We start from the raw sequence: 72089 nt of genomic DNA, 5'->3' as shown, positions 1-72089 counted from the left end.
CTGATAATGGTACTGAATTTACAAATAAGCGTTTTGTTGATATGCTAGAATCAGCTGGCATTGAGCATAAACGTTCAGCCCCTTATAGGCCTCAACATAATGCATTTGTTGAGAGACGTGGGCAAACGTTACAAGCCATGATTAGAACCATGTTAAGAGATTCAGGCTTAACAGATAGACTGTGGGGGGAAGCAGCAAAATGTGCAAACCATGTTCTGAATATAGTTGTTAATACTTCTACTGGTAAAATACCATATACTATATGGCATGGTAGAAGACCAAACCTTGATTACCTGCACACGTTTGGCACCCCAGCTTGGGTCCACATTCCTGCACAACTCAGGAGTAAAGGCCAACATAGGGCTAGGCAATTATACTTCGTAGGTTACGAAGCTAACCATAGATCCTATCGTTTCTGGGAACGAGGCACAACTAATATATATAACAGTGCTAGTGCAAAATTCCTTGAGCACGTTGGTTGGGATAGGTTAGAGCAAGAAACTGTTAATACTGATCCTCTAGTGTTTGAGGACTCCTCTGATAACGTAACTAGTAATGATAATACATCTCCTGTAAATATGAAAGATGAAGAGGAGATAGGGGAGATAAAAAATGAATCAGAGGAAGGAAAGGAGACAGAAATTCAAAGCCCTGTAATTCCTTGGCGTTCAACACGCATCAGACATCCACCTGATCGCTATGAAGCTAGTATATGTCAAGTTAGTGTAGAGCCATCTAACTATGATGAGATCAGGATGTATCCTGAAAAGGAACAAGCATCATGGAAAGCTGCAATGAACAGGGAGTTGAAGTCTTTGCAGAATCTTAAGGTTTATCAGAAAGCAAAACTGCCACCTGGTGAGCAAGCTATAGGTTGTAAATGGATATATAAGTTAAAGAAAGGTGTAGACGGGACTGTAACCCATAAGGCACGTTTGGTTGCACAAGGTTTTGCCCAAACTACTGAGGATTATGACGAAGTGTTTGCACCCAGTCTAAGGGCAACTACTTTAAGAGCAGCTTTAGTATGGGCGGCTAAAAACCAATATATGGTTACCCATGTAGATGTTGAAACTGCATATCTACATGCTCCATTGCAACATACTATTTATTTAAGAATACCACCAGGATTGACCAGTGATAGAGACCATGATTGTTGGGAGTTAAAGAAAAGCCTCTATGGATTGAAACAATCAGGCTATGAGTGTAATACATGTTTAGTTAATGAGTTAAGTGCATTAGGTTTTGTAGCCAGTAATGCTGATCCTTGTTTGTTTAGAAGGGAACACAACGGAGCATTATCTTTTCTTTTATTATTCACAGATGATATTGCAATAATAACAAAAAATGAGTTAGAAGCACAAACTATCATTTCAAGATTGCAAAATAAATTCACAATTAGAAATCTTGGGAAAATAAGCCACTATTTGGGGTTAGATATTGTGAAAACGAATAGGGGTTTTAAGGTGTCGCAAGCCAGTAAAATATCTCAGTTATTAAAGAGATACAACATGGAAATGTGTAAACCAGCAAAAACTCCGATGGCTATGGATTTTAAGGACACTAATGTTGAGAGTCCTGTATTTGATAAGACTATGTACCAATCTTTGATAGGAAGTCTTATGTATCTGAGTAATTGGTCTAGACCTGATATTTCTTACTGTGTAAACCAATTGGCTAGGTACAACAATGAACCAACTGTTAGACACTGGCAATCAGCTAAACGAGTATTAAGATATCTGAAGCAGACTATTCACTACTCGTTATATCTAGAGCCAAATCGTGAGTTAATCCTTACTGCATATGCAGATGCGAGTTTTGCCTCTGATTCAAACAGTCGTAAATCTACCTCAGGGTTGGCTATAATGTTGGGTGATTCTTTGATTGGATGGAAGTCCATTAGGCAAAAACACATAAGCTTGTCTACAATGGAGGCTGAATTTTCATGTCTATCAGTGTTATGTACAGAACTGCTAGTGTACAAACAATTATTGTTAGATATGGGTTTAAATGTAAATGATCCATTTATTGTGTATGAGGACAATCAAGCTGCGATAAAGATGGCTAATAATGCTGCAGTAAGAACAAGATCTAAACATACTGATCTTCGTTATTTAAATGTCAGACAATGTGTCAAAGATAAATTAATACAGTTAGAGTATTGTCCATCTGATGTAAATATTGCAGACCATTTTACGAAGGTACAAAGTGCTGTGAAACACAATGCTAATTGTGAAAGAATGTGCATAAGATTGTAAGAGTTATATATTATTCTACCCAAAGGGGAGAATGTTAGGCTTATGGTGTTAGCCTACAATGTTGGGTTGAAAATATATTAACCATAATGCTATGTCTTTAAGTTGTTAATTGGCCAATGGGTGTGTAAGTGTTCTCATGGCCATAAGAGGAAGCTAGGAACGTAGCTTCTCTCTCTCTCTGAATTCACTGCTCTCTACTATTACTGTTTTTGCTCTGCTGTTGGTTTACTACTGTTGTAACCTGAACTGTGTATTGACCTCTGGACCGGTAAGAAGACTTGTGTAGTTTGGATTACTTCTTGGACTGTTGCTATTGTTTATGACCTGGACTGTTTATTTTTTGACTGTGCATTTTTGTTCTTACACCACCTCAAAGTAAAATACTTTTTGCTTTTAGAACTCAGTGTATTTCTGTGTGTGATTTTTACTGCTCTCAGTGCCCTTCCTTGTCTGTGCAACTCTTTGGTAGCACAAGGAGACCTCTGCACAACAAATTCCTTAACATGCAGCCTGTGTGGGATTGAGGCAGCAGGATCGGCCGGGGTGGGGTGGGGGGATGTTGTCCAAAGGAAACAACACACTAAGGCAAAAGGCCAGATTTTTGGGATAGGGGGGTGGGGCGGGAAGGACCACTGCTCCCAGGAGCCTCTTATCTTTGCTGTTAGCTTGAAATGTGAATTCATGATTCATCTCCCTGGGATCCTTAAAATAGAAGCTCAGTGTCTTTTTTAGAAGGGAACATTTTTTAAAAAAAAAAGCCCTCCTTTTTTTCCCTCCCTCCCTCGTCCTAAGATCTGCTTCCATTCAGAATTTTTTCGGGTCCTAAGAAGAGTTTGAAAGACAAAGAGTTACGTTAGGGATCATCTGCCTCAATAAATAATATGAAATAATAATAATAATAAAGTTGGAAGGGGCCTTGGAGGTCATCTAGTCCAACCCCCTGGCCAAGTAGGAGACCCTGTACCAGGGGTAGGCAACCTTGGCTCTTTTATGACTCCTGGACTTCAACTCCCAGAATTCCCGAGCCAGCTGGCTCGGGAATTCTGGGAATTGAAGTCCAGGAGTCATAAAAGAGCCAAGGTTGCCTACCCGTGCCCTATACTATTTCAGACAAATGGCTGTCCAGTCTCTTCTTAAAAAAACTTCCATTGTTGGAGCATTCACATTCCGCTGATTAATCATTCTGACTGTGAAGAAATTCCTCCTTAATTCCCGGTTGCTTCTCTCCTGGATGAGTTTCCATCCGTTGCTTCTTGTCCTGCCTTTCAGGTGCTTTGGAGAATACCTTGGCTCCCTCTTCTTTGGGGCAGCCCCTGAGATGTTGGAAGGCTGCCATCATGTCCCCCCTCGCCCTTCTCTTCATTAAAATAGACCTACCCAATTCCATACCAAATGTCTCACTTAACAGCAGAAATGTTGGGTGGTCGTAAGTCGAGGACTCACTGCAGAGGGAGCGAATGTTCTCTTCGCTTCTTTCTTCGTTCCAGTTCCACCCCGGGTGCCATCTGCACTGGGGCCAAGTTTACAGCTCTCTAATGAAACTGCCTTGTAAAGGAAATCAGATGTTCCACGTAGCTGGAGAAGAGCCAGAAAGCGCTGGAAAATTGGCCGAAAAATGTATTTTCCTTTGGAATTCTTCCTTTCCTTGTGGAGTTGCTGATTAGCACGTTGGCAGTGGCGTTTTTATTTCCTATTTTTAAGCATCTGTCCAGTTTCTCGGCATCATCTCGTCTGCTCTCGCCTGTTAGCCAGCTGTGTGTGTGTGTGTGTGTTCCTCTATGAGTAGTCCTCGCCTTATGACCACGAAGGGGACCAGAATTTATGTAGCTAAGTGAGAAATTCGTTAAGTGAGTTTTGCCCTGTTTTACAACCTTCCTTGCCACGTGTGTTTGGTCAGACGGTTGCAAAAGGGGATCGTGTGACTTCGGGACACTGTGACCGTCGTAAGTGCGAATCAGTTATCGAGCATCCGCATGCAAGTCACATGACCCTGGTGATGCTGCCACGGCCGTGTGAGAAAAAGCTGTCATCGGTCCCTTTTTTCGGATGCCGTTGTTTAACTTTGAACATTCACTAAATGAACTGCTGTAAGTCGAGAACAGGCGTGGGGAACCTTGGCTCTTTTATGACTTGTGGACCTCAAGTCCCAGAATTCCTGAACCAGCATGGAATTTTGATCACATGACCTCAGGGAGATTGCAACGGTCGCAAGGATGAAAAATAGCCATCAGTCACTTTTTTCAATGCCGTTCTAATTCTGAACGGTCGCTAAATGAACTGTTGTAAGTCGAGTAATGGCTGGACGATGCAGCTGTGTCCTCCGCGGTGCCGTTCTTGCCATGTCGGACGATGGGAAGCTTTCTACAAGCCGTTTCCCAGGAAGGACAACACCCAGGAGGTTTCGTTTTTCCGGAGCAACAAGCCACTAAATTGTTGCACAGATTCAACTAAAGAAGATTTTAAGTTGGGCTAAAGATAATAGAATAGAATAGAATAGAATAGAATAGAATAGAATAGAATAGAATAGAATAGAATAGAATAGAATAGAATAGAATTAGAAATGAATAGAAATAGAAATAGAAATGAATAGAATAGAAATAGAATAGAATAGAATAGAATAGAACAGATTATAGAATAGAATAGAATAGAATAGAATAGAATAGAATAGAATAGAATAGAATAGAATAGAATAGAATAGAATAGAAATAGAATAGAATAGAATTGGAATGGAATGGAGCAGAATATAGAATGCAGACTTGACTAGATTAGACTAGACTAGAGTAGACTAGAATAGAAATAGAAAGAAATAGAAATAGCATATAGAATGCAGAATAGAATAGAAAAGAAATATAGAATTTTTGAATAGAATAGAATAGAAAATATAGAATTGTAGAATAGAAGAGAAGAGAAGAGAAATATAGAATTGTAGAATAGAATAGAATAGAATAGAATAGAATAGAAATATAGAATTGTAGAATAGAATAGAATAGAATAGAAATATAGAATTGTAGAATAGAATAGAAATATAGAATTGTAGAATAGAATAGAATAGAATAGAATTAGAATTAAAAATAGAAATAGAAATGAATAGAAATAGAAATAGAAATGAATAGAAATAGAAATAGAAATAGAAATAGAAATAGAATAGAAATAGAATAGAATAGAATAGAATAGAATAGAATAATAGAATAGAATAGAACAGAATAGAATAGAAATAGAATAGAATAGAAATAGAATAGAAATAGAATAGAATAGAATTGGAATGGAATGGAGCAGAATATAGAATGCAGACTTGACTAGATTAGACTAGACTAGAGTAGACTAGAATAGAAATAGAAAGAAATAGAAATAGCATATAGAATGCAGAATAGAATAGAAAAGAAATATAGAATTGTAGAATAGAATAGAAATATAGAATTGTAGAATAGAATAGAATAGAGTAGAGTAGAGTACAATAGAATAGAAATATAGAATTATAGAATAGAATAGAATAGAATAGAATAGAATAGAATAGAATAGAATAGAATAGAATAGAATAGAAGAGAAGAGAAGAGAAGAGAAGAGAAGAGAGCAGAATAGGAATAGAATAAACTTCTGGAGGCAGGTGGTTCCACTGGTTAATTGTTCTAACTGTCAGGAAATTTCTCCTTAGTTCCAGGTTGCTTCTCTCCATGATCAGTTTCCATCCGTTGCTTCATGTCCTGCCCTCAGGTGCTTTGGAGAATAGGTGGAAACCCCCCCCCCTTCTTTGTGGCAGCCCCTGAGATCCAAATGCAGGCATGGACATTTGCTCCAGCAGAGAATGCAGGGGACGATGGATGTAATTCAGGATGGCTTATCTGGATACCAGAAAGCGGATAGTCCATACAACGGGATTTTGCTACCCCCTGGAGGCCGAGACACTTGCACGGACACTCTCGTTCCATAGGACTCTCCATGCGTCCTGCTCTTCATGCATTTCTACTGTGGCCTTACTGATGCATTGGTTTCCTGATGTGATGGTCTACAACCCAAACCTTCCCTGCCATAATCTAGATGGTTTGGTCCAGTTCTCACCAATCAAATATTAAAAGTTTCCTCTTCCTTCCCCGCTACTTCAAAGAGAGAGAGAGAGAGAGAGGGGCCCAGGCATGCTTGGTGTAAGCAGACAGCTCACCATGTACAGCAGAAACACCATTCTGCTCTTCCACATGCCTTCCTGGAATTTCCCTCTACAGTTATTTGAGTATAAATAAATCTCCAGGAGAGAGGGCTAGGACATAAGTGGAATAAATAATACATTTATTCAGGTTTATTTGGCAGCCCAATTCAGTCTCGGGGCAATGCTGGTAGCTTACAGAAATAAAACTCCAAGACAAACAGAACAATTAGCCAGTGGAACAACCTGCCTCCAGAAGCTGTGAATGCTCCAACACTGGAAGTTTTTAAGAAGAGACTGGACAGCCATTTGCCTGAAATGGTATAGGGTTTCCTGCCTGAGCAGGGCGTTGGAGTAGATGACTTCTATTCTATTCTATTCTATTCTATTCTATTCTATTCTATTCTATTCTATTCTATTCTATTCTATTCTATTCTATTCTATTCTATTCTACAATTCTATATTTCTATTCTATTCTATTCTATTCTATTCTACAATTCTATATTTCTATTCTATTCTATTCTATTCTATTCTATTCTATTCTATTCTATTCTACAATTCTATATTTCTATTCTATTCTATTCTATTCTATTCTATTCTACAATTCTATATTTCTATTCTATTCTATTCTATTCTATTCTATTCTATTCTATTCTATTCTATTCTATTCTATTCTACAATTCTATATTTCTATTCTATTCTATTCTATTCTATTCTATTCTATTCTATTCTACAATTCTATATTTCTATTCTATTCTATTCTATTCTATTCTATTCTATTCTATTCTATTCTATTCTACAATTCTATATTTCTATTCTATTCTATTCTATTCTATTCTATTCTATTCTACAATTCTATATTTCTATTCTATTCTATTCTATTCTATTCTATTCTATTCTATTCTATTCTATTCTATTCTACAATTCTATATTTCTATTCTATTCTATTCTATTCTATTCTATTCTATTCTATTCTATTCTATTCTATTCTATTCTACAATTCTATATTTCTATTCTATTCTATTCTATTCTATTCTATTCTATTCTATTCTATTCTATTCTATTCTATTCTATTCTATTCTATTCTACAATTCTATATTTCTATTCTATTCTATTCTATTCTATTCTATTCTATTCTATTCTATTCTATTCTATTCTATTCTATTCTACAATTCTATATTTCTATTCTATTCTATTCTATTCTATTCTATTCTATTCTATTCTATTCTATTCTACAATTCTATATTTCTATTCTATTCTATTCTATTCTATTCTATTCTATATTTCTATTCTATTCTATTCTATTCTATTCTATTCTATTCTATTCTATTCTATTCTATTCTACAATTCTATATTTCTATTCTATTCTATTCTATTCTATTCTATTCTATTCTATTCTATTCTATTCTATTCTATTCTATTCTACAATTCTATATTTCTATTCTATTCTATTCTATTCTATTCTATTCTATTCTATTCTATTCTATTCTATTCTATTCTACAATTCTATATTTCTATTCTATTCTATTCTATTCTATTCTATTCTATTCTACAATTCTATATTTCTATTCTATTCTATTCTATTCTATTCTATTCTATTCTATTCTATTCTACAATTCTATATTTCTATTCTATTCTATTCTATTCTATTCTATTCTATTCTATTCTATTCTATTCTATTCTATTCTATTCTACAATTCTATATTTCTATTCTATTCTATTCTATTCTATTCTATTCTATTCTATTCTATTCTATTCTACAATTCTATATTTCTATTCTATTCTATTCTATTCTATTCTATTCTATTCTATTCTATTCTATTCTATTCTATTCTATTCTATTCTATTCTATTCTACAATTCTATATTTCTATTCTATTCTATTCTATTCTATTCTATTCTATTCTATTCTATATTTCTATTCTATTCTATTCTATTCTATTCTATTCTATTCTACAATTCTATATTTCTATTCTATTCTATTCTATTCTATTCTATTCTATTCTATTCTATTCTATTCTACAATTCTATATTTCTATTCTATTCTATTCTATTCTATTCTTTTCTATTCTATTCTATTCTACAATTCTATATTTCTATTCTATTCTATTCTATTCTATCCTATCCTATTCTATTCTACAATTCTATATTTCTATTCTATTCTATTCTATTCTATTCTATTCTATTCTATTCTAGTCTAGTCTAGTCTAGTCTAGTCTATTCTATTAATATTCTATTCTATTCTACAATGTATTCTGTTATTCTATTCTATTCTACTCTACAATCTATTCTATTCCATTATGTTTTATTCTTCTGTCCTGTCCTGTCCTATTCTATTCTATTCTGTTCTGTTCTGTTCTGTTCTGTTCTATTCTATTCTATTCTGTTCTGTTTATTTTTCTATTTCTAAGGGTGTGGACTCAGAGAGAGAGAGAGAGAGAGAGAGAGAGAGAGAGAGAGAGAGAGAGAGAGAGAGAGAGAGAGAGAGAGAGAGATGGAAACACAGGTCAGCGAAGGAAACCTTCCAAAAATGAACTTTTCCCCCTTCCAAACAAGCCACATTGTTCGACAAGGCTGGGGACCAGCTGCCTTCTGGGGGAATTCAAGGTGCTGGCTGTTCTCCATCAAGGTCTTCACGCTTCAAGGCTCGGGACACCCGTCTCCTATGGTTCACGCCTGTCCTTCGAGCCTTAGCAAGGCTGGCATGCTCCAGATGCCACCAACAAAAGCTATTATGGGACCCTTTCTCCGTGCCTTCCTCCTCCGTCTTTGGGAATATCAACACACACACACACACACACACAAACACCCCTCCAAGCAAGCAGAAGAACATGAGTTCTGGTTTAGATGTAAATGAGGACTCAATCATCCAGGCCAAAAGTATCTAAAAAGGTTAAATCAAGGCAACTGGACCAAAGTTTATTAAAGGGAGACCTTTCCTGGCTTCTGGTTTGCCGCCGTGGCTGCCACGGACGTTTAGAAGGCGAGCTCCGTCTTCCACGTCCGATTTCGCATCGCTGGGGGACCCTGGAAAGGGTCAAAAGTCGCCCTGTAGGGGCGACCAGCAAGGAGGGGATCCCCGCTTGATCGCGGGAGGGTGGTAGCCCTTCCGCTTGATCTGATGCAGCCCTCCAAACCAGTGGATGAAAGACCGGCCATAGAAATTTGGCTTGTCACCAGGCTGCTGACAGCCGAAGTCAATCTTACCAGTAGGCACCTACAAAGCATCGCGGATGAGACTGGGTGAGATCTGAACATCTCTTGAATCCTATTTTTTCCACCTGTATAAGCTTCCCCCCTCTGGAGAGAGGGAAGGGAAATTCTATCTCACCCTCTAGTAAGAACGTAAAGGGAGACCTTTCCTTACTCATCCAAGCATTTGCATTTTGACTGAAGTTACTTGGATGAGTAACTTAATTCAATAAACTTTGGTCCAGTTGCCTTGATTTAAGCTTTTAAAATGAACTCTAGTCCCACCTTAGGCATGAAAGACGACTGGGTGAATGGGCCAATCCCCAGGAAATGCTTGAGTTCTAGTCTTGCCTTAGTCATGAATGCTGACTGGGTAACAAATCCCCAGGAAATGGTGAGTTCTAGTCCCGCCTTAGGCACGAAAGCTGGGTAGGTGACTTTTGACCAATCACCAGGTGACTGGGAGTTCTAGTCCCACCTTAGGCACGAAAGCCAACTGGGTGACTTTGGGCCATTCTTCCTTTCAGCACAACCCACCTTAAAGGGTTGTTGTTTTGGGAAAAGGGGGAGGAGGAAAGAGTGTTGGATATGTTCGTTGCCTTGAGTTATTTGTAAAAATAAAGGCAGGATACAAATAATGAAATAATAAATGAGACATCTGCTCACCCTGAAGATCCCAAGTCTAAAACACTGTTTTTCCACCGAGTCCTGGACAGAGGCCACTTGCCAACCTAGTTTGTTGTTGTTGTTAGTTGCGAAGTCGTGTCCGACCCATCGCGACCCTATGGACAATGTTCCTCCAGGCCTTCCTGTCCTCTACCATCTTCTGGAGTCCATTTAAGCTCACACCTACTGCTTCAGTGACTCCATCCAGCCACCTCATTCTCTGTCGTCCCCTTCTTCTATTGCCCTCAATCTTTCCCAGCATTAGGCTCTTCTCCAGTGAGTCCTTACTTCTCATTAGATGGCCAAAGTATTTGAGTTTGAGCTTCAGGATCTGGCCTTCTAAAGAGCAGTCAGGGTTGATCTCCTCTAGGACTGACCGGTTTGATTGCCTTGCAGTCCAAGGGACTCGAAGGAGTCTTCTCCAGCACCATAGTTCAAAGGCTTCAATTCTTTGGCGCTCAGCCTTTCTTATGGTCCAGCTTTCACTGCCATACATTGCAACTGGGAAGACCATAGCCTTGACTATACGCACTTTTGTTGGCAGGGTGAGGTCCCTGCTTTTTAGTGTGCTGTCTAGATTTGCCATGGCTTTCCTCCCCAGGAGCAAGCGTCTTTTAATTTCTTGGCTACAGTCCCCATCTGCAGTGATCTTGGAGCCCAGGAAAATAAAATCTGTCACTACCTCCATTTCTTCCCCATCTATTTGCCAGGAATTGAGAGGGCCGGATGCCATGATCTTGGCTTTCTTAATGTTAAGTTTCAACCCAACTTTTGCACTCTCCTTCTTTACCCGCAACAAGAGGCTCTTTAGTTCCTCTTCACTTTCTGCTAGTTTAGGCATGGCTTAACCCTTGGGAGTTTTCCTTATGTGGTATTCTGTTGCTTCATCATTTCCTTTTTCTTTGACTTCCTGCAGGGTTACTGAAGCCTTTTTTTAAATCTTGAGTTACATTTACTTATTTTAGTTATTCAATGCATATATCACCTGACTCCCAATTATTCATAAGCAAAGCATTGTATGGATTGTGTGGCTTTGGGGTTTTTTGGTTATGTTCCTCTCAGGTTGTTTTTCATCCTCACCATCTTTTATACTTCATTTCTGATCCCTGTTGTAGAATATCCCTTTTTTGTTTTTCTTCTTGTCTTTCCATCAATGCTCAATGTTCTTGAGACTGGGGGAGGGGGGGGGCCCTGACCTTCGTTCATTCCGCCGGGACCTGAAGACCTGGCTCTTTGAGCTTTCCGGCCAGGACTGAGAATTTTAATTGTAATTTTATTTAATTGGGTTTTAATTGGAGTTTAATAGGGGTTTTATTTTATTCAAGGACTAAATTTAATTATTTTAATAATTGTTCTTAACTTTTGTAATTTGTATTGTTATTTTAAATTCCTTGTGAACCGCCCTGAGTCCTACAGGAGAAGGGCGGTTATATAAGTCCAATAAACATAAACATATCAATTTAAGTAAATACATCGCAATGTGAGGAATGGACATAGGTGCCCCACATCGAATCATGGCTTGTAAAGGAAAAAAAAAAGGAATCCTAGATAAAACCACAACCAAGGAATCTGAGTTGGTTAAATACCGAGTTTATTGCATACAATAACAGCGAAAAACAAGAGTAATAATAATCAACAAAGGATATTTGTAGCTCAGGGCTGAAATGTGGGGTCTTTCGTGCCCTCTGAACTGGGTGGTTTTCTTGCAGATGTTTTATGACCTAAACTAGGTAACGTCATCATTGCACTGATGACGTTACCTAGTTTGGTAATGAAATGTCTGCAAGAAAAACATCAAACTCAGAAGGCACCAAGGACCCCTCAGTAACCATAATCGCAGCAACAATTAAAATACTGCAGTAACAGCAATAATCACAGCAGTAACAGCAATAACAACTACAGCAGTAAAAGGAATAATACAGCAATAACACAAATAATAACTCCAGTAATAATGACAGCAGTCTCAGAGTCCCTTGGTTGAGTTGGGCAGCTATAGAAACTGAATAGATAAATACAATGAATAATAGTAATAGTAATAATAGCAATACCAACAGCAGAAATACAAATAATCACAGCAATTAATAATTGCAGCAATAATGGCGACAACTGCAGCAATGGCAATAATCACAGCAGTAACAGCAATAGTAATGGCAGAAATGACAGAAATAACAATCACTGCAATAATAGCAAGAACAATCACAGCAGTAATAGCAATAATCCCAGCAGTAATAAAAATAATAATTGCAATAATAGCAAGAGTAATCACAGCAGTAATAGCAACAATTGCAGCAGTAATAAAAATAATAACTGCAATAACAGCAGCAATAATCACAGCAGTAATAGCAACAATTGCAGCAGTAATAAAAATAATAATTGCAATAACAGCAACAATAATCACAGCAGTAATAGCAACAATTGCAGCAGTAATAAAAATAATAACTGCAATAATAGCAGCAATAATCACAGCAATAATAGCCACAATTGCAGCAGTAATAAAAATAATAACTGCAATAACAGCAGCAATAATCACAGCAATAATAGCCACAATTGCAGCTGGAATAAAACTAATAACTGCAATAACAGCAGGAATAATCACAGCAGTATTAGCCACAATTGCAGCTGTAATAAAAATAATAACTGCAATAACAGCAGGAATAATCACAGCAGTATTAGCCACAACTGCAGCAGTAATAAAAATAACTGCAATAACCGCAGGAATAATCCCAGCAGTAATAGCCACAATTGCAGCAGTTAATAAAAATAATAACTGCAATAACAGCAACAAATAATCACAGCAGTAAATAACGATTGCAGCAGTAACAGAAATAACAACTGCAATAACAGCAACGATAACGGTCGGCAGCGATTATAGAAATAACAATTGCCGCAACAGCACCGACACAGCAATAATAATCACAGCGCTGAGAGCACACAAAGCAAAGCACATCACACCAGCATCAGCAGCCTTTGCCAGCTCCTGACACGTGTCTCACCGTCGTCACGTGGGAATGCATCTTCCGGGGGCGGGGAAAGAAAGGCCCTTGTATTTTCAGCGAGCCCCGGGGCGCAAAAGGGGCGACCCAACCGGGGGAGGGGTCCCGATGGTGCTGCTGGAGAGGGGGGGGGCAGTGTCCCCATTCTAGTCGCCTAGGCCGGGCGGCGGCGGCTCCCTAGCAACGGTGCAGGCCGCCGTCGTCTCCAGGGGGCGTGGCGGCGGCGGCCGCGCATGCGCCGCGGCCCACTTCCGCCCGGGTAAGGGAACGTGTCCCTGGGCGCTGCGGGGCCGCCTCTGCCGGGTCGGAAGTGCGGGCTGCGTCGGGCACTGGCGGCGATGGAGCAGGCCGAGGCGCACAACGTTAGCGGGGCGGCCGAAGCCCCCGCGGCCGGCACGCGGCCCCCGGCCACCCCCGAAGGCATGGCGCTGGCCTACGGCAGCCTGGTGGTCATGGCCCTGCTGCCCATCTTCTTCGGGGCGCTGCGCTCCGTCACTTGCGCCAAAGGGAAGGTGAGCAGGAGGAGGAGGAGGAGGAGGAGGAGAGCCTCCCCAGGCGGGGTCAGTCTACCTTAGTTGGGCATCCGAGAAAGGGGGGGGGTCTTCATTCCCTATAGTTAAACGTGGCCCTTTTAAGAGGGAGGTGGACTTCAACTCCCAGAATTCCCCAGCCAGCTTCGCTGGCTGGGGAATTCTGGGAGTTGAAGTCCACCCCCCTCTTAAAAGGGCCACGTTTTTGACAAAACATCCCTATACAGCTTATCCTCCACTTACAGCCATTCGTTTAGTGACCGGTTCAAAGTTACAACGGGCGCTGGGGAAAAAAAAGTGACCGTCTTTCACACTTAACGACCGTCGCAGGGTCCGCACGGTCACATTGATCAGAACAACCTGCCTCCAGAGATGGTGAATGCTCCAACACTGGAGGTTTTTAAGAAGAGACTGGACAGCCATTTGCCTGAAATGGTATAAGGTTTCCTGCCTGAGCAGGGGGTTGGACTAGATGACCTCCAAGGTCCCTTCCAACATTATTATTATTATTATTATTATTATTATTATTATTATTATTATTATTATTATTATTATTATTATTATTATTATTATTATGTAAAATGAGGACCCAGATTGTTGGGGGCAATTAAGCTGACTTTGTAATAATGCCACTTAGGGGGTGTGTGAAAGCCCTAATAAGCAGGCATATACATAGAGTGAAGGCTACTGCTAAGCTTGTAAGCCGCCCTGAGTCTTCGGAGAAGGGCGGGATATAAATGGAATTAAAATTAAAAAAAAATAATTACTTGTAAGCCGCCCTGAGTCTTGTGAGAAGGGCGGGATATAAATGGAATTAATATATATATATATATATATATATATATATATATATATATATATATATATATATATATATATATATATATATATATATATATATATATATATATATATATATATATATATATATATATATATATATATATATATATATATATATATATATATATATATATATATATGAAGGGACGCGGTGGCTCAGTGGGTTAGGACGCTGAACTTGTCGATTGGAAGGTCGGCAGTTTGGCGGGTCGAATCCCGAGTGCTGCGTAGCAGAGTGAGCGCCTGTTACTCGTCCCAGCTTCTGCCAACCTAGCAGTTCAAAAGCACGTAAAAATGCAAGTAGAAAAATAGGGACCACTACGGTGGGAAGGTAACAGCGTTCTGTGCGCCTTTGGCGTCTAGTCATGCCGGCCACATGACCACGGAGACGTCCTCGGACAAGCGCTGGCTCTTCGGCTATGAAACGGAGATGAGCACCGGCCCCTAGAGTCGGAAACGACTAGCACGCATGTGCGGGGGGAACCTTTACCTTTACCTATATATATATATAAGCGTTTGTCGCCATCGACAAGCTGGGCCCACTGACCCAGCTCCTTGATGCTGGTCCCGGGCTTGTGCGATTCCCCTTTTGTCGCCACCTTGACGGGCAAAGTGGGGAATGGGGAAAACCGGATTCGCTTTAACGCCCGGGTGAATCGCTTAGCGGCGGTGATTCGATGAAGGTGTTGCACAGTGAGGCAAGCCGACTCCTTTTTGATGGTGGTTTGCTGTGTCCCGGGGTTGTGCGATTTCCCCTTTGGCCACCTTCTGACGGGCAAAGTTGGGAATGGGGAAGCCGGATTTGCTTAACGACCGTGTGGCTCAGTTAATGACGGAAGTGATTGGCTGAACATGTAAAATGGGGCAAAATTTAGTTTAAAACACCCCGCTTAGCAACAGAAATTGGCTTCCATTGTGGTTGTAAGTCGGGGACTACCTGTAGTCAGTCTTTCACTCGTAATTTTGGGGGGGGGGCTTTTTCTCCCTCTTGGCTTCCCCCTTGGCTGGTTCTGCCCATCTATCCCAGCAGTCTTGCCTGCTGCCTAGGATCCAACAAGGCTGGGGAGGGGGATACAGGGAAAAGGGGGCACCATGTATAGAAACGGGGTGTGCCTTGTCTGGCCCCCACTGGCCTTTTTCTGGCCTGGGGTGGGGGTGGAAAATCAGCTCATCCCTAGGATTAACGCAAAGGATTGGGCCAACAGGTGAGTAAAGGTATGTTTCCCCACCCTCGCTTTGCATCGGGGGGGGGGAACCCACCAATGTTTGCCTTTTTTTCTTGTTTGGTCTCTGCTTCTTCACCTCTTCTTTATTTATATTTTGTATTTCTAAACCTCCTGTCTCCCTCAAACAGGAGCTTTACTAATGTAACAACCGATAAATCAAAACAATGAATAAAAAATTAATTGGTTAAAAATGTTTTAAATGATGGAATTTAGAATATAGTCTCTTCCCTCTTCCAAAGATTCCTATACATATGGTTCGTTCTTTCTTTCTTTCTTTCTTTCTTTCTTTCTTTCTTTCTTTCTTTCTTTCTTTCTTTCTTTCTTTCTTTCTTTCTTTCTTTTCCTTCCCTCCTTTCTTTCTCTTTCTTTCTTTCTTTCTTTCTTTCTTTCTTTCTTTCTTTCTTTCTTTCTTTCTTTCTTTCTTTCTTTCTTTCTTTCTTTCTTTCTTCCTCCCTCTCCCCTTGAAGAAGCCAAGATTTTTGATGGAGGAGTAGATCGAGTCCCCCCCCAATGTTTTTCCCTTCCCCTTCTTCAATGTGTAGCGTGAGCAGTCTTCACGGCTGTGAGCTAAACTAGGCAAAGGACTGACGTGTTAGTAGCCAAGAGGGCTGAATGAGGAAGAGGTCCCACCTCTAACAGACTTCAACTGCTTCCTCTGCTGGGAATTATGGCTAAACGGGTGTCAGGGAGGATGAAACTGACCTTTGCAGAAGGACTGGATTTGCATAGGATGTATTCATTCTGGATTCACTTGCTGACGTTCGCAGCAGCTGTCCAGTTTCAGGCTATAATTCTATTATTTCTGCAGCATATTTGACGTGTGGGTTGTGACAGTTGCCGGCGCCTGAGTCAGTCAGTGGTTTTAATCCATTGTGGCTAAAGCTCTTAAGAGGGGATCACACAGATCCTTTGCAAGTACTTTTCGATGAGCAAATACTTTGCAATCCTGCATCCAGTTCTGATTACCACAGTATAAAAAAAAGGTCTCGAAACTCTAGAAAGAGTCCAGAGAAGAGCAACAAAGATGAAGAGTAGGCTGGAGGTTAAAACATACGAAGAACGGTTTCCTGGAACTGGGTATGTCTCCTTTAATGAAAAGAAGGACGAGGGGGTGACATAACAGCCGTATACCAATACTTGAGGGGCTGCCCCAAAGAAGAGGGGGTTCAAACTATTCTCCAAAGCACCAGAAGACAAGGACAAGAAGCAACGGAGGGAAACTAATCAAGGAGAGAAGCAACCTAGAAATGAGGAATTTCCTGACAAAACAATTAATCAGTGGAATAGCTTGTCTCCTGTAGTTGCACTGGGGAAAAAGTGCTGAGAAGAGCGACAAAGATGATCAGGGGTCTGGAGGCTAAAACATAGAAGGAACGGTTGCAGGAATTGGGTATGTCTAGTTTAATGAAGAGAAGGACCAGGGGGGACAGGATAGCAGCCTGCCAGTATCTCAGGGGCTGCCCCAAAGAAGAGGGAGTCAAGCTCTTCTCCAAAGCACCAGAAGGCAGGACAAGAAGCAAGGGATGGAAACTAGTCAAGGAGAGAAGCAACCTCGAACTAAGGAGAAATTTCCTGACAGCGAGAGCAATCCACTAGAACCGGTGGCTTGGCTGAACAAGTCTGCTTCAGGAATCCACAGCTGACACCGATAGTCCTTGACTTACAACGGTTTGTTTAGTGACCATTCCAAGTTATAACAACTGGGGAAAAAAAGGACTAATGATCCTTTTTGACGCTTGATAACCCTTGCAGCATCCCCTTGGTCACATGATCAAAATTAAGCCACCGGGCGTCTGATTCATACTTATGACGGTTGTCAGTGTCCCCGGAGGGGGGGTGTCACCTGATCCTCTTTTGCAACCTTCCCGACAAGCAAAGCCAGTGGGGGAAGCCGGATTCGCTTAACGACCGTGTTACTAATTTAACAACTGTAGCGGTTCTTTTAACAACCGGGGCAACGAAGGTGGCAAAACAGGGCAAAAATCACTTAAGAACTGCCTCCCTTAGCCAACGGAAATAATAATGATGATGATGATGATGACGACGATGATGATGATGTTGGAAGGGACCTTAGAGGTCATCTAGTCCAACCCCTTGCTGCTTCCATCTTGCGACGAGATCTGTAATACCATCAAACACCCACATCTGCCTATCCCGGGTCCTTGGGAAGGACTCGACAGGTAGACAAAAAGGCCAAATCCAGTCTGAACATCTGGCTGACTCTGCGATGATCAATAACAGTAAAAGTTGGAAGGTGCCTTAGAGGTCATCTAGTCCAACCCCTCGCTCAGGCAAGTGCTGGGCTCCGTTGGCACAAGTCAAGGAATGCCTGGGCTCATTTTCCGAATCACCTTTTCCCGCTTTCATCGTACAATAACTTCTGCATTCCAGAGAGGAGGAACCTTTGTTCCTCCTTCATATGTGGCTGAATTCCATTTCTCAGCCACAGAGGCTCCTGGCTGAAGCATGTTGTAATTCGTCAACATCTGGAGTCTATAACTTTCTCTCGCCCCACCCCAGCTCCCTTTTCGCCTTTGATTTTCGGAGCAGAATTCTAACATTTTCTTTCCCCAAGTTGCGTTCCAGTCTGATTTAAACCGAAGAACCCTATTTTTATTATTATTATTTTAAACCGGAGAAGCTTTTCCGAACAGACATTCCTCTGGATATTTTGGACTGCAGTTTGCAATCAGACCCCGGCCAGAACATCCAAACGGGCGTGGAGAATGGAAACTGTGATTCAAAACATCTGCAGGGCACCAGACTGAAGAAGGCTGCAACTGTAGAGTTGTTGTTTTGAAAAGGAAAAAAAAAATCCGTTTTAGGGGGAGAAAAAAGTCAAAAGGACTCGAAAGTTGTCACAGGAACCGGACATGGGCTCTTATGTCCCCAAAGGGACATTTAGAAGGAGCGTCCTTCAGACTAAATCAAAAAAGCAGAAAACAGCTTGTTTGCGTGTAGCATATGGCGCATATTTCCTGGAAAGGAGCTAATTTGCCTCTGGTCGTTGTGCAGGGATGCCTGCTTTTGCAGTGCTTCTGAGGACTTTAAAAACCCACAACCACAACCATCAGTGGGGCTTCCCTCGTGCCGTAACGTCTGCTGTGGAATGAGGAGGGGTTGAGTTCCTCTGGATCAAGTAGGCCAGTGGTCGTCAAACTTGGCAACTTGAAGACTTTGCGGACTTCAACTCCCAGAATTGCCCAGCCAGCCAGCCAGCCATGAATTGTGGGAGCTGAAGTCCACAAGTCTTCAAGTTGCCAACTTTGGAGAACCTGCAATAGATCATCCAGGTGACTTTAGATGTTCTTCATAGTTACAGAAAGCCTGGAGATTTTTTATTTTTATTTTTATTTTTTGCTTTCTACCATAAAAACTACACTTGCTTCATACCAGAGGTCTTCCAACTTGGCAACTTTTAAGACTTGTGGACTTCAATTCTCAGAATTTTTCAGTTGGCCATTTGGATGAAACTGGGGGCTTGGATCAAGACTCTCAGGGGTCTTCCAACTTGGCCCTTTGATGACTTGTGGACTTCAATTCTGAATTCTGGGAGTTGAAGTCCACAAGGCTTAAAGCTGCCAAGTTGGAAGACCCCTGAAGTAGGCTGTCTTTGAGCTTCCTTGCAAAGATTCTGGATTCTGCTTGCTACATCATGGGTGGATTGAATCGTGACCAATTTCTCTTCCAGAATGCTTCGGATATGCCGGAAACCATCACCAGCCGAGACGCGGCCCGTTTTCCTATTGTTGCCAGCTGTACTCTCCTAGGACTCTATCTTTTTTTCAAAGTAAGTAAAGCGACAGATGTGTCTTTGGTGGCACAGCTTTCTTCCATTGGGTCCTGGGTGCTCTCTGAGCTGGGTGGTTTCTCTTGCAGATGTTTGACGACCCAATTAGGTAACATCATCAGTGTTAGAAGGGAGGGGGGTTTACGGAGAGGAGGAGGAGGAGAACTGTAGGGTCCTTGGTGCTCTCTGAGCTGGGTGGTTCTCTTGCAGACGTTTCATGGCCCAAGTAGGCAACATCATCAGTCTGGCTAGAAGGAAGCGGGGTTTGTGGAAAGGAGGAGCAGAAGAAAAGAGAAGAGGAGGGGGAAGAAGATTGTGGGGTCCTTGATGCTCTCTGAGCTTCGTTGTTTTCTTGCAGACGTTTCATGACCCAACTAGGGGACGCCATCAGTGATAGAAGGGAGGGGGGATTGTGAGGAGGAGGAGGAGGAGGAGAACTGTGGCATCCTTGGTGCTCTCTGAGCTGGGTGGTTTTCTTGCACATGTTTCATGCCCCAACTAGGGAACATTATCAGTGCTGCAAAGAAGGCGGACCTTTCATTACCAAATTACGTAGCATCGCCAGTGCTGCAAGGGAACGGGGTTTGTGGAGAGGAGCGTAGGGTCCCTGTTGCTCTCCGAGCTTGGTTGCTTTCTTGCAAACGTTTCATGGCCCAACTAGGTAACCTCATCAGTGCTGGAAGGGAGTGGGGTTTGCAGAGTAGAGGAGGAGGAGGACTGTGGGGTCCCTGGTACTCTCCGAACTGGGTGGTTTTCTTGCAAACATTTCACGACCCAACTAGGGAACATCATCAGTGTTAGAAGGGAGGGGATTTGTAGGGGGGGGAGGAGGGGGAGGAAGAGGAGGAGGAGGACTGTGGGGTCCTTGGTGCTCTCTGAGCTGGGTGGTTCTCTTGCAGACGTTTCATGACCCAACTAGGTAACGTCATCAGTGCTTGGAGGGAATGGGTCTTGCCCTCTTGTTTATATTTCAATTTTCTTCTGATTCGTAGCTAATCCAATATGTTTTACCTTGTGGCCAGGGAGGGACTGTGGTTCCTCTTGGGGATGGAAGAAGCTTTTCCAACCCTCTGTGGGAAAGGGATTCGAAGTTGCTAGAGGCCAAACCTTACGTCGTCACGTCTTGACTCCTCAGTCTGGTTTGCTCTGCCATGTTCCGGAGGTGCTGGTTTCATTCAGATGGATGCGGCTGTTTTTGTTTGCTAAAGGTCAAGAAAGCAGCAGATAATTATAGACCGGTTACTCCTGGCTTTAAATAGAATTTTCTGCGGGGTTTTTAGTGTGAGAGACCTGCTGTTTGGCAACAAAAGCGAAGGTGGTGGATGATTTCCAGTGAAACCAGAGCCGCGGGTTGCACGGAAAGCAAATGCAAACTTAAAGCAACTTAGTCATAAAATGAATTAGCGGATCGCCCAGCAGGGCAGGGAGAAGAAGCTATATTTTGACCTGATCCCTCTGCGTTTCGATGCTGGCGTTAGTTCGGCTCTTCAAGATATAATCAAATATTCAAGAGTGGTTCCTTAGGCAGATCTGAAAAAAATGCCAGTGCCAAACAGGAAAAGTTCCAATCTTTGATAATCAGTGGTGTAAATACAGGGAAGAGGCCTCAGGGCGTTCCCTAGAAAGGCCTTTATTTGCCATTAGCATTTTCAGTCCTCCCAATTTAAGAGGCAGCGTTTTTCCACCTTGGCAGTTTGAAGGTGGGTGGACTTCAACTCCCAGAATCCCCCAGTCAGGAACTAGAAATTTCACTGTCCTGGTCATTGGCCCAAAGTCACCCAGCTGGCTTTCATGCCTAAGGCGGGACTAGAACTCACCGTCTCCTGGTCATTGGCCCAAAGTCATCCAGCTGTTTTTCATGCTTAAGGCAGGACTAGAACTCACTGTCTCCTGGTCATTGGCCCAAAGTCACCCAGCTGGCTTTCATGCCTAAGGCGGGACTAGAACTCACCGTCTCCTGGTCATTGGCCCAAAGTCACCCAGCTGGCTTTCATGCCTAAGGCGGGACTAGAACTGACCGTCTCCTGGTCATTGGCCCAAAGTCACCTAGCCAGCTTTCTTGCCTAGCATAGCTGACTCAGGAATTCTGGGAGTTGAAGTCCACGAGTCATAAAAGAGCCGAGGTGGCCTACCCCTGCTCTAGCCAATACCATACTTTGGGGGAGTGGGGGGTGTTCACGCTTCCTCTCCCCCCTGAGATGTTGAACTGAGCTGGATTTCGGACTGTTTCTCCTTTGCCAGCTCATTTGCCAGTCTGGGGCAACTGGGCCCTCATGCCAGGAAGCTTTCCAGTTGGCAAATCACGTTTCCTGCAAGGTGGCGGTTTACTTTCAAGCATTTGGCAACTCCAGATGCTTAAAAAGCTGTTTTGGAAGTCAGAAGACTGGAGGCTACTTCTGAGAATAACCACAAGAAATGAGGAACAGTTGCTGGCTGTACTGCACCGGGAGCCCTTAACGTTACGAGCAACCGTTTGAAATGACAACAGCGCTGAAAAAAAAGGGACCTAGGACCGTTTTCCACACTTACAATAGAATAGAATAGCAGAGCTGGAAGGGACTTTGGAGGTCTTCTAGTCCAACCCCCTCCTCTGGCAGGAAACCCTATACCCGTTCAGACAAACGATTGTCCAATCTCTTCTTAAAAACTTCCAGTGTTGGAGCATTCACCGCTTCTGGAGGCAGGTAGTTCCACTGGTTAATTGTCCTGGCTGTCAGGAAATTCCTACTTAGTTCTAGGTTGCTTCTCTCCTTGTTGAGTTTCCATCTGTTGCTTCTTGTCCTGCCTTCAGGTGCCTTGGAGAATAGCTTGACTTCCTCTTCTTTGGGGCAGCCCCTGAGATACTGGAAGGCTGCTATCCTGTCCCCCCTCGTCCTTCTCTTCATGAAAGTAGACATTCCCAATTCCAGTAGCCGTTCCTTATATGTTTTAGCCTCCAGTCCATTGATCATCTTTGTTTGCTCTTCTCTGCCCTCTTTCCAGAGTCTCAACATCTTTTTTTTCATCGTGGTGACCAAAGCTGGATGCAGTATTCCAGGTGTGGCCTTACCAAGGCCTTGTAAAGTGGTATTAACGCTTCACGTGATCCTGATTCTGTCCCTCTGTTAATGCAGCCTAGTACTGTGTTGGCTTTTTTGGCAGCTGCAGCACACGGCTGGCTCCTGTTTAAGTGAACGTCCACTAGGACAATATTTGAGGGGGGTCTCACAGAGAGGATGGGGTCAACCTATTTTCCAAAGCACCCGAAGGCCAGACAAGGAATAACAGATGGAAACTCATCCAGGAGAGATTCAGCCTAGAAATAAGGAAAAATTTCCTATCGGTGAGAACAATCAACCAACTGAACAGAAGTTGCCTTCGGATATTGTGGGAGCTTCATCACTGGAAGCTTTCAAGAAGAGACTGGACTGCCATCCCTCAGAAATGGTGTAGGGTATCCTGCTTGGCCAGGGGGTTGGACTAGATGACCTCCAATTTCCCTTCCAACTCGGTTATTCTATTAAATCCCATGTGGCTGCACTCTTTGCTGATCATGACTCTTTCGTTGATCCCTGGATATGACCAGAGTGGAGTTTAACCTTATAGGACTTGATTCCCTGATCTGGTGGGACCATTCCTTGATTACCTTCTTGTTTTTTTAGGATATCCCCCCCCACACACACACACACTTGTGAGCAATATGCTTTTTGTTGACTACAGCTTGGCTTTCAACACCATTTTGCCGAGCATTCTCATCGAGAAGCTGACTGACTTGAAATTGTCCCCCCTCCATCTGCGATTGGATTCAAGACTTTCTTAGGGACCGGTTACAAACAGTGAGGGTCGGGTCTGCTTTGTCCACCCCCCTGAAGCTTTGCACCGGCACGCCACAGGGCTGTGTGCTTAGCCCCTACCTGTACTCTTTATACACATATGACTGTGTATCATCTGACCCATCCACTGCGATAATCAAGTTCGCAGATGATACGACCGTGGTGGGTCTTATTACAGGTGGGGATGAGACAGCATATAGGGCGGAGGTACAAAAACTATCCATATGGTGTAGTAACAACAACTTGCACCTAAACATTGGCAAGACGAAAGAGATGGTGTTAGACTTCCGGAGAAAAAAGGAGGAACCTGCCCCATTTTACATCGGGGAGGACTGCGTGGAGAGAGTTTCCTCCTTTAAATTTCTGGGAGTCTACCTCTGTGAAGATCTGACCTGGAAAGTTAACACAACCCAGGTGGCTAGAAAGGCCCAACAGAGGCTTCACTTTCTTAAGGTCTTGCGGAAGAACAGGGTAGAACAACAGCTAATGACCCTCTTTTACCGGTCTACTATAGAGAGCGTCCTCTCGTATGGTATTGTGGTTTGGTATGCTGGTCTGACAGCCGCGGATAGGAAAGCATTACAGAGGGTGGTGAGCACAGCACAAGACATTGTGGGCTGTTCCCTGACACCACTGGATGACCTCGCCAGGCCCCGCTGCCTTGGAAGAGTGAGGAAAATCCTCAGGGACGACTCACACCCTGGACGGTATCTCTTTACTCTCCTACCGTCGGGTAGGAGATACAGGAGTGTAGCCAGCCGTACCAACAGGCAGAAGAACAGCTTTTATCCGTGGGCTGTTAGGCTTTTGAACGGGAAATAATTTTTATAAACTTTGTGCAGAATTGGCTTGCGAGGCCGGTGCGTTGTGCAGTTAGCTCACGTGGTGTGGTAGGATGGAGGGTTTGTTGTCACTGTGTGTTGGGGGCTGAGAGCACCGGGGGGGGGGAGGCTCAGCTAATCTCAATGTACACATGTTGTACTTTGACAATAAATGTTTGTTTATTTTTGTTTATTTATTTTTAATATTAGGCAGCTAATGCAGCTATCTTGAGAATATTTCTAGGATACAGTTTGAGTCGTTTGCTGGGACCAAAAGCTTATTTTCCCAAGGGGAGGAGGAAGAGGAGGACTGTTAGGTCCTTGGTGCTCTCTGAGCTTGGTGGCTTTCTTGCCGATGTTTCATTACCAAACTAGGTAACATCGTCAGTGCTAGAAAGGAGCGGGGTTTGCAAAGAGGAGAAGGAGGAGGAGGAGGAGAACTGCGGGGTCCTTGGCGCTCTCTGAGTTTGGTTGTTTTCTTGCAGACGTTTCATAACCCAACTAGGGAACATCATCAGTGCTAGAAGGGAGGAGGAGGAGGAGGGGGAGAGGAAGAGGAGTGTGAGGTCCTGGGAGCTACCTGACCTGGGCTGTTTTCTTGCAAACATTTTATGACCCAACTAGGGAACATCATCAGTGCTAGAAGGAAGTGGGGTTTGCAGATGGGAGGAGGAGGAGTTGGAGGACTGTGGGGTCCTTGGTGCCCTCCAAACTTGGTGGTTTTCTTGCAGACGTTTCATAACCCAACTAGGTGACATCATCAGGTCTAGAAGGGAAGGGGGGGTTGATGTCACTAACATGGGTCATGAAACATCTGGAAGAAAACAACCACACTCAGCACCAAAGACCCCAGAATCATTCTCCTCCTCCTCCTCCTCCTCCTAGCACTGATGATGCTACCTAGTTGGGTCCTGAAACGTCTGCAAGAAAACAGCCAAGCTCAGAGGGCACCGAGGACCCCATAGTCGTTGTCCTCCTCCTCCTCCTCCTCCTCCTCCTCCTCCTCCTCCTCCTCCTCTTCTTCTTCTTCTCCTCCTCCTCCTCCTCCTCCTCCTCCTCCTCTCTTCAAACCTCCTTCCCTTCTAACACTGATGTTTCCTAGTAGGGTCATGAAACGTCTGCAAGAAAACCACCCAGCTCAGAGAGCACCAAGGACCCCACAGTTGTCACCCTCCTCCTCCTCCTCCTCCTCCTCCTCCTCCTCCTCTGCAATCCCCACACCTTTCTAACACTGATGTTGTTCTGTAGTTGGGTGCAAGAAAACAACCAAACTCAGAGAGCACCAAGGACCCCACAGTCCTCCTCCTCCTCCTCCTCCTCCTCCTCCTTGCAAACCCCACACCTTTCTAATACTGATGATGTTCCATAGTTGGGTCATGAAACGTCCGCAAGAGAACCGCGGCCACCACTTCTGCTTCCTGTAGTTCCCCTCCCGTACTGTTTGATTTCAAAGGTAAATCTGGTGGTCTTTCTGACGTATTTCTGATTGCCCACCTAGCAAACATTATCCTGGGGAAGAAGACTCAGCTATTGTCTCAAGGATCCCCTGAAAACCCAAAGGCATTTTTCATTTTTTCAGAGGGAAACGGAGATAAATACACAAGCAGCCTTGTTGGCTTAATCTATTTTTATTACTTGTTTGTAGATTCCCCCCCCCCCCACACACACACACATACACTAGTATCTTACACAGATTTAATGTACCGGGGTGGGGTGGGGTGGAGAAAAACTGCAGAACAGGAAATAAAAATAATATTTTTTTTCTTTCTCGGAAATGCTCATGTAAAACCATTTGCAATACCCGGTGAACCTGATCTGAGGCGCGGCTTTCGATGCCCGTTAAAACACAATGCGTGCCTTAAATTGGAAATACCCTTGGCAATAGGAATTGTTTGTCTTTGGCGTTTGTTCTGTGCCTGGAGCTGCTGGCATTTGGGGTGGTAAAGTGAGGCACCGAGCCGCAAAGGAGCCTGGGAGATCCGTCAGACTGGGACTTCCCCCGTCGGCGCAGATCCCCGTCGGCTGGATATTTTATTTTATTTTATTGATTGATTTATTCGATTTATACCAGTGGCCCTCAACTGAGGCCAACATGTCTGTCGCTTAGCAGAAACGTTCGTTAAGTGAGTTTTGCCTCACTTTACGACCTTTCTTGCCACCGTTCATAAGTGAATCGCGGCGGTTGTTAAGTTAGCCACACGGTTGTTAAGCGAAACCGGCTTCCTCGTTGAGTTTGCTTGACAGACGGTCGCAGAAGGGGATCACGTCACCAGCCCCCCAAAGGACACGGCCACCGTCATAAAGATGAGACAGTTGCCAAGCGTTTGAGTTGGGATCACGTGACCCTGGGGAATGCCGCAGCAGTGGTGGAGCCTTGGTGGAGCAGTGGGCTGATGCCTCCTTAAGTAACACCAGCTGCCTGCAATTAGTGCAGGTTCGAGTCCCACCAGGCTCAAGGTTGACTCAGCCTTCCATCCTTCCCAGGTAGGTAAAATGAGGACCCAGATTGTTGGGAGCAATTAAGCTGACTTTGTAATAATGCCGCTTGGGGTGTGTGTGAAAGCCCTAATAAGCAGGCATATACATAGAATGAAGGCTACTGCTAAGCTTGTAAGCCGCCCTGAGTCTTCGGAGAAGGGCGGGATATAAATGGAATAAAAATAAAAATAAATAAATTAAGCGTGAAAAATGATCGTACGTCCCTTTTTCCCCAGGCCGTTGTAACTTCGAACAGGTCGCTAAGAGAACTGTTGTAAGTTGAGGACTATCTGTGCTGCCCGTCTCACCATCACGTCACTCTGGGCAGGTTACAGCATGATACAAATTAGAAAACATTAAAACGCAAGTACAGGTAGTTAATAATAAAGTTGGAAGGGACCTTGGAGGTCATCTAGTCCAACCCCCTGCTCAGGCAGGAAACCCTATACCATTTCAGACAAGTGGCTGTCCAGTTATGACGGTTGCTGTGTCCCAGGGGTCACGGGATCCCCTTTGGCGACCTTCTGACAAGCAAAGTCAACGGTGGAAGTTGGACTTGCTTAGCAACCATGTCCCTAACTTTAACAACGGCAGCAATTCGCTTAATAACCGGGGCGACAAAAGCCGTAAAATGGGGCAAAAACTCGCCCAACCAATATCTCCCTTAGCGGCAGAATTTATGGGGCTCAGTTGCGGTCTGAGATCGAGGACCCCTAACTTTTGAACTGTCGCTAAGCCACTGGTTTTAGGCAGCCGTGTGCGGCGGCAGCCAAAAAAGCTAACACAATCCTGGGTTGCATAAACAAGAGGCATAGAATCAGGATCCTTAAGTAGCACCAGCTGCCTGCAATTAGTGCAGGTTCGAGTCCCACCAGGCTCAAGGTTGACTCAGCCTTCCATCCTTCCCAGGTAGGTAAAATGAGGACCCAGATTGTTGGGGGCAATTAAGCTGACTTTGTAATAATGCCGCTTGGGGGTGTGTGTGAAAGCCCTAATAAGCAGGCAGATACATAGAATGAAGGCTATTGCTAAGCACATTGATTTGTGCTTTAGATTGTAAGCCGCCCTGAGTCTTCGGAGAAGGGCGGGATATAAATGGGATTAAAATAAAAAAAATAAAAATAAATCACGCGAGGTATTAGTACCACTTTATAAAAACCCTAGTGAGGCCACACCTGGAACACTGCAGCCAGTTTTGGTCATCATATCACAAAAAAGATGTTAAAAGTTTGGAAAAAGTTCAGAGAAGAGCAACTAAGATGATCCAAGGCCTGGAGACCAAAACATACGAAGAACGGCTGCGGGACTTGGGTTTGGCTGGTCTAAAGAAAAGAAGAAACAGGGGAGACATGATAGCAGGATTCCAGTATCTGAGGGGCTGCCACAAAGAAGAGGAGGGGGTCAGGTTGTTCACCAGAGGGAAGGACGAGAAACAACGGTTGGAAACTGATCAAGGCGAGAAGCAACCTGGAATTAAGGAGAAACTTCCTGACATTGAGGACAATTAACCAGTGGAACAGCTTGCCACCAGAAGTTTTAGTTACCCCATCACTGGAGGTTTTTAAGAAGAGACTGGACATGCGTTTGTCTGAAATGACATAGGAAACTCCTGCTTGAGCAGGGGGCTGGACTAGAAGACCTCCGAGGTCCCTTCCAGCTCTATTCTGATGGGTTGTAAGTCAAGGACTACCTGTGCTATGGGCAAAAGAGTATATTGCAGCTTTGGAAAAATACGCCTATGGGCCATTTACTCAGTGGATCAAAGACCTGATTGTACTCACCAGCAATGAGCAGAGTGATCAGTATAATAATACGTTACATGGAACTCATTTATGCAAAAGAAGGTAGATTAGAAAAAAAAACAAAAGCATGAAAGTTATATAAGTATAATAGAAATAAATAAATAAATAGAAATAAATAAATAGAAATAAATAAGTATAATAAATAAATAAATCTAATGCATAATATTTGCATTATATAAGTATAGAGTTGAAACCGATTACTGTTATAACTGTTTTGTTTCTTTGTTCCGCTGTGTTTTTGTCACCTTTTTAAAAGCCCTTGTTACGTTTTTATTTTTAATTTTCCTTCGATAACGTATGCATTTCTACCCTGATTATCTCTGCGTTTTGTTCTCCCCCCCCCCCGTGATTATTTAAAGGCCATCAAAACAAAGAAGCCAACTTGGGATTTTTTTTTTTTGTCTAAAGCTCTTACAAAAAAATGTAAGAAAAATTGAAACTGACCAAAGAGAGAAGCAACCTGGAATTAAGGAGAAAGTTCCTAACAGTGAGGACATTTAACCAGTGGAACTCCTTGCCTTCATAAATTGTGGGTGCTCCAACAGTGGAGGCTTTTGAGAAAATATTGGACAGTCACTTGTCTGAGATGGTATAGGTTCTCCTGCTTGAGCAGGGGGCTAGACTAGAAGACCTCCAAGGTCCCTTCCAGCTCTGCTATTCTATTCTATTCTATTCTATTCTATTCTATTCTATTCTATTCTATTCTATTCTATTCTATTCTATTCTATTCTATTCTATTCTATTCTATTCTATTCCATTCCATTCCATTCCATTCCATTCCATTCCATTCCATATTTTCTATTCTATTCTATTCTATTCTATTCTATTCTATTCTATTCTATTCTATTCTATTCTATTCTATTCTATTCTATTCTATTCTATTCTATTCTATTCTATTCTATTCTATTCTATTCTATTCTATTCTATCCTATTCTATCCTATTCTAATTTCTTCTCTTCTATCCTATCCTATCCTATCCTATCCTATCCTATCCTATCCTATCCTATCCTATCCTATCCTATCCTATCCTATCCTATCCTATCCTATCCTATCCTATCCTATCCTATCCTATCCTATTCTAATTTCTTCTATCCTATCCTATCCTATCCTATCCTATCCTATCCTATCCTATCCTATCCTATCCTATCCTATCCTATCCTATCCTATCCTATCCTATCCTATCCTATCCTATCCTATCGTTTCATTCAACAGGAGCTTTGGCGCTTTCATTTTGTGTTGGAGATGTTCATTGCCTTGAGTTATTTCTAAAAAAAATAATAATAAATCAGGGATACAAATAACTAATGTTTTTTTTTGTTTTTTAAATGTCCTGATGGAAAAAGAAAGAGCTTTTTGATGAGCTGGCTGGTTGATTATGCGCGTGACAAAAATTAAAAAGGGCGATGCGTTTTTACGATGTCCTTTGTGTCATTGGAAAACCAGAAGTTCACCTCTCCTGGTTTTTGTCTTGCCTCTTAGATCTTCTCTCAAGAATATATCAACCTGCTGCTCTCCATGTATTTCTTCGTCCTTGGGATCCTCGCCCTGTCCCACACCATCAGGTAAGGTGAAGAAACGTGAACAACGTATTGTGAGTGCAAAATATTAAAAAAGCCTATAATACCGGGATTTATTTATTTATTTATTTATTTAACAAATCAATGTGTGGCCCATCTCACTGTCTCGAGTGACGCGAAACAGAAAATATAAATAAACAGGACACAAGACTTATGACTGACCTCCTTGGGGTACTTATAACCCACTTCTGCCCCCCCCCTCCCCTGTAGTTACTTGCACTTCGGGTGCCCTACAGTCAGGGTCCCCCCCCATTTACGTCACTGCAGTCACGTGATCCCGTTATATGGCCATTTCCCCCCCCCCCAAAAAAAAACCTGGCCTTCCAGTTTTCAGCAGAAACACCCCATCGGTTCCTTAACGATTGCAGCATTCGCTTTTACAACCTCGGCCTTCCCTTAATGACCTCCACGAAACAAGTCACAAAATCAGGTTGTCTCAGGTGGGTGCCTCACCTTTACAGCTGTCGTGACTTGTGACCTCAAACGGGCAGTCTCTATTACAGTCGTAAGTGGAGGACTACCCGTATACATTGAAACGCACAGGCGCTTTTTAAACAAGCCCTTTGATTCGCTTAAGGTCTGCTGCATCCACTTAACGACGGCTGCAAAAAAAACCTGGTTTGGTTACACGATGTGGGGACTGTCATGACTTACGATCATGGTAGGGAGGCTGTCTTAACGGTCGTAACTCAAGGACAAGCCGTACTAAGTGAGTCATGCACATCCTGTAGAGCAGGGGTCTTCAAACTTGGCCCTTTTATGACTTGTGGACTTCAACTCCCAGAATTCCTCAGCCAGGCATGCCTGGCTGAGGAATTCTGGGAGTTGAAGTCCACAAGTCATAAAAGGGCCAGGTTTGAAGACTCCTGCTGTAGAGTTTTCTGTACCTGGAATATCCCTTTTTATACCTGCTTTGGTTATTCCTTCATTTCTAATTAAGTCTTCGGAGTTGGTGGAAGCAAAAAACCCTTTTGGAGTCCTCGTCATTTGCAAATAAATCGGTGCCCGGCCGATTATTGCACAAAAATGAAAGGTTAAAATCCTGGCAAAGCCTCTAAGTTTAATAGTTAACTTGCCTAATCAGATGGGAAACGGGCACCCAGCCGGCTGCGGAACTTCCTCTCTGTTTTAAAAAATGAGAATATTTATCTGTAGGTGGAGGACACCTGCCAGCTTTTGAGGCCAGCTTTCCCTTAAAAAACAAAAAAAAACAAAAAATGCCCGGCCTCTTCAAAAGCCAGGCGAGTTTTTTAAAAAATTTAATGTTGGTCTCCAGGTAACAAATAAGACTCAGGTTGGCTGGCCTTGTTTGCCCATTGCCATGCCTTAACAACCAGAAAATGGAGGATTATCTTGCCTTCAAACGTTGTGGGTGCTTCATTCACTGGAGGTTTTTAAGAAGAGCCTGGACAGTCACTTGTCTGGAATGGTATAGGGCAGGGGTAGGCAACCTTGTGTCTTTTATAACTCATGGACTCCCAGAATTCCTCAGCCAGCATGGAACTATGGCCCCTTCATGGCTTGTGGACTTCAACTCCCAGAATTCCTGAGCCAGCAGGGGGAAACTATGGCCCCTTCATGGCTTGTGGACTTCAACTCCCAGAATTCCTGAGCCAGCAGGGGGAAACTATGGCCCCTTCATGGCTTGTGGACTTCAGCTCCCAGAATTCCTGAGCCAGCATGGGGGAACTATGGCCCCCTCATGACTTCTGGACTTCGACTCCCAGAATTCCTGAGCCAGCATGGGGGAACTATGGCCCCTTCATGACTCGTGGACTTCAACTCCCAGAATTCCTGAGCCAGCAGGGGGGAACTTTGGCCCCTTCGTGACTCGTGGACTTCAACTCCCAGAATTCCTGAGCCAGCATGGGGGAACTATGGCCGCTTCATGACTTGTGGACTTCAACTCCCAGAATTCCTGAGCCAGCATGGGGGAACTATGGCCCCTTCATGACTTCTGGACTTCCACTCCCAGAATTCCTGAGCCAGCATGGGGGAACTATGGCCCCCTCATGACTTCTGGACTTCGACTCCCAGAATTCCTGAGCCAGCATGGGGGAACTATGGCCCCTTCATGACTCGTGTACTTCAACTCCCAGGATTCCTGAGCCAGCATGGGGGAACTATGGCCCCCTCATGACTTCTGGACTTCAACTCCCAGAATTCCTGAGCCAGCATGGGGGAACTATGGCCCCCTCATGACTTCTGGACTTCGACTCCCAGAATTCCTGAGCCAGCATGGGGGAACTATGGCCCCCTCATGACTTCTGGACTTCAACTCCCAGAATTCCTGAGCCAGCATGGGGGAACTTTGGCCCCTTCATGACTCCTGGACTTCAACTCCCAGAATTCCTGAGCCAGCATGGGGGAACTATGGCCCCTTCATGACTTCTGGACTTCAACTCCCAGAATTCCTGAGCCAGCATGGGGGAACTATGGCCCCCTCATGACTTCTGGACTTCGACTCCCAGAATTCCTGAGCCAGCATGGGGGAACTATGGCCCCCTCATGACTTCTGGACTTCGACTCCCAGAATTCCTGAGCCAGCATGGGGGAACTATGGCCCCCTCATGACTTCTGGACTTCAACTCCAAGAATTCCTGAGCCAGCATGAGGGAACTGTGGTCCCCTCATGACTTGTGGACTTCAACTCCCAGAATTCCTGAGCCAGCATGAGGGAAACTTTGGCCCCTTCATGACTGGTGGACTTCGACTCCAAGAATTCCTGAGCCAGCATGGGGGAACTATGGCCCCTTCATGACTTCTGGACTTCAACTCCCAGAATTCCTGAGCCAGCATGGGGGAACTATGGCCCCCTCATGACTTCTGGACTTTCAACTCCTCCTATTTGAGGGCCATCGTTTCCCAGCTAAAAATCACCCAGCCCACCAGAGTAGGAGGGCAGGGGGTGTAATGGCCGCTTCCCCCTGGAGGGACCCAGAAGAAAGGCCGTCTCTAGTGGCGCCATCCCTGAGGAGTTTCAACCTTGTGGAGATAAAATTGCTCCCCTTCTTGATACTCTTTTGGCCCTGGTTTCGCCAGGGGGACCCCAGGGTGATACAGAGCCCGTCAAGATTAGAATAAGAATGAAATGGGATGGAATGGAATGGAATATATGGAATAGAATAGAACAGAACAGAACTATTTGGTGTTCCTTTAGTTAATTTTATAAACGTATTTCTGTGGGATTTTGATTTCCCTTTCATAGAGTTGCTGTTGGTCGGTTTATGCCTTTTAAAATGACGGCTCCTTCCCTTCTTCCTTCCTCTTCCTTCCTCTTCCTCCGATCTCGTTTCAGCCCCATGATGAATAAGTTTTTCCCAGCCAACTTTCCCAACAAGCAGTATCAGCTCCTGTTTACTCAAGGCTCTGGGGAAGCAAAGGAAGGTAAGTTTGCTCCCTCGTTTGGCCAAGGAGAATTGAAGGATTTCCTCTGTGGATCTTAGGTCTCCTGCCTTGTGTGTGTGCTTGTGTGCTGCCATACGACAAAGGCTTTCCATATCTTTGCTGGCTGCGTTGCGGTGAGGGCAACAAGTGACTTTAGAGAGATGAGAGAGAGAGAGAGAGATAGTAGATGATAGAGAGAGAAAGAGATGATAGACAGAGATATAGATGATAGACAGATACAGATTAGATCGATAGATAGATAGATAGATAGATAGATAGATAGATAGATAGATAGATAGATGATAGATAGATAGATAGAGACAGAGAGGATGATAAGACAGACAGAGATACATAGATAGAGATAGATGATAGAGAGAGAGAGAGAGGTACAGAGATTGATAGATGATAGGATGATAAGAGATAGATAGATAGAGACATAGATAGAGATAGAGACAGAGAGGATGATAAGACAGACAGAGATACATAGATAGAGATAGATGATAGAGAGAGAGAGGTACAGAGATTGATAGAGAGATGATAGGATGATAAGAGATAGATAGATAGATAGATAGATAGATAGATAGATAGATAGATAGATAGATAGATAGATAGATAGATAGATAGATAGATAGAGACATAGAGACATAGATAGAGACAGAGACAGAGAGGATGATAAGACAGACAGAGATACATAGAGATAGATGATAGAGAGAGAGAGGTACAGAGATTGATAGAGAGATGATAGGATGATAGATAGATAGATAGATAGATAGATAGATAGATAGATAGATAGATAGATAGATAGATAGATAGATAGATAGATACATAGATAGAGACATAGATAGAGACATAGATAGAGACATTGAGACATTGAGAGGATGATAAGACAGACAGAGATACATAGATAGAGATAGATGATAGAGAGAGAGAGGTACAGAGATTGATAGAGAGATGGTAGAGACAGGATGATAAGAGATAGATAGATAGATAGATAGATAGATAGATAGATAGATAGATAGATAGATAGATAGTCTTAAAAATTAGGCAGACACAGATAACAAGAGATAGAGAGACAGAGATAGATAGATAGTAGAGAGATAGAAACAGTAGAGAGATACATAGAGAGATAATTGTAGATAGTGATAGATAGTAGAGAGATGATAGAGACAGAGAGAAACCGGTAGTAGAGTTGATAGATAGATAAATATAGTACAGAGAGAGATAGTAGATAGAGAGAGATAATAGATAGGAGGCAGAGAGATGATACATAGAGATAAATAGAAGACAGGCAGGCAACCTCTTTCTCACATGCACACACCCTCTCACCCACACTTACGTCCTCCACAAGTAGGCTGGCAGGCACTAACTGGAGTGAAGGACGCCACTAGGTTTGGATCCCTAGAGATTTTAAGAGTGGGTGGGCTTCAGGACCTGTTTTATCTCCCAAATCCCTTTCTTTTCTTTTTTCTTATTAAATTTTTTCTTTTTTCTTTTATTCAAAACATTGAAATACAAAGTCCTGTCCCCCCCCCCCAAAAAAGGGGGGGGGGTTGAAAGAAAGAAAAAAAAAACCCTAGACAATGCTACACGAGAAAAAGTGCAGAAAAAAACCCCCAACCCAAAACAGATGTATAGATAAATTGTCCCCCTTTCGTTGGGATACTGATAAATATATTTTAACTAAGATAACAACAACTTCCTCCTTGTGGAACAGACATCCCCTTCCTCTGTTGATTGACAGGACCGGCAGCTACTCTTGCCTTGTTGATTGACACGTCTGGCAGCTGTTGGTGGGATTTGGGGGTGGGGTGAGGTGCCCATGGACTCAACGCCCAACTTCCTTTATCTGGCTCGGCTCACATTTTTCCCTTTGTTTCCTTGAGGATTCCCTTCTTTCTTCTCTATCTCCTGGAGGGATCTTTTCAACAAAGATTCCTGATTTTTCGTCACCTTGCTTACGCGCCTCCTTCACCTTAGGTAGGCCCCCTTCAGCGTATCCTCCCATTAGTGACCCTGAAAATGGCATTTACTGTCTCCTTCCAGAGATTGTCAACTATGAATTTGACACCAAGGACCTCATCTGCCTGGCCATGAGCAGCATTGTGGGCGTCTGGTACCTGCTCAGGAAGGTAAGCTGACCTGCCGATGAGGCAGGTGGAATAATTAATACCACTTGACAAGGCCTTGGTGAGGCCACACTTGGAATCCTGCATCCAGTTTTGGTCACCACGATGTGAAAAAGAAGTTGAGACTCTAGAAAGAGTGCAGAGAAGAGCAACAAAGATGATCAGGGGACTGGAGGCTAAAACATACAAGGAACGACTGCTGGAATTGGGCATGTCTAGTTTAATGAAGAGAAGGACCAGAGGGGGGACATGATAGCAGCCTTCCAATATCTCAGGGGCTGCCCCAAAGAAGAGGGAGTCAAGCTCTTCTCCAAAGCGCCCGAAGGCAGGACAAGAAGCAACGGATGGAAACTAGTCAAGGAGAGAAGCAACCTGGGACTAAAGAGAAACTTCCTGACACTGAGGACAATTAACCAGTGGAACAACCTGCCTCCAGACCTTGTGGGTGCTCCATCACTGGAAGACAGCTGTTTGTCTCAAATGGCATAGGGCAGGGGTCGTCAAACCTGGCCCTTTTATGACTTGTGGACTTCAGCTCCCAGAATTCCTCAGCCAGGCACGTGTGCCTGGCTGAGGAATTCTGGGAGTTGAAGTCCACAAGTCATAAAAGGGCCAAGTTCGAAGACCCCTGGCATAGGGTATAATGCAGAGAAGAGCAACAAAGATGATTAGGGGCCTGGAGGCTGGAACATACGAAGAACGGTTGTAGGAATGGGGCCTGTCTAGTTTTAAGAAGATTGTGTCAAGTTTGTGCAAAGATGGTGTAAAGTTTCCTGCTTGAGCAGAGGATTGGACTAGAAGATCTCCAAGGTCCATTTCCAAGGTCCATTTCCAACTCTGTTATTTTGTTCCCTTAGTTTCATGAAAAGGATAATTAGAGGCGACATGATAACAGCCTTCCAATATCTCGGGGGTTGCCACAAAGAAGGGGGGGTGGTCCATCTGTTCTCCAAAGCCCCTGAAGGCCGGGCAAGAAGCAATGGATGGAAACTCATCAAGGGGAGAAGCAACCTGGAACTAAGGAGAAACTTCCCGACAGTGAGAACAATTAACCTGTGGAACAGCCTGCCTCCAGAAGTTGTGAATGCTCCAACACTGGAAGTTTTTAAGAGACTGGACAGCTATTTTTGTCTGAAATGATATAGGGTCGTGGTGGCGAACCTATGGCACACGTGCCACAGGTGGCACGCAGAGCCCTCTCTGTGGGCACGTGTTCTGTCGCCCCAGTCCTAGGCCTCAAGCTGGGTTTTACAAAATCTTTTTGCTATAGGCCTCCGCCACCCTGTGCAAAAAAGAAAAAAAAAGGTTTGTTCAATCAATCAATTTCAACTTCTCACGGGGGAAAAAAAAGGATCTCACAAAGTTGGAATTGATTGATTGAACTTTTTAATTCCCACCCAGTCTGCTGTTACCACCGCAGCCACGCCCACCCAATGGGCCACGCCCACCGGGCACCTGACGATACATAACTGGGTTTTGGGTTGCAGTTTGGGCACTCGGTCTCGAAAAGCTTCGCCATCACTGATATAGGGTCTCCTGCTTGAGGACTAGATGACCTCCAAGGTCCCTACCAGCTCTGTTATCCTCTTATTCTGAGCAGACTGCAGGCAGGAGGATCTGCGTAGCCTGCGGGCTGGGTTCCTATCGGGCCAAGAGGGTGCAACGTGGGGTCAGTGTTACTCAGCACTTCCCTTCTCTTTCCTCCAGCACTGGATCGCTAACAACCTCTTTGGCCTGGCCTTCTCTCTCAACGGAGTGGAGCTGTTACACTTGAACAACGTCAGCACGGGCTGCATCCTTCTTGGAGGTCTCTTCATCTACGACGTCTTCTGGGTAAGCCCCTCTCCTGCAGCTTCTTTCCGGGCTCAGCCGATCTGCCAACTGTCCAGTCGGCGGATCCAGAAAAAAAGAAACTCCCGGGGCGTTATTTTTAACAAGCGCTAGCCTTAAACTTTACTGAATTAAACCGTATTGGCAACAGACGAAGCAAAACCAGCTCTGGGTTTCCCGCGCAAAAGCTTGCCTAGTTAATTCCCTCCCCTTCCCCCTGCGGGCCACCAATCAGAGTCCACCAAGGGCTCCTGACCATTTTGTCATGGGGGAAACCAGTCACGCTAGGTTCTTGGGTTCAAGCACTGTCTCGTGGGTAGCGGTGAGGCTTAGCTACCCCCCCCACACACACACACACCTTGCGTCCCATCTCACCTCCTCCCTTTTCTTGGTCAAGCGGCGAGCGAAGCGGAGCAGAGGGGAAAGTGCGAGTCAGTCTTGACAAGCTCCTCCGGACAAGTCCGTTAATGTATTTATTAGCTTTTGATCCCACCGTTTTCATCCCTTTTATAAATCACTTAAGGTTAATATTCCTTCCTCCTCCTATTTTCCCCACAACAAGAACCCTGTGAGGTGGGTTGGGCTGAGGAAGAAGGACTGGCTCAAAGTCACCCAGCCTCTTTCACGCCTAAGGCAGGACTAGAACTCACCATCTCCTGGTGACTGGCCAAAAGTCACCCAGCCGGCTTTCATGCCCAATGTAGGACTAGAACTCACCATCTCCTGGGGATTGGCTCAAAGTCACCCAGCTGGCTTTCATGCCTAAGGCGGGACTAGAACTCACTGTCTCCTGGTCATTGGCCCAAAGTCACCCAGCTGGCTTTCATGCCCAATGTAGGACTAGAACTCACCATCTCCTGGTCATTGGCCCAAAGTCACCCAGTCGGCTTTCATGCCTAAGGCGGGACTAGAACTCACTGTCTCCTGGTCATTGGCCCAAAGTCACCCAGCTGGCTTTCATGCCTAAGGCAGGACTAGAACTCACCGTCTCCTGGTCATTGGCCCAAAGTTACGCAGCTAGCTTTCATGCCTAAGGCGGGACTAGAACTCACCGTCTCCTAGTGATTGGTCCAGAGTCACCCAGCTGGCTTTCATGCCTAAGGCGGGACTAGAATTCACCGTCTCCTGGTGATTGGCTCAAAGTCACCCAGCTGGCTTTCATGCCTAAGGCGGGACTAAAATTCACCGTCTCCTGGTGATTGGTCCAAAGTCACCCAGCTGGCTTTCATGCCTAAGGCGGGACAAGAACTCACTGTCTCTTAGTGATTGGCCCAAATTCAGCTGACTTTCATGCCTTGGGCGGGACTAGAACTGACAGATTCCGGGTGATTGGCCCTAGATCACCCAGCTGGCTTTCATGCCTAAGATGAGACTAGAACTCACCCTCTCCTGTTGATTGATCTAAAGTCACCGAGCTGTCTTTCCTGCCTAAGGTGGGACTAGAACTCACAGTCTCCTTGTGATTGGCCCCAATTCAGCCTTTGGCAGGATTAGAACTCGCTGTCTCCTGGACAGTCTGCAGGAGCTTCTCCTTAACCCAGCTCCTTGTAGGTGCCATCCTGGATTTGGAAAGTCTCAGCCAATTGCTCTGAAAAATAAAAGTTATTGACTTATAGTGGGCAAGACTTTTAGTGGTGGCAAGGGAGGTGGACCAGGCTGAGAACGTGGGCACCATGAACTTGGACGGACGATGTGTAAGGACTTCGAGGTAGGTGTAGCTCAACATCCAGCCCATCCCTTACTCTACTGAGCATTCTTGGGCTGTCATGACCCCAAAACCTCAGAGGTGTGGCAGGAACAGAATCTCTTATAACAGGGGTCATCCAACTTGGCCCTTTTATGACTTGTGGACTTCAACTCCCAGAATTCTGGGAGTTGAAGTCCACAAGTCACAAAAGGGCCAAGTTGGAAGACCCCTGCCTTATAATAACACTCCATCTGGTGGATCACTGCCTACCAATCACCCCTCTTCCTAATTCTGTTTTCCTTATTCCTAGGTCTTTGGCACCAACGTGATGGTGACTGTAGCCAAGTCATTTGAAGCCCCCATCAAACGTGAGTAGCGGACCTTAAAAACTTCCGAATCTGTAGGGATAGCTCACATCTAACCCTGGTGAGATTTGGGATGAGGGCATTGTGCCAACAGGGTAGCCACCTCCCCAACTCCGTAGGGACATACTGCCGGTCCATCTAGCGACCTTTCAAAATTTACAACAAAAGTGGGAAACGGTTATTTTAAACAAATGCCACAGACCCCATTGCTCACTTTGGGGTGGGATGGGGTTTTCCCTCCCCCCCAAAGCCAAAAGTCATGTTTTGTTTTGTTTTTTACAATCTTCGTCCAATCCATGCCAGTTGCAAAGCAAAGTATTGGTCACCACGATGTAAAAAAGAGGTTGAGACTCTAGAAAGAGGGCAGAGAAGAGCAACAAAGATGATCAGGGGACTGGAGGCTAAAACATAGAAGGAACGGCTGCTGGGATTGGAGATGTCCAATTTAATGAAGAGAAGGACAAGGGGTGATGTGATAGGAGTCTTCCAATATTTAAGGGGCTGCCACCAAGAAAAGGGGGGTCAAGCTATTCTCCAAAGCACCTGAAGGCAGGAGAAGAAGCAACGGATGGAAACTAGTCAAGGAGAGAAGCAACCTAGAACTAAGGAGAAACTTCCTGAACGATTAACCAGTGGAACAACCTGCCTCCAGAAGCAGTGAATGCTGCAACACTGGAAGTTTTTAACAAAGACTGGACAGCCATTTGTCTGAAATGATAATGGGTTTCCTGCCTGAGCAGGGAGTTGGAGTAGATGACCTCCAAGGTCCCTTCCAACTTATTATTATTACGAAATTTTGGTCATGTGAGCATATTGGGGATGCTGCAATGGTGTAAAAAATGGTCATGTCGTATTTTTTCACTGCCGTGGGGACTACTTACACATGAATCTAGTCAATGGAACAGTCCAGCCTAAATTCAGTGGAATTCACGGAAGGGGCCGGGGGGGGGGGGCCTGGATTTGGTTTTCTTGTGGCAACGCAGTGACTTTAAAGTGATGACATGTTTAACTGCACCTTGCAGCTCAGCTTGCTCTTCTCCTACGTCAATCAAGAACAAAATGTAATTTAATATTCAGTGTCAAATTGTTCCAAAACAGTCTCCTGTTTTGGATTCTTCCATTTCCATTTCCTCTTACTGTCACCTCACTTCCACTTTTTTTCCCCTGCAGTGGTTTTCCCCCAAGATCTGCTGGAGAAGGGCCTGGAAGCCGACAATTTTGCCATGCTGGGCTTGGGTGACATTGTCATTCCAGGTAAGACCAATGCTGTAAATTCATTATCTCTCTCTCTCTCTCTCTCTCTCTCTCTCTCTCTCTATCTATCTATCTATCTATCTATCTATCTCTATCTTATCTATCTATCTATCTATCTATCTATCTATCTATCTATCTATCTCTGTACCACTATCTCTATCATCTATCTATATCTATGTATCTCTGTCTTATCATCTTCTCTCTATGTCTCTCTTTCTCTCTCTTATCTATCACTATCTTTCTATCTATCATCTATCTATCCATCCAAATCTATCGTATCTATCGTATCTGTCCGTCCATCCATACAAATAACTCTATCATGTCTATCTATCTATCTATCTATCTATCTATCTATCTATCTATCATCTATCTGTCCATCCAAATTTATCGTATCTATTGTATCTGTCCATCCATCCATCCATCCATCCATCCATCCATCCATCCATCCATCCATATAAATCTATCTGTCCTGTCTGTCTGTCTGTCTGTCTATCTATCTATCTATCTATCTATCTATCTATCTATCTATCTATCTATCTATCTATCTATCTATCTATCTATCTATCTATCTATCTATCTATCTATCTATCTATCTATCTGCCATGGTGGTGCAGTGGTTAGAATGCAGTATTGCAGGCTGACTCTGCACACAACCTGGAGTTCGATCCTGACCGGCTCAAGGTTGACCCAGTCTTCCATCCCTCTGAGATTGGTAAAATGGGGACCCTAATTGTTGGTGTGCCAATAGGCTGACTCTGTAAACCTCTAAGGAAGAGGTAGATAAGTCTAAGTGCTATTGCTATTCCTATCTAAAATAAATGTACACCAAATAGATATGATAAAACCAGGATGGTCTAAGTTAGAAGTAAACTGCACGGAGAAGCTGTTAAATTTTTTGTGAAATATAATGGCAAGTAGATACAGGTAATTCTTGACTTAGAGGCACTTGTTTAGTGACCGTTGGACGTTATAATGGCACCGAAAAAAGTGACTTAGGACCAATTTTTATACTTTCATACTTTCATGTTCATACTTAGGACCATTGCAGCAAAAACCTCCTCCCCCACCCCCCCGTGGTCACGTGATGACGTGATCAAAATTCAGTCGCTTGACATTTATGACGCTCCCATTTATGACGGGGGCAGTATCCCGGGATCACGCGATCCCCTTTTGCGACCTTCCGACAAGCAAAGTCAGTGAGGAAGCTGGATCCATTTAACGGCCGTGTTACTCACCGAGCAACCGCAGTGACTCGCTTGATAAGAGCGTTCAGCGAGAAAAGGTGTCAAATGAAGCAAAACTTAATTTAACAAGCGTCTCGCTTAGCAACAGGAATCGACGGGGCTCAATTTTGGTCGTCAATGGAGGACTGACTGTATTTGTAGCCACAAGGGGGCGCTGTGGGGCTATGCAGCTAATAGACATCTGGAGATCCAGGTGGCTGGCCGGCACCAAGGGCATCTCTAAGGGGCCAGATGTTAAGACTTAAAGGTGATTTTATCCCATCTTTCTCACCCTCCAGGTATCTTCATCGCTCTCCTCTTGCGCTTTGATATCAGGTAAATCCTTTGCAGCAACTTAACAATTGAAAAATGCTTCTCCCCCCCACTTCCAGCATTAATAATCATAATCATAAAGTTGGGGGTCATCTAGTCCAACCCCCTGCTCAGGCAGGAAACGCTTTCAAACAAATGGCTGTCATCAAGGTTGACTCAGCCTTCCATCCTTCCGAGGTAGGTAAAATGAGGACCCAGATTGTTGGGGGCAATTAAGCTGACTTTGTAATAATGCCGCTTGGGGTGTGTATGAAAGCCCTAATAAGCAGGCATATACATAGAATGAAGGCTACTGCTAAGCTTGTAAGCCGCCCTGAGTCTTCGGAGAAGGGCGGGATATAAATGGAATAAAAATAAAATAAAAATAAATAAATAAAGAGGTCAGAGAGCGGGAAAGGTTGGGTTGAGAGTGAGAAAGATGATCGGGACTGGAGGCGAAAACATACGAAGAACAACGGTTGCAGGAATTCGGTATGTCTAGTTTCATGAAGAGAAGGACGAGGAGGGACAGCATTCCAGCAGCATTCCAGTCTCTCAGGGGCTGCCCCAAAGAAGAGGGAGTCAAGCTGTTCTCCAAAGCGCCCTGAAGGCAGGACAAGAAGCAACAGATGGAAACTAGTCAAGGAGAGAAGCAACCTGGAACTAAGGAGAAACTTCCTGACAGTGAGAACAATTAACCAGTGGAACTCCTTGCCTCCAGAGGTTGTGGGTGCTACATCACTGGAGGTTTTCAAGAAGAGACTGGACAGCTATGTCTGAAAGAGTATAGGGTTTCTGGCTTGGTATAGGCTCTCCTGCTTGAGCAGGGGGTTGGACTAGAAGACCTCCAAGGTCCCTCCCAGCTCCTATTCTATTCTGTTCCGTTCCATTCTACTCTACTCTATTCTCCAAAACCCCAAGAATCTTTGGCAGAAACAGGCTTATTTTTATGAATGATTATAAACCACCCTGCTTGTGGTTTTGCACAACCCCCGAGCCAGCTTGGATTTGCACACTCACCTGGGGCCATAAGAGGTCTGCTGTTGTGCAAACGAATGTGGCCAGCGTTAAGAGGTTTGCCCACTCACAGCAATAGAGAGATCTATTTAGCTGAGAGATACTGTAAAACAGGGAGATTTGCTTGGCATATAAAGGAAGATTAGAACGGGGGTCTTCAGACGTGGCCCTTTTACGACTTGTGGACTTCAACTCCCAGCATTCCTCGAGCCGGGCACGCTGGCTGAGGAATTCTGGGAGTTGAAGTCCACAAGTTGTAAAAGGGCCACGTTTGAAGATCCCGGGATTAGAAGATCCCTTCCAACTCTGTTAATTCTCTTATTCTCTGGCTATCTCTTGCCCTGGGGCTCTGCTTTCCTCACCACCACCCCCTCGTCTTGTGGGTCCGCACCTGGGTTCTGGACTGCCCTAATCCCCCTCCCTCTCCCCCCTTTTGCTTGTCACTGCAGCTTGAAGAAGAACACCCACACCTACTTCTACACCAGTTTCGTGGCCTACATTTTTGGACTCAGCCTCACCATCTTCATCATGCATGTCTTCAAACATGCTCAGGTGAGCTTCCCGGCCCGGCCTCCCATATCAGGTTATAGGAGCTGAACCTGAGACCCCTTTATGACCTGTGGACTTCAACTCCCAGAATTCCTGAGCCAGCATGGCTGGCTGAGGAATTCTGGGAGTTGAAGTCCACAAGTAATAAAGGGGCTATAGATCCCCCACCCCTGTCTTAAAGGGACAGGCCAAGAGCATGGCTGGCTGAGGAATTCTGGGAGTTGAAGTCCACAACTAATAAAGGAGCTATAGATCCCCCACCCCTGTCTTAAAGGGACAGGCCAACAGCATGGCTGGCTGAGGAATTCTGGGAGTTGAAGTCCACAAGTAATAAAGGGGCTATAGATCCCCACCCCTGTTTTAAAGGGACAGGCCAACAGCATGGCTGGCTCAGGAATTCTGGGAGTTGAAGTCCACAAGTAATAAAGGGGCTATAGATCCCCACCCCTGTTTTAAAGGGACAGGCCAACAGCATGGCTGGCTGAGGAATTCTGGGAGTTGAAGTCCACAAGTTATGAAGGGGCTATAGATCCCCACCCCTGTTTTAAAGGGACAGGCCAAGAGCATGGCTGGCTGAGGAATTCTGGGAGTTGAAGTCCACAAGTAATAAAGGCTATAGATCCCCACCCCTGTTTTAAAGGGACAGGCCAAGAGCATGGCTGGCTGAGGAATTCTGGGAGTTGAAGTCCACAAGTAATAAAGGGGCTATAGATCCCCCACCCCTGTCTAAAAGGGACAGGCCAAAAGCATGGCTGGCTAAGGAATTCTGGGAGTTGAAGTCCACCCATCTTAAAATGGCCACGTTTGAGAAACACCAGGCCACAGCGTTTGGGTTTCTTGGCACGAATGAATCCCCCAGGTTGGAGAAGGCTTCTCACCGGGGACCATGGGAGGGTCGTGAGGAACTCTGCTGCTGTGAATGAGGGGTGTCTCATAGCAGGCCGGACCCCGATTCCCTCTGCTCTGCTTCTCTCGTTCTAACGTTCCCTCTTGATCTTCCTTCCCCAGCCAGCTCTGTTGTACTTGGTCCCGGCTTGCATCGGCTTCCCGCTTCTGGTAGCCTTGGCCAAAGGAGAAGTGACCGACATGTTCAGGTGAGTGGTTTTGTGTGGCACAGGTAGTCCTCGACTTAGGACCATCACAGGGCCTGGAATCAATCAACCAGTGGAACAGCTTGCCACCAGAAATCGTAGGCGCCCCATCGCTGGATATTTTGAAGGAGAGACTACCTGTCTGAGATGGTATAGGTTCTCCTGCTTGAGCAGGGGGCTGGACTAGAAGACCTCCAAGGTCCCTTCCAATTCTGGCTATTATGGATTCTCTAGATGGGAAGGAGCCTTCTGTCCCTCTGCCTTCCTTTAGAGAAACTCTTATATTCTCTTAGAGGAGCATTCCAGCTCTATTCTATTCTACGGTAATTTCTGTCACGATTCCTAGGTCAAGGTGCCCGCATGACTGACCCGACTTTACCACCTGTTGGTGACATTGGAGCCTGTCCGTTACGGTCATACGTCACGATGGACTTAAAAGTATAGGGTTTCCTGCCTAAGCGGGGTTGGACTAGATGACCTCCAAGATCCCTTCCAACATCATCATCATCATTATTATTATTACTGTTATTATTATTATTATTATTTGGGGTCACCCGTGAGACCAACCTAACTATGACCTTTCGGCGGTCGTTAAGCGAATGCAGCGGTTGGGGGTGCTGAGTTGAGGGGAAAAAAACAACCCTCCCCAGTAGTCTACAGAAGATGTGGGCAGACCTCTCTAGAAGGTAACCTCCTTGGAGAGTTAGGGTCTCCCACGCAGACTCGAAGACCCGGATACAGGTAGTCCTCGACTTAACGGCCACAACTGAGCCCAAAATTTGATCACACGACCCCGGGAGACCGCAACCGTCATAAATGCGGACCAGTTGCCAAGCGTTGGGATTTTGATCACATGACCACGGAGGAGGAGGAGGACTGTGGGGTCCTTGGTGCTCTCTGAGCTGGGTGGTTCTCTTGCAGACGTCTCATGACCCAACTCAGTAACATCAACACTGGTTGAAGAGAGTGGGGTTTGGGGAATGGAGGAGGAGGAGGACTGTGGGGTCCCTGGTGCTCTCTGAGCTTGGTTCTTTGCTTGCAGACATTTCATGACCCAAGTAGGGAACGTCATCAGTCCTAGAAGGGAGAGGAAGAGGAGGAGTTGGAGGACTGTGGGGTCCTTGGTGCTCTCTGAGCTGGGTGGTTTTCTTGCAGACGTTTCACGACCCAACTAGGGAACGTCATCAGTGCTGGGAGAGAGTGGGGCCTGTAGAGTGGAGGAGGAGGAGAAAGATTGTGGGGTCCTTCATGCTCACTGAGCTAGGCTTACAGGCATCTCATGACCCATTTCTAAGAGTTATGGCATCTTGTCCACCAAAAAAGCTGTCCAGGGCGTTTGGGGAATTTGTTCTTTTGAGGCTTGGCTTGGCTTTGTGAGTGGAGTAGTAAGGTGGAGAGAGCTTTACCTTGAAATTCTCCACCTTCTACTTCAACTGCTCTTGTTTCTCCTCCCCTCTGCATACATTCCCATCCTCTTCATAGCTCCTACAACATCTGACCTGTGATGGACCTCAACTCCCAGAATTACCTGGCTGGGGAATTCTGGGAGTTGAAGTCCACACATCTTTCCCAAGCTTGAGAAGCCCCGAGCACCTTCTGGAGCACCTCCTAGAAACCATATGAAGATGTCCATCTTGGTTTCTCGCAATCTTATGGAGTCTGCTGGCCACCACCTTCGGGTTTTGGTAGGCTTTATTTGCCCGTCTAGTCTGTGCCGTAGGATTTGCCTACCATCCCAGGGTTAACCTTCCAAGCCTGCTTAACAGGAGATGGCTTGTCCCATCTTCTCCAAGCTTGGCCTGTGATTCTCTCCCAAACTTTGGGGTCAGCAAGAGAGGTTAAGGTGGGCCAGGGATCACGACGGTCCTGTATTAGTCCAACAGGCTGTATCAGGCCTTGAATACATCTCAGCTTCTCTTCTTCAGAAGTTGTAGAGACTTGAACGACCATTTATCTGGAATGGTATAGGGACTCCTGCCTGGTCTAGATGATCTCCAATGTCCTTTCCATTGTTCTATGTTCCTAGTGGGGTGTTAAAAGCTGGTTGTGGGTCCTCCATCCCTGGAAGAAGAGATTGGACAGCCATTTGTCCAAAACGGTGTAGGGGGTTGGACTAGAAGACCTCCAAGGGTCAGCCATGTCCAACCTTGGCCACTTTTAAGACCTGTGGACTTTCAACTCCCATAGCTGACTGGGGAATTCTGGGAACTGAAGTCCACAAGTCTTAAAAGTGGCCAGGGTTGGACATCTCTAGTAGATGGTGTCCTGCTCGAGCAGGGGGTGGACTAGAAGACCTCCAAGGGGCACCCGTGTCCAACCTTGGCATCTTTTAAGACTTGTGGACTTTCAACTCCCATAGCTGACTGGGGAAATCTGGGAACTGAAGTCCACAAGTCTTAAAAGTGGCCAGGGTTGGACATCTCTAGTAGACGGTCTCCTGCTTGAGCAGGGGGTTGGACTAGAAGACCTCCAAGGTTCAGCCATGTCCAACCTTGGCATCTTTTAAGACTTGTGGACTTCAACTCCCATAGCTGACTGGAGAATTCTGGGGATTGAAGTCCACAAGTCTTAAAAAGTGGCCAAGGTTGGACACCTCTATAGATGTTCTCCTGCTTGAGCAGGGGGTTGGACTAGAAGATCTCCAAGGGGCAGCCATGTCCAACCTTGGTGCCTTTTAAGACTTGTGGAGGAGGTTGGACTGGAAGACCTCCAAGGTCCCTTCCAACTCTGTTATTCTCTAATCAGATCACCCCATGGGATACCCCTGTTCTGATTCCCCCTGAACTCTTTCTCCGTGGGTATCAAGCTGCAAAGGGAATTGGGGCAACAGTAGATTTACTCCAACAGTAGAACAAAGTTACACCAACCCACCACAATATTAAGCTTGCTGATTTACGCCAACTCTTCCTAAGCTGCTTCTTTCTCTTTTGCCCCCCTACCCATTGTTTCTCTGTCTCTCCCCACTCCTGCCTGCCCCCCCTTTTTTTCTCTCTCTCTTTCTCTCTCTCTTTCTCTCTCTCTTTCCTGCAGCTATGAGTCTTCTGCCGAAATCTTACCCCACACCCCCCGGCTGACCCATTTCCCTAACGTCTCCGGGTGTCCGTCCAGCTTGGCTGACTCCATGCAACAGATCCCGCCTTGTTCCCACAGACGCCGGCAGCAGAGTCCCAGCATCATGTAGCCCCCCTCCCCTTTCTTCCACCCCCCACCCCAATCCAAGGCCCGCCTCTGTGACTCTGGCCAGGTAGGGGGAGAGCCTAGCGTCCTGGCGGAGTGGGGAGGGTCTGGGAGTTCAGCGTGGGCCACTTGTAGACAGAAAGTTCTTTTTAATTCTCATGAAAAGGGTGTTGGGAGGGGGGGTGTCTTATAGGTAGTCCTCGGCTTACGGCCACAGTTGAACCCCCATGTGTCCCTTGCTAACCACGACGGTTGTTAAGGCAGCTTTGCCGCATTTTGACAACCTTTCTGGCCACCGCTGTGAAGTGAATCCCTGCAGTTGTCAGCAACGCGGTCGTTAAGTGGATCTGGCCTCCCCACCCTTGATTTTGCAGGCTCGCAAAAGGAGATCACACGACCCCGGGACCCCACTGCGGCTGTCATAAATAAGAGTCAGTTGCCAAAACGTCTGGGTTTTGATCACCTGACCCTGGGGAGGCTGCAACGGCCGCAAGTGTGAGAAACAAGCCATTTTTTTTTCTCAGCGCCACTGTTAAGTTCAAACGGTCACTAAACGAATCGTGGTAAGTTGAGGACTCTTTGTAGGAGATTTTCTTTTTCCCCCCCCTAATTCTTCTGAAAAGGGTGTTAGGTTGCTGATCTGGAGCAACAACCGGCTCATGATTTATAGCGAGCGGCTAGATCAGTGTTTCTTAACCTTGACAACTTTAAACGGATTTTGGTCGTAAGTCAAGGACTACCTGTGCCTCAACTTACAACGGTTCATTCGGTGATGGTCCGGAGTTATGATGACGCTGAAAAAAAGTGACTTAACGACCACTGTTCACACTTAGCGACCGTTGCAGCTTCCCTGTGCTCAGGTGATCGAAATTCAGACGCTCGGGAACAGACTCACACTTACGACGGTCACGGTGTCCCAAACTCACGTGATCCCCTTTGTCGACCTTTCGACAAAAGCAAAGTCGATGGGGGAAGCCAGATTCGCTTAACAACCGGGTGAGAGAAGTCGTAAAAGGGGACAAAGCTCACAACAAATTTCTCACTTAGCAACGTGAATTCTGGGCTCCGTTGCGGTCGTACGTTGAGGACTACCTGCATAAGTAGACCTGAACTTAGGGCTGGTCGCTTGCCAGCCGTTTCAAGATATATCAGAGCCCCCCAAAAGATTTTTGGAACCCAGATTCACAATTGCAACGGCCAGGCCCCTCTCTGCAGTCATACGATCACATGATAGATGTTCAGCAATCAGCCTAATTTGCTGATTTCTACTGATCTAGTTGAAATACTGATTTAAATGTCTATCCCAGGGGTGGGGAACCTTGGCTCTTTTATGACTCGTGGACTTCAACTCCCAGAATTCCTGAGCCAGCATGGGGGAAATGTGGCCCCTTCATGGCTCGTGGACTTCAACTCCCAGAATTCCTGAGCCAGCATGGGGGAACCATGGCCCCTTCACGACTCGTGGACTTCAACTCCCAGAATTCCTGAGCCAGCATGGGGGAAATGTGGCCCCTTCATGGCTCGTGGACTTCAACTCCCAGAATTCCTGAGCCAGCATGGGGGAACTATGGCCCCTTCATGACTCGTGGACTTCAACTCCCAGAATTCCTGAGCCAGCATGGGGAAACTATGGCCCCTTCATGGCTTGTGGACTTCAACTCCCAGAATTCCTGAGCCAGCATGGGGGAACTCTGGCCCTCCTCATGACTCGTGGACTTCAACTCCCAGAATTCCTCAGCCAGCATGGCTCAGCTTGGAAACCTTTCCCTTTCCCCTCAGCGTGGCTGGCTTAGGAATTCTGGGAGTTGAAGTCCACCAGTCATAAAAGAGCCGAGGTTGCCTACCCCTCCTGGGCTAGCCCATCTATGATACGCCACATGCTAAATAAAGAAAGTTATTTCTCGGCCCTGATTTATGACATTTTATTTCATTTTTTTTGGTCAGAAACTGGCCAAAAAACCCCCCCAAAACACGTCCCTTGTGGACAGGGCCTGGCTTAACGGCCTCAGCATTCGTTTTGTACAACCGCTGTGTAACGGTTAACCACCAGCCGTGCTTTTCTGCGGTGGGAAGCTGAAGCCCACCCCTCTTTAAAGCAGGCCAGCTGGGGGATTCTGGGAGTCGAAGTCCACCCGTCTCAGAGTGACCCGAGTGAAACGGAGAGTAGGGTGGGGAATGGGTGCTATAAACCGGACTTTCTTTCCCTCTTGCCCCCCCTCCAGCTACGAAGAGAACGCCGCCGCCTCACAGGAAGTGACGGGAGACCCCAAAGAAGAGAAGACAGAGACAGACACCGAGAAGAAAGAGAAATGACCGCCGGCGGCTGCGCAGGCCGGGCCCTCCCCGCCCCCCCAGCCTCTCCCCATTGCAAATGGTTTTCGTTTTTTCCTTCCTGAGCCAACTGGATGGCGTCACAGCCCCGCGTGCGGTGCGCATGTGTGTGTGTGTGTGTGTGTGTGCGCGTGTGCATCTGTCTTGTCTTGTCTGTCGGACCTGGGGCAGCACGGGACCCCGATCCGTGCTTTGGAACCTCAGATCTGGCTTGCTGGACCCTGGACTCCTTCCCTTGGGGGGGGGGAAAAACAGGCCGGTGTGTGTGGGGGGGGGAGGTAGAGTTAATGGTTCTCCCCCTCCTCCCCACCTCAGCCCCCCCCTCCCCTCCCTCCACCCTGAAAAAAAAAGCTTTTCGCACCGGTTCCCCTTCCCTTCTGCATTGTCTCGGGGAGTGGGGGGGGGTCGAGGGAGGGGTCCCGGGTGCTGATTTTTAAATTTTGTATTGTGGATTTGCTTCTTCTTATATTAAAACGGAAAAAAAAACACACACACACAAAATGAAAGCCAGAAGCAGACCCAGATGGCTTTTTGGACTGAATTCTGGGAGTTGAGGAGGGGGCTGGATTGTTGTTTTTTTTTTCAGGGGGGGGGTTGTGTTTGTGTGTCAGGCTGTTCACAGGCAGCAAGGGGGCACTGGTTCCGGGAGATGGTCACCAGCAAATAAATGTGATAAATAATAAAACGGTGGCGACGACAATAACACCCAACGGCTTGCCCACGGGAAAAAGAATGACTGTGGCGAAAGAAGGCAAAGGATAGTCATTAGACGCCTTAGTTGCGATCCCAGAGCATCTGGAGCATCCCTTGGACACCCCATCGTCATGGTCCGATGGGGGGTGGGGGATCGGTCAATTGCCAGAAGGCAGCTTTGCTTGGAGCAGCTGACATCCTGCGAAGATATCTTGATTGACATCCCAAAGGTGCTTTCCCCCCCCCCCCAGGAGGCAAGTGGACTTTCGTGTTTTTCTCTTTGAAGACGTTTCTCTCCTCGTCCAAGAAGCTTCCTCAGGTTCTGACTGGATGGTGGGGGAAGGGAAGGATTTATACTCCTTGCAGACAGCTGGTCGTTTGCCTTCTTTTAGAGAGCCGTTGAGGCCACCTGGAGATTTGTTTGGGTCCTCAGTTGTCCCAAACTGTTGCTTTTTCAGGAGGCGACTGGGCTGTTTTTCTTCAAAGACATTTCGCTTCTCATCCAAAGAAGCTTCCTCGGGTTCTGGGACCTGATGGTGGGGAATGGGAAGATTTACACTCCTCGCAGACAGCCGGTCATTTGCCTCCTTTTAGAGAGTCCTTGAGGCCACCTGGGGGCTTACCTGTGTCCTCGGGGTCACCTGAGGGGTGCAAATGGGTGGGGAGCCTTCTTGGCTGCAGGATGTTCTTCTGCCTTGGGTCCCTTCGCGGTTGGAGACGGGCACAGGATGATGGGGATGAGTCTGCCTTGTCTGCATCTCCATCTGAAGCGCAAATGGTTCCTGTAGTCTGCAATGTTTTTTTCTGGACATCCGTTCCTGCTCCCGCACCCTTCGAAGGGCGTTCATCCCAAACTATGGAGATTCTCAGCCATCCAGCTCAGGGTTGTCCCAAAGGGGCTTTTTCAGGAGGCAACTGGACGCTTTAGTTTTCTTAAGTCAGAGCTGAAGGATGAGAAGCGAAACGCCTTCAAAGAAAAACCAGAAAGTCCAGTTGCCTCCTGAAAAAAGCACCTCTGTGGACAACTGTGGCCTGGAGGACAGGATCTCCATAGACTTTAATACCATCAAACATCCACATCTGCCTCTCCCAGGTCCTTGAGAAGGAGAAGATGGGCAGACAAAAATGCCAAATCCGGTCTGAACATCTGGCAGACTGCCTGATTTATTTCCCAGTAGTCCTCTGCTTAACAACCAGCTGCTTAGGGCAAGGGTAGGCCACCTTGGCTCTTTTATGACTCGTGGACTTCAACTCCCAGAATTCCTGAGCCAGCCATGCTGAGGGAAAAGAGGTTTCCAAGCTGAGCCATGGTGGCTCAGGTATTCTGGGAGTTGAAGTCCACCAGTCCATGAGTCATGAAGGGGCCATAGTTCCCCCATGCTGGCTGAGGAATTCTGGGAGTTGAAGTTCATGAGTCATGAAGGGGCCAAAGTTCCCCCATGCTGGCTCAGGAATTCTGGGAGTTGAAGTCCACAAGTCATGAAGGGGCCATAGTTCCCCCTTGCTGGCTCAGGAATTCTGGGAGTTGAAGTCCACCAGTCATGAAGGGGCCATAGTTCCCCCTTGCTGGCTCAGGAATTCTGGGAGTTGAAGTCCACCAGTCATGAAGGGGTCATAGTTCCCCCATGCTGGCCCAAGAATTCTGGGAGTTGAAGTCCACAAGTCATGAAGGGGCCACATTTCCCCCATGCTGTCTCAGGAATTCTGGGAATTGAAGTCCACCAGTCATGAAGGGGCCATAGTTCCCCCATGCAGGCTCAGGAATTGTGGGAGTTGAAGTCCATGAGTCATGAAGGGGTCATAGTTCCCCCATGCTGGCCCGGGAATTCTGGGAGTTGAAGTCCACGAGCCATAAAAGAGCCAAGGTTGCCTATCCCTGGCTTAGGGACCATTTGAAGTTAGGACACATCTCCCCAGGGATTCTTACAACCCAGTTCCAACTTTCGAACACACATATGTTTGCGCACACTGCACACACTTATTCCAGGCGCTTAGTAGAGGGGCCTGCAGTCCTGTGTGATTTTTTTTCCCCAAAAATTGGTCATTTCTTCTGAGTTTTAGCAAAACTGCCCCGTGCCGAATTGATTTGCTTTAACAACTGTAGCGTTGGCTTAAGGACCGTCACAAGAAAGAATGCAAAATTGGAAGGGTCGTGTGGGTGACCCGCTTTATGACAGGCAGTTTCCATTAAAAGTAAGTTGAAGACTGCATCAAAGTAAAATGTTTACAGCCGCCTAACTCACACATGGCGTAACTCTGGGTAGCTTACAACATTAAAAATCCACAGACATAGAAATCATAACTCCCAACTCGTCCCAGCTTTTCAGGGGAAGGTTTGGGAGTTCAGAGCGAGAATGGGCACTCTGCCTCCCACCGATCCTGATGTTTTTGTGTAATTTTCAACAATAGTTGAAATAGTTTTTCTTACGGGCGAGTGTTTCTTTAAAAAAAAATGTTTTTGGCCTGGGGATTTCCTTGTGGCCTCCCATCCCACGATGACCCTAGCCAGCCTTACTGATACTGTTTTGCCTTTTCTCCAGGGTTAAAGTTGACTACTGCATGCACTCCACATGGGGCAGCCCTTGAAAAGTATCAGGAGGCTTGAATTGGTTCGACCTGGTTCTGAGCAAGTCTAGATTCTCACACATGTCCCCTTCCCCGCAGGAGCTTCAGGATTTGCTTCCAGGTGCTGGTTGTCACCTTCAAAGTTCTCCGTTGCTTCAGGAAAGGTTATTTGAAGGAGCACCTTTTCCCATTACATCTACCCTGACCCACCAGAGCAGGGAGGCAGGGATGCTACAGTTCCCCCCTCTGAAAGAGAGAGGTCCACCTGGTGGGAAAGAAGAATAGCCTTCTCTGGGGTGGCCCCCTCTTTGTGGAACAACATCCCTGCAGGGATAGGCTTGCATCCCACCTTGACAATCTTTCTAAAAGCCCTGAAGACCTGGTTTGGCTAGTAGGCCTGGGGACCTCTGAAGGTTACGGAGTCCATCAAGTAAATAGAACAGGATGGGAATAGAATAGAATTAGAATAGAAATAGAAATAGAATAGAATAATAATAATTAATAATCTATTCCAACCCCCTGCTAAGGCAGGAAACCCTATACCATTTCAGACAAATGGCTGTCCAGTTTCTTCTTAAGAACTTGCAGTGTTGGAGTGTTCGCCACTTCTGGAGGCAGGTTGTTCCACTGGTTAATTCTTCTCGCTATCAGGAAGTTTCTCCCTATTTCTAGGTTGCTTCTCTCCTTGATTAGTTTCCATCCGTTACTTCTTGTCCTGTCTTCGGGCGTTTTGGAGAAGAGCTTGACTCCCTCTTCTTTGGGGCAGCCCCTGAGAGATTGGAAGACTGCTATCATGTCACCCCCCGGTCCTTCTTTTCATTAAACTAGACCACAGGTCTGCAACCCGCGGCTCCGGAGCCGCATGCAGCTCTTTCAGCCGTCTCCTGCGGCTCCCAGTCTTCTGCCATGTGCAGTCCAAAAAAGAAAAAGTGGGACTAAAAAAGTTCAACCAATCAGTTCAAATATGCAGGGTAGGTGCATATCTCGCCTTGGCTCCACTCTTCAGTTAAACCCTGTTCTGAACATGCGCGCATGTACGCGCATGCACACACAGTTTTTGCGGCTCCCAGTTTTTCCTTTTGTGAGGGAACCGGTTCCGAGTGGCTCTTTCACTGTTTCAGGTTGCTGACCCCTGAACTAGACATACCCAATTCCAGCAACCTTCATATGTTTTAGCCTCCAGTCGCCCAATCATCTTTGTTGTTCTTCTCTGCACTCTTTCCAGAGTCCCAACATCTTTTTTACATTGTGGCGACCAAAACTGGATGCAGTGTTCCAAGTGTGGCCTTACCAAGGCTTTATAAAGTGTTATTAACCCTTCATGTGATCTTGATTCTATCCCTCTGTTAATGCAGCCTAGCACTGTGTTGGCTTTTTTGGCAGCTGCAGCACACGGCTGGCTCATATTGAAGTGATTGTCCACTAGGACTCCGAGATCCCTCTCACAGTCACTACTATTGAGCAAGGTACCCCCTATACTACACCTGTACATTTGGTTTTTCTTGCCTAAATGTAGAATCTTGCTTTTTTCACCAATGAATTTCATTTTGTTAGATAGTGCCCAGTGTTCGAGTCTGTCCAGATCCTCCTGTATCTTAAGCCTGTCTTCTGGAGTATTGGCTATTCCTGCCAGCTTGGTGTAGTCTGCAAATTTGATAATAATAATAAATAATAATAAAATAATAATAATAATAATGATGATGATGATAATAATAATAATAATAATAATAATAATAATAATAATAATAATAATAATAATAATAATAATAATAATAATAATAATAATAATAATAATAATTTATTTGTATACCGCCCTTCTCCCGAAGGACTCAGGGCGGTGAACAGGGCAATAAATACTAAAATACAAAGATACAAAATACAGTCAGGTCACCTTTTTCAGTGCCAGTGTAAGTTCAAATGGTTACTAAATGAATGGTTGTAAGTTGAGGATTACCTATAATTGACATTTTCTGTGCTATACCCTCCTGGTTCTTAAATTCAATTAATAGTGGGAGGGGTTTTTCAGCTCATGCAGTTTTAGTGAGGCTGGGGGCAGGCAAGTTGCTGGGGGTCATCCACTGGAGAGCCGAACAGGTGCGCCACCTTCTCAAAGGCCTTGGATACCTTTTTTCCCAGGTGACTTCCCTAAATTCAGTACTTTAATCCTTACCTGTTTGTACTGTGCCATTTCTCAATCTGGACAGCAGAGGGCAGCGTACAACTCTGGACTAAGAAGCAGGAGCCACATTAATGGCTTGGTCACTTTAAGGTGTATGGACTTCAACTCCCAGAATTCCCCAGCCAGCAACACTGGCTGGGGAATTCTGGGAGTTGAAATCCAGCCATCATAAAGGATGTTGGCTTGGCGATTATGAATCCCATCTTAAAGCATGCGGGCTGGGGGATTCTGGGGACCCCTCTTAAAGCATGCTGGCTGAGGAATTCTGGGAGTGGAAGTCCAGCCATCTTAAAGCATGGTGGCTGGGAATTCTGGGAGTGGAAGTCCTGCCATCTTAAAGTATGCCAGCTGGGGAATTCTGGGACCCCTCTTAAAGCATGGTGGCTGGGAATTCTGGGAGTGGAAGTCCAGCCATCTTAAAGCATGCCATCTGGGGAATTCTGGGACCCCTCTTAAAGCATGGTGGCTGGGAATTCTGGGAGTGGAAGTCCTGCCATCTTAAAGCATGCCAGCTGGGGAATTCTGGGACCCCTCTTAAAGCATGCTGGCTGGGAATTCTGGGAGTGGAAGTCCTGCCATCTTAAAGCATGCCATCTGGGGAATTCTGGGAGCTGAAATCCACCTGTTTTAAAATTGCCTGGTTAAGAAATACTGCATGAAGGGATCGTGCTGAAAGACTCAAACTAGATTTTCTGGGTGGGAAGTACCATTTAAGCAGTGTTCCTTATCTGGGGTTGGACTAGGGAAGATCTGCAAGGTCCCTTCCAGTCCTAGGATTCTATAATAATTTAACAGCTTCGGGCTTGGCTATGTGGAGGCCCTTGTCTCTGGATAGGGACCAATTTGGAGTTGGAGGTTAGGAAAAATTCTGGGAAAGGTCACCCAGCATCCAGCTCTTCTCTGTGGCCCCAAACGATGCTTAGTCCCCCACTGCCCCGTTTCATAAAAAATCAATTCCCACCTCATCTTTCAGACCTTAGTTAAGAATTATAACTGTCAGGGTTTTGTTTTTTTAGTGGTTTGCATCTTTAAAAAGAAGGAGAGTGCAAAGGTTGGGTTGAAACTAAACATTAAGAAAACCAAGATCATGGCATCCGACCCTCTCAATTCCTGGCAAATAGATGGGGAAGAAATGGAGGTAGTGACAGATTTTATTTTCCTGGGCTCCAAGATCACTGCAGACAGGGACTGCGGCCAAGAAATTAAAAGACGCTTTGCTCCTGGGGAGGAAAGCCATGGCAAATCTAGACAGCACACTAAACAGCAGAGACATCACCCTGTCAACAAAAGTGCGTATAGTCAAGGCTATGGTCTTCCCAGTTGCAATGTACGGCAGTGAAAGTTGGACCATAAGAAAGGCTGAGCGCCAAAGAATGGAGGCCTTTGAACTACGGTGCTGGAGAAGACTCCTGCGAGTCCCTTGGACTGCAAGGCGATGAAACCGGTCAGTCCTAGAGGAGATCAACCCTGACTGCTCTTTAGAAGGCCAGATCCTGAAGCTAAAACTCAAGTACTTTGGCCACCTAATGAGAAGGAAGGACTTACTGGAGAAGAGCCTCATGCTGGGAAAGATGGAGGGCAAGAGAAGAAGGGGACGACGGAGAATGAGGTGGCTGGATGGAGTCACTGAAGCAGTAGGCGTGAGCTTAAATGGACTCCAGCAGATGGTAGAGGACAGGAAGGCCTGGAGGAACATTGTCCAGGGGGTCGCGATGGGTCGGACACGACTTCGCAACTAACAACAACAACAACAACATCTTTAAAAAAATCTGGTTAAATTGCTTGAGGGTCCTCTGGGCAGAAAAACAAGATTCAGTTGTATAAATAATAAATAACATTTTGTTGTTGTTGTTGTTGTTCCTTGATCATCCCGGGCTGGGTTTTGCAATAGTCAAACCTCTCAGCGTTGTAGCCAGCTAGGAAGCTGAAATCCATCCTGTTTTCAGATCAGAACCATATGGCAGCGGAGAAAATTTTTTTTTTTTGGCTTTAAATGTAATTTGCATTTGACAGCCCAGCCTCTAAAGAGTCCTGGAACACCCAGAAGCTTGTATACATTCACACAACATGCTGACCCAATCAGTTAAAAGGCCTTGCTTCTGCATGTGAACTACATAAATAGACTGGTTTTATCACTTCTTAGAGTCTTGTCTGTTCAGTGACTCCAGCTGTATTTGGGGTGGAATTTTACACAAAACAATAAGTTGATTCTGGTTGCGTAGCCTGTGGTTGTGTCAGACCAGCTCCAATTGTTACGTTCACATGGCATCCCCTGGCCCAACCATATGATGGAGCGATGAATGCTCCAACACTGGAGGTTTTTAAGAAGAGACTGGACAGCCGTTTGTCTGAAATGGTATAGGGTATCCTGCCTGACCAGGGGGCTGGACTGGATGACCTCCAAGGTCCCTTCCAACTTTATTGTTGTTGTTGTTGTTGTTGTTGTTGTTGTTGTTATCCATTGACTACGTAGTCCAGGGGTCTTCAAACTTGGCCCTTTGATGACTTGTGGACTTCAACTCCCAGAATTCCTCAGTCGGCCATTTGGATGAAACTGCAGGCTTGGATCAAGACTCTCAGGGGCCTTCCAACTTGGCCCTTTGATGACTTGTGGACTTCAACTCCCAGAATTCCTCAGCCAGGGAATTGGAGTCCACCAGTCATAAAAGGGCCAAGTTGGACGACCCCTGGTTTAGGCCTACATACCTGTATTACATTCTTTATGAGGGGAAAAAAGCAGAAATGTTCTACATTTAATGATAATTAGCTATCTTCCAGCTGCGGAGGCACAAAGCAGCCCACAAAAATCTGAACTAGCCCTCGATCTATTCTTTTTTTCCAGAATGTTCCCTCAAGATTTCCTCAAAATACTCATACCTGCCTTATATATTCTACAGAACAGAGGTCTTCAAACTTGGCCCTTTGATGACTTGTGGCCTTCTACTCCCAGGATTCCTCAGCCAGGGAATTGAAGTCCACCAGTCATCAAAGGGCCAAGTTGGACAACCCCTGGTTTAGGCCTACGTACCTGTATTACATTCTTTATGAGGGGAAAAAAGCAGAAATGTTCTACATTTAATGGTAATTAGCTATCTTCCAGCTGCGGAGGCACAAAGCAGCCCACAAAAATCTGAACTAGCCCTCGATCTATTCTTTTTTTCCAGAATGTTCCCTCAAGATTTCCTCAAAATACTCATACCTGCCTTATATATTCTACAGAACAGAGGTCTTCAAACTTGGCCCTTTGATGACTTGTGGCCTTCAACTCCCAGGATTCCTCAGCCAGGGAATTGAAGTCCACCAGTCATCAAAGGGCCAAGTTGGAAGACCCCTGCCCTCTACCATTTCAGACTCAACAACAATTCATTTAGTGACCATACCAGGAAGAGATGCATTGTGGGTTTTGCAATGACATCATCCTCACGGTTGCTATGGAAATAGTCTTCAACTATTAGTGAAGACTAATAGCTCCCAGTGACTGTTCCAAGTTGCCACAGTCTGGAAAAGACAACAGTTCACTTAGCGACTGTTCCAAGTTGCGACAGCCTTGGGGGGAAAAAAGTGGCTTAGGATGGCTTTTCGCAATGACCATCGTTGCAGCATCCCCAGGGTCATAGGGAGAAGCAACCTAGAACTAAGGAGAAACTTCCTGACAGGGAGAACAATTAACCAGTGGAATTCCTTGCCTCCAGAAGTGGTGAATGCTCCAACACTGGAAGTTTTTAAGAAGAGACTGGACAGCCATTTGTCTGGAATGTTACAGGGTTTCCTGCCTGAGCAAGAGGGTTGGACTAGATGACCTCCAAGGTACCTTCCAACTTTATCTATCATCTATCTATCTATCTATCTATCTATCTATCTATCTATCTATCTATCTATCTATCTATCTATCTATCTTCTATCTATCTATCATCTATCTATCTATCTATCCATCCATCCAAATCTATATCTATCTATCTATCTATCTATCTATCTATCTATCTATCTATCTATCTATCTATCTATCTATCTGTCTGTCTGTCTGTCTGTCTGTCTGTCTGTCTGTCTGTCTGTCTGTCTGTCTCTCTCTCTCTCTCTCTCTCTCTCTCTCTCTCTCTCTCTCTCTCTCTCTGTCTCTCTGTCTGTCTGTCTCTCTGTCTGTCTGTCCATCCATACAAATCTATATCTATCTATCTATCTATCTATCTATCTATCTATCTATCTATCTATCTATCTATCTGTCTGTCTGTCTGTCTGTCTGTCTGTCTGTCTGTCTGTCTGTCTGTCTATCTATCTATCTATCTATCTATCTATCTATCTATCTATCTATCTATCTATCTATCCATCCATCCATCCAAATCTATATCTATCTATCTATCTATCTATCTATCTATCTATCTATCTATCTATCTATCTATCTATCTATCTATCTATCTATCTATCTATCTATCTATCTATCCATCCAAATCTATATCTATCTATCTATCTATCTATCTATCTATCTATCTATCTATCTATCTATCTATCTATCTATCTATCTATCTATCTATCTATCTATCATCTATCTATCTATCTATCTATCTATCCATCCAAATCTATGTCTATCTATCTATCTATCTATCTATCTATCTATCTATCTATCTATCTATCTATCTATCTATCTATCTATCTATCTATCTATCTATTTACAGTTGCTCTGCCCCTCCAAGCAAAACCTATCATTTTTAATTTTATTTGTTGGCCGAGCCCGGGCTGCATGGCACTGCGGCTGCCCATTTGGGCGAGCTGCTTCTCTGCTGGCAGGGGAGCTGGACGGCTGGGGGCCTCTGCCAGCTGCCAGAGTCAACAAAGGCTCTTTGCTGGCTGGCTTGTGCATCCCCCAAAACAGCAGTGAAATCTCGCCACCACCATCCGGCTGCTAGCCTGCCGTGGGGTGACCTTTTCCTGCCTCCCGCAGATGTTTGCGACGGCTTGCAGCTCCATGCTGGCAGCCGCTTGGCCCACAGCGAGGAGAGAGGCGGCGGCAGTTGCCATTAAATAGCTCCAGCTAAGCAAACACAGTTCAGCAGGGACAGGCGCTGCGGCCGCTGGCCCCGGTCCGGCCCTCCCAGCCACCAAGTCTAGACTCCAGATGTGGTTTCGCCAGCTACTAGTGGCCTAGGCCGCAAGGACGTGCGCCTGACCCTGGGCTGGGGAAGAGGATGGGGGGATTGGAAAGAAAGAGAGAGAGAGAAAGAGAGAAAGGAAAGAAAGAAAGAAAGAAAGAAAGAAAGAAAGAAAGAAAGAAAGAAAAAGAAAGAGAGAGAGAAAGAAGAAAGATGAAAGAAAGAAAGAAGAAGAAAGAAAAGAAAGAGAAAGAAGAGGGAGGGAAGGAAAGAAGAAGGGAGGGAGGGAGGGAGGGAGGGAGGGAGGGAGGAAGGAAGGAAGGAAGGAAGGAAGGAAGGAAGGAAGGAAGGAAGGAAGGAAGGAAGGAAGGGGGAGTCAAGCTCTTCTCCGAAGCACCTGAGGGCAGGACAAGAAGCAACGGATGGAAACTAACCAAAGAGAGAAGCAACCTAGAACTAAGGAGAAACTTCCTGACAGTGAGAACAATTAACCAGTGGAACAGAAGTTGCCTCCAGAGGTGGTGAATGCTCCAACACTGGAAGTTTTTAAGAAGAGACTGGACAGCCATTTGCCTGAAAAGGTATTGGGTTTCCTGCCTGAGTAAGGGGTTGGACTAGAAGACCTCCAAGGACCCTTCCAACTCTGTTATTCTGTACTCTATTGCAGAGGTCTCCCACCTACGGGGCCATAGCCCACTACCGGATCGTGGCCTCTTGACCCCCAGCCGTGTGAGTAGCTGGGCAATGTGGGCCTGCGTGTGCACATGCTCACCCCCCCTCGTTCCACCGTTGCCACGGATGGCGGCGTTGCCACGGGATGCAATGGCACCGCGAGTGCCAGGTGGGGGTTGGCGCACCCCACGCAGGCAGTGGCATTGCCTTGCACAGGTGGTGGCAGAGCCGCAAGCGGCAGGCGGCGCAATCCTCAAACCAGTGCTAGCATTGCCGCGAGCCTGGCAGCAGTGGTGCCACAAGCCTCACACAGGTGCTGGCGTTTCTGAGAGCCTTGTGCGCATCTGGCAGGCCTGTTTGTGTGGTGCGTGTGCTCGCGGCCTGATTGTGCACATGCGCTTTAGGCGCCTCTCCTTTTCTCTCCCACTGGGATGCCAAACCAGAAAGGTTGGTGACCCTTGTTCTAATGGGTACATGAGCCTGCTCCTCCTCCTCCTCTCTTCCTCCTCCTCCTCCTCCTCCTCCTCCTCCTCCTCCTCTTCCGGAATGGACTTTCGGAAGTGGCATCCACACAGAGAACTGGTTGTTCACCTATTTGAATCCCACCACTGATCATATCTATCTATCTATCTATCTATCTATCTATCTATCTATCTATCTATCTATCTATCTATATCGTATCTATCATATCGATCTCTATCTATCTATCATCTGTCTATATTGTATCTATCTATCTATCATATCTATCATATCGTTCTCTATTTATCTCACTATCTCTCATCTATATCTATTGTATCTATCTATCTATCTATCTATCTATCTATCTATCATCTATCTATCTATCTATATCGTATCTATCATATCGATCTCTATCTATCTATCATCTGTCTATATTGTATCTATCTATCTATCATATCTATCATATCGTTCTCTATTTATCTCACTATCTCTCATCTATATCTATTGTATCTATCTATCTATCTATCTATCTATCTATCTATCTATCTATCGTATCTATCATATCGATCTCTATTTATCTCTATCATCTATATCTATTGTATCTGTCTATCTACTATCTATCGTATCTGTCTGTCTATCTATCTATCTATCTATCTATCTATCTATCTATCTATCTATCTATCTATCTATCTATCTATCTATCATCTGTCAGACTATCTATCCATCCATCCATCCAATGGTGGGATTCAGCCGGTTCGCACCAGTTTGGCAGAACCGGTAGGTAATTTTTTGTTGCCCAGGCCCAGAGTGGACTTCCGGATGCAGCATCCCCACAGAGAACCGGTGGTTCACCTCTTTGAATCCCACCACTGGGCCAAACCCATGCAGCCCTCTAGCTCGGGAGATGCCCCACTGGCAAGCGGGGAAAATCCTTGCCTCCAGGCAGAGAGGGTAGTCCGTGGCCTCTTCAGATCTCCCCCTTCTCTTGGGCAGGTTTTCCTGCCAGCTGACCTGAAAACTTTGACCATCCCCTTAATTCCATCCCCTGCCAGGATGGTTTTGGGTCCTGGCTGCCTGGAGAACAGAACAGAACAGAACAGAATAGAAGGGACCTTGGAGGTCTTCTAGTCCAGCCCCCTGCTCAAGCAGGAGAACTTATATCATCTCAGACAGGTGACTGTCCAGTCTCTTCTTAAAAACCTCCAGTGATGGAGCGCCCACAATTTCTGGTGGCAAGCTGTTCCACTGGTTAATTGTCCTCACTGTCAGGAAGTTTCTCCTTAATTCCAGGTTGCTTCTCTCTTTGATCAGTTTCCAACCATTGTTTCTCATCCTTCCCTCTGGTGCTTTGGAGAATAATTTGACCTCCCTCTTCTTTGTGGCAGCTCCTCAAATACTGGAACGCTGCTATCATGTCTCCCCTATTTCTTGTTTTCTTTAGAGACCAACCAAACCCAAGTCCCGTTTTGGTCTCCAGGCCTTGGATTTTCTTAGTTGCTCTTCTCTGAATTTTTTCCAAGCTCTCAACATCTTTGTTTGTGATGTGGTGACCAAAATTGGCTGCAGTATTCCAGGTGTGGTCTTACTAGGGCTTTATAGGTAAAGGTAAAGGTTCCCCCGCACATGCGTGCTAGTCGTTTCCGACTCTAGGGGCCGGTGCTCATCTCCGTTTCAAATCCGAAGAGCCAGCGCTTGTCCGAGGACGTCTCCGTGGTCATGTGGCCGGCATGACTAGACGCCAAAGGCGCACGGAACGCTGTTACCTTCCCACCGGAGTGGTCCCTATTTTTCTACTTGCATTTTTACGTGCTTTCGAACTGCTAGGTTGGCAGAAGCTGGGACGAGTAACAGGCGCTCACTCTGCTACGCGGCACTCGGGATTCGACCCGCCAAACTGCCGACCTTCTGATCGACAAGCTCAGCGTCCTAACCCACTGAGCCACCGCGTCCCTCCTTTATAAAGTATAAATCGGTACTAATACCTTGTGTGATCTTGATTCCATGCCTCTGTTTATGCAACCTAGGATTGTGTTAGCTTTTTTGGCTGCTGCTGCACACGGCCGGCTCACGGTCAAGCGATCGTCCACTGGGACTCCGAGGTCCCTCGCGCAGTGGCTGTTTTTGAGCCAGTTCTCGCCCAATCTGTACTTTTATGCCTTTGGTTTTTCCTGCCTAAGTGCAGGACTTTGCTTTTCTCCACATCGAAACTCGTTTTGTTTGGAAAGCTAGACTTGAAAACCTACATGGTCGCTTCCAACTCACCGTCCCAGCCCAGGATTCATGGGAGCTAAGTGAGAAATTGCTCAGGTGAGTTTTGCCCCATGTTAGGAACTTTCTCGCCCCGGTTGCTAAGCGAATCGCTGCAGCCCTTCAGTCGTTAAGTGAAACCCGCTTCCCCTGTTGACCTTTTTGCTCGTCGGAAGGTCGCGAAAGGGGATCACGTAACACCCCACCCCCACCCCCGGGAGACCCTGCAAACCGTCACACCTGTGAACCGGTTGCCAGTTTTGATCACGTGACCATGGGGAGGCAGCAACGGTCGTTAAGTGTGAAAAATGGTGGTAAGTCTCTTCCCCCCCCCCCCCCGGTGGCCTCGTAACTTTGCTCACTAAGTGATTCGTTGTAAGTCGAGAACTGGCTATTCTGAATGCCGGGGGTGTGTCTAGAATTGGCATCACCAAGGCTGCAGGGAAGCCCCCCCCGTTCATTTTCTCCACCAGCCCCCCCCCCTCCGCCTCGGTTGACCCAACACCTGGACCAGTGCAATCACAACCCTCCCTTTGCGGCTGCCCCTCCCTCTCTCCCTCCTCCTGCAGTCCCCCCCCCCACTAAGCCTGGCTCCAGCCTGTCTGGCCAGCTGTTCCGACCACCTTCCTGCTCCCGGTGGGGTCTCTCCAGATGGGAAAAGCTTTGCCGGCCCCTCCCGCCAAAGGGGAAACGCCGCCCCCCTCCCTTTGGGCAGGAAATCTTCCCATTTGGCTTTTGGGGGGGGGGTTTGCACCGGCACAGCTGGCCAGGAGGTCACAGCCCTCCCCCTCTTTGTGGATCTCTTCCAATCAAGTCCGGGATGACAGCCCCCCCCCAGCTCTTCCCGAAAAATCCTTTTCCCAAAAGCGAGGCAGGAGAAGGAAAGAGATCCAGGGCTGCAGCCTTCAACAAGCCTTTGCTTGCCAGATGTGGCCACCTCTGGACAGGCAGATGGGGGTACTGTCCCTTTGCAGGGCCTTTCCAGGCTCGCCAAAGAGGGCAGCCCTGTGGGGTCTTCGTGTGTGTGTGTGTGTGTGTGTGTGTGTGTGTGTGCGCGTGCGCGTGCGAGCTTGGTTGCTTTCTGGCGGATGTTGAATTCCTTGCAGGAAAAGAGGCCATCAAAAGCTAACAAAATCCCTCCTGGCCAGTAACCAACATTGGGATAAGCAGGGATTAACAGGAGATAAAGTCCAGTATTAGGCAGGTAACAATACTCTAAACAAGGAAGCATCAAGAAGGAAACCAGCATGTGCTCACCAACACTGACAAGGCAGGCCACTTGGATACAAAGAGTGCGAACCCCACTCTCTCTGAGCACCCATGAGGTCATCTGGCTGGGCAATGAAATGTCTGCAAGAGGACAATCAACCTTAGAGACCACCAAGGACCCCACAGTCCTCCCCTTCCTCCTCCCCTCTGCAACCCCACCCCTCCCTTCTAGCACTGATGATGTTCCCTAGTTGGGTCAGGAAAGGTCTGCAAAAAAACAAGGAAGCTCAGAGGGCACCAAGGACCCCACAGTCCTCCTCCTCCCCCTCCTCCTCCTCCTCCTCCTCCTCCTCCTCCTCCTCCTCCTCTCGACACATCCTATTCCCTTCTAGCACTGATGATGTTCCCTAGTTGGGTCATGAAACGTCTGCAAAAAAACAAGCAAGCTCAGAGGGCACCAAGGACCCCACATTTCTCCTCCTCCTCCTCCTCCTCCTCCTCCTCCTCCTCTCGACACATCCCATTCCCTTGTAGCACTGATGATGTTCCCTAGCTGGGGCATCAAATGTCTGCAGGAAAACCACCAAGCTCAAAGGGCACCAAGGTTTACATTTAGGCAGAAAAACCCAAAGGCACAAGTACAGATTGAGCGAGACCTGACTCAAAAACAGCCACTGCGAGAGGGACCTTGGAGTCCTAGTGGACGATCGCTTGACCGTGAGCCGGCCGTGTGCAGCAGCAGCCAAAACAGCTAATACAATCCTGGGTGGCATAAACATAGAATCAAGGTCACGCCAAGTATTAGTACCGCTTTATAAAGCCCTGGTGAGGCCACAGCTGCAATACTGCAGCCAATTTTGGTCACCATATCACAAAAGAGATGTTCAGAGTTTGGAAAAAGAGTTTTGATTGGTTTAGACGTTGTGTGGGAAGAGCATTACTTAGGAGTTGCTGGAGACCACATCTTCTTTGGCATCAAGAGTACTGTGAGAGGGACCTTGGAGTCCTAGTGGACCATCCCTTAAAATATGAGCCAGCCGTGTGCTGCAGCTGCCAAAAAAGCCAACACAGTGCTAGGCTGCATTAACAGAGGGAGAGAATCAAGATCACGTGAAGTGTTGATACCACTTTGCAATGCCTTGGTAAGGCCACGCTTGGAATACGGCATCCAGTTTTGGTCTCCACAATGTAAAAAAGATGTTGAGACTCTAGAAAGAGCGCAGAGAAGAGCAACAAAGATGATTAGGGGACTGGAGGCTCAAACATATAAGGAACGGTTGGTGGAATTGGGTATGTCTCGTTTAATGAAGAGAAGGACGAGGAATGACATGATAATGCCGCTTTAGGGTGTGTGTGAAAGCCCTAATAAGCAGGCATATACCTAGAATGAAGGCTACTGCTAAGCTTGTAAGCCGCCCTGAGTCTTTGGAGAAGGGCGGGATATAAATGGAATTAAAATAAATAAATAAATAAATAAATAACAGTCTTCTAATATCTCAGGGGCTGCCCCAAAGAAAAGGGAGTCAAGCTATTCTCCAAAGCACCTGAAGGCAGGAGAAGAAGCAACGGATGGAAACTAGTCAAGGAGAGAAGCAACCTGGAATTAAGGAGAAACTTCCTGACACTGAGAACGATTAACCAGTGGAACTACCTGCCTCCAGAAGCGGTGAATGCTCTGACACTAGAAGTTTTTAAGGTATAGGGTTTCCTGCCTGAGCAGGGGGTTGGTCTAGATGACCTCCAAGGTCCCTTTCAACTGTGGTTCCATATTCTTATGGTCCCATTGATCCTGACTTTTTTTTTTTTTGCATAGCACTGGGTTTTCCAGTGTGGCATTCCCACATTTCTCTGTTTTAGAGGACTGGCTGATGGGCAGGACCTGGTGCGAAAGACGGAAACAGCCGTGAAGCCATCACTTCCCTGAGGAGGGGCAGGAAATCGAACACAATCCCCGTGCCAGCCTCCGGTTCCAGCTGGTCTAGGCTGATATGGTGGGGAGCGGGAGGAGAAAAGAATCTGCTGGAATTTAGGGTCAACCAATTCTACCTTCTTGGTCAAGAGGATATTCCCAGATTTTTTTCTGAGCAGAAGATACGTTTCCACAGGATATTATGGTGCTAGTAACACCTCCCATGTTGCATTCAGGTAGCTGCCTTCATACAACCCCCCATGACTTGGGTGCATAAATACAGGGACTTCTTGATTGATGACTGGTCCCTTAGCACAGGCTTGGCTAACTACTGCCCCTTTATGATCTGAGGACTTCAACTCCCAGAATTCCCCAGCCAGCCCGTGCTGGCTGGGGAATTCTGGGAGTTGAAGTCCATTCATCTTCAAGTAGTCAAATTTGGGGAAAATATTGCTCTGGTCTATAGTTAAATAGGTTAACTCTACAAGCAGTCCTCAACTTACAACCACAACTGAGCCCCCAATTTTTGTCGCTAAGCAAGTCAGCTCTTCCGTGAGTTTTGCCCCATTTTACCACCATTCTTCCCACCGTTCTTAAGTGAATCACCCCGATTGCTAAGTGAGTAACACGGTTGTTAAGTGAATCCGGCTTCCCCATTCTGACTTGGCTTGTCAGAAGGTCGCAAAAGGGGGACGCTGCGACCGTCACAAATAGGAGCCGACGTTCAAATGTTGATCCCACGAACGGGGTGGGAATGAACACGTTTGGATTTTTGGAAGAACCTCCGTCAAATTTGTCGCCGATTTCTCCAATTTGGGGCAGCAGACCACCCCGTCAAAAGGACCTGCTTTGGTGCAGACCTCACTCCCCTCTCCCTCAAAGAGGCTCAGATTTGTGGGTTTACTTTCACCTCCTCCCCCCCAACCCCCCCCCACTCACCCACCCACCCTAGAGCATCCCACAGCTGGGCCTGGAGACCCCCTTTGTTATGCTAAGAGTTTCCCATTTTCCGCATCTGCATTTGAAGAGCCAGCCATGCCCCAAACCAAAGGGGCACCATCTGGAGCAAAGCTGGCCAGCTATTCATTCTCTGCCCCCCCCCTCACCTCCCCCCTCCTCCCATTCCCCCTTCTCTCCCAAGGCTCAGAAAATTCCCTGAAAAGAACAAAGGATTTGAGGAGGGGGTTGGGTGGGATTTGGGAGGGAAGACTGGACATATTCTCCTGGCCATTCAGCTCTTGGAGGGGAAGCAGCTGTGATACACACAGAGAGAGAGAGACACACACACACACACAAACACACACTCCTTGTGTGGCGGGGACAGATGCAAAAACAGGAGGCGTCCCCACCACCCCATCCCACCCACCCAACTCTTATATTGGAAAGAGCCCGGCCAAGCGACGAAATGACCGGGAATTTCTCTTTCACAAATTGGGTCCCCCGGAACTGAGTTTGGGTGGAAGATTTTGCCTTTCCAGGCTGGACCCATCTTTGACTTTTTAATTCATGTGATCATCTAATAAACCAGGGGTCTTCAAACCTTTTCTATGACTTGTGGACTTCCAACTCCCAGAATTCTCCGGGCAGGCTGAGGGATTCTGGGAGTTGAAGTCCAGGAGCCTTAACCTGGCCTTCAACTCCCAGAATTCCTCAGCCAGGCACACCTTTGATCTGCTGTGTGCTTGTGCACACACTTGCAAGGTGACGCCTTGTGTCTGTCCCCAAGCAGGAAGCCAAAGCATAGTCAAGAAGACCACATCTGGATACTGGCTGGGCCTCCAGCATAAATGCACATCTGGTGAAGTGAGGCAAAGCCAAAGGGTAAGATGGGCAGATGTGAATAGAGGGAAGAAGCCTTGTTGTTTAAGAATCTTTCTCTCTCTCTCTCTCTCCCTCTTTCTTTTTTCTTTCTCTTTCTTTTTCTCTCTCCCTTTCTCTCACTCACTTTCTTTTCTCTTTCACCCTTCTTTTTCTCCTTTCTTTCCCTTCCTCTAACTTGCTTTTTCTTTCTCCCTTTCTCTTCCTTTCTCTTTCTCCTTTCTCACTTGCTCTCTTTCTGTCTTTCTCTGTTTTTTACTTTCTCTTTCTCCCTTTGTTTTTCTCTCCCTCTTGCTCACTTTCACACACACACATTCCTCTCTTTCTCCCTCTTTCTCTGTTTCTCTCTCTCTCTCTTTCTCTCTCTCTCACACACACACACACACACATTCCTCTCTTTCTCCCTCTTTCTCTGTTTCTCTTTCTCTCTCTCTTTCTCTCTCTCTCTCTCTCTCTCTCACACACACACACACACACTTCCTCTCTTTCTCCCTTTCTGTTTCTCTCTCTCTCTCTCTCTCTTTCTTTTTTCTTTCTCTTTCTTTTTCTCTCTCCCTTTCTCTCACTCACTTTCTTTTCTCTTTCACCCTTCTTTTTCTCCTTTCTTTCCCTTCCTCTAACTTGCTTTTTCTTTCTCCCTTTCTCTTCCTTTCTCTTTCTCCTTTCTCACTTGCTCTCTTTCTGTCTTTCTCTGTTTTTTACTTTCTCTTTCTCCCTTTGTTTTTCTCTCCCTCTTGCTCACTTTCACACACACACACTTCCTCTCTTTCTCCCTCTTTCTCTGTTTCTCTTTCTCTCTCTCTTTCTCTCTCTCTCTCTCTCTCTCTCACACACACACACACACACACTTCCTCTCTTTCTCCCTTTCTGTTTCTCTCTCTCTCTCTCTCTCTCTCTCTCTCTCTCTCACACACACACACACACACACACACACACACACACATTCCTCTCTTTCTCCCTCTTTCTCTGTTTCTCTTTCTCTCTCTCTTTCTCTCTCTCTCTCTCTCTCTCTCACACACACACACACACACACTCCTAGGCTGGTTGTATCATCTATTGGGCCACAGGGGGATCACTGGCTGGGGCTAAGCCTTGATTTGCAGCCTGGGCCCCAAATGCTGCTTGTCAAACACTTATCGTTTCTCTTTGAATTCAGTCTTCCGTTGCTTTGGGACACAACTTCCAAGTTTTGCACCTTGAGGACCACCTTCATTTGGCTTCTGTTCTTTTCTTTCTTTCTTTCTCTTTCCTTTCTTTCTTTCCTTCCCTCTCTCCCTTCTTCTCTCTCTTCTCATTTTCTCTCTATTTTTCCATTTCCAAAATGCAAAAAAAGAGAGATTGCTGAATTCCGCCAGCTGTCTTTTGCAAAAGGGACCGATGAAGTCCGCCCTGGAACTGTATATTTCTGACACCCGGTGGAAACCCGTCGGTCATATGGGCAGCGTCAGGAAGCTGGGACGCCAGTGGACGTGTCCAGCCACCTCTGTCCCCTGCAGACCTGCTGCTGCGAAGCCCCAGACCCCCCAGAAGGCTGTCCTTGCCTTGTGTGGTTTTCTCACAACCTTATCGATGTCAGCCCCTTTTATCCAGGTACTGCCGGGCAAACTTGGCTAAGTCTGGCGCACTGGCAGCGATTCCCAGCTTAGCTGAGACCGGGCGCCATATGGCTAGGAGGCTGGTCCTGGAGCTCCCCCCCACCCCACCCCACCCCGGCTCTTTCCCAGAATTCAAATGGTAATGAAGTGCTCCTCTGGCAGGGGAACATGGGCCAAGAGGCAACAGGCCTTCAATGGCCTGGGAAACACCTGTTTGGTTTTCCCACCAGAGGGCAAGAAGGGGGGGAGGGGGGCTACCGCTGTCCCGCGGAGGGGGCCGAGGGCCTCCCCTCTTCCAGGGCTTCTTCTGGGCTGCAGCATTTGCCCGGTGGCTTTGCAACACAACACAACCCCATTTGAAACCACAACCCCTGGCCGAGCTGGTCCTTTGCGCAACTCTGCTGGTCTGCATCCTGGGTTTACAGGGTGATATTGAGGGCAGGGGCAGGAAGGCTTCCCCGAAGGACACCCCCCCACACTCCTTCCTAAGGGAAGGGAGCTCCTTTGTACTGTGTGGGTGCTCAGCACCTGGAGAGAGAGGACTAGATGAGATAGATAGATAGATAGATAGATAGATAGATAGATAGATAGATAGATAGATAGATAGATAGACAGACAGACACAGAGATGATAGATAGATAGATAGATAGATAGATAGATAGACACAGAGATGATAGATAGATAGATAGATAGACACAGAGATGATAGATAGATAGATAGATAGATAGATAGATAGATAGATAGATAGACACAGATGAAAGATAGATAGACACAGAGATGATAGATAGATAGATAGATAGATAGATAGATAGATAGATAGATAGACACAGATGAAAGATAGATAGACACAGAGATGATAGATAGATAGATAGATAGATAGATAGATAGATAGATAGATAGATAGACACAGATGAAAGACAGACACAGAGATGATGATAGATAGATAGATAGATAGATAGATAGATAGATAGATAGATAGATAACGATAGATAGATAATGATTGAATGATTGATGATAGAATATGGGGAGAGAGAGAGAGAGAGAGACCTAAAGATAGATTGATAGAAAGATGATATAGATGATAGATACTGTAGATAGGTAGATAGATGACAGCGATAGATAGGGAGAGAGAGAGAGAAAGACAGAGAGAGATTAGAGATAGATGATAGGTAGATATAAAAAGGT

General features: G+C 45.8%; 1 protein-coding gene across 2 annotated transcripts; it reads left to right on the top strand.

The window, feature by feature from the left end:
* Positions 1–13498: 13498 nt before the first annotated feature.
* On the top strand, positions 13499–52473 carry HM13 (histocompatibility minor 13). 2 transcript variants are annotated; one of them, XM_081323804.1, is made up of 12 exons: positions 13499–13758; positions 19537–19635; positions 30028–30110; positions 33424–33512; positions 35556–35641; positions 37346–37471; positions 39466–39523; positions 40691–40774; positions 42297–42333; positions 43776–43878; positions 44884–44969; positions 50366–52473. In XM_081323804.1, exons 1-12 carry the CDS (start codon positions 13585–13587, stop codon positions 50454–50456), a joined length of 1116 nt encoding a protein of 371 aa, XP_081179930.1. In that variant the 5' UTR covers positions 13499–13584; the 3' UTR covers positions 50457–52473. The 2 variants fall into 2 exon arrangements, with proteins under 2 accessions (XP_081179930.1, XP_081179929.1); XM_081323803.1 differs by lacking the exon at positions 50366–52473 and adding an exon at positions 47997–48190.
* The last annotated feature ends 19616 nt before the right edge of the window (positions 52474–72089 follow it).

Source organism: Vipera berus (genome assembly GCF_964194415.1).
Source record: "Vipera berus genome assembly, chromosome: 3".
In the NCBI taxonomy this organism is placed as follows: Eukaryota; Metazoa; Chordata; class Lepidosauria; order Squamata; family Viperidae; genus Vipera; species Vipera berus.
Note: the sequence above shows the minus strand (reverse complement) of the source record. Positions and strands in the feature narration are given on the sequence as shown.

Excerpts from the sequence above, each read along its gene's own strand:
- HM13 (XM_081323803.1), top strand. The coding sequence starts at position 13,585 with ATGGAGCAGGCCGAGGCGCACAACGTTAGCGGGGCGGCCGAAGCCCCC. Across the intron at positions 19,636-30,027 it reads GACTCTATCTTTTTTTCAAA|ATCTTCTCTCAAGAATATAT; the intron begins GTAAGTAAAGCG and ends CTTGCCTCTTAG. Across the intron at positions 44,970-47,996 it reads GAAGTGACCGACATGTTCAG|CTATGAGTCTTCTGCCGAAA; the intron begins GTGAGTGGTTTT and ends TCTTTCCTGCAG.